Here is a 55,777-nt window from a genome sequence, read left to right on the forward strand (position 1 = left end):
TGTGACAGGAAATCTAGCACAAAAACAACACTCGTAAACAAGACAGTAGGTAATAAGAAACTTTTGGTTGAAAGCAGTGGCTCTTCAAGTTCACAATACATGATATTCATCCCTGCTAATACCCCTCCCCATCTGGATCTCTCCATTTCCCTTGGGGATACCACACTTACACCATCACCCAGTGCAAGGAACCTCGGCGTGGTGATGGACAGCAGACTGTCCCTCTCCGAGAACATTGCGGCGGTGACCCAGTCATGCAGGTTCTTCCTATACAACATACGGAGAATCCGCCCCTTTCTCACCCCCTACTCGACCCAGCTCCTGGTCCAAGCGATGGTTCTGTCCCACCTGGACTACTGCAATTCCCTCTTGGCTGGCCTCCCAGCGTCCGCTATCAGACCCCTCCAACTGATCCAGAATGCAGCAGCTCGTCTGGTCTTCAACCTTCCCAAATACTCACACGTCACCCCCCTGCTTACTTCCCTCCACTGGCTGCCTGTCATGGCTCCCATCAAATTCAAAACATTGGTGCTAGCCTTCCAAGCAGTTAAGGGGTCTTCCCTAGCTTACCTACAAAAAATCATTAAACCCTACACCCCTGCCAGACCTCTTCGTTCAGCCTCCACTGGCCGCTTGGCACCTCCCCCTCTCCGAACCTTCACCTCACACTCACGACTACTGTCTGTTCTGGCTCCATGGTGGTGGAACGAACTCCCCATTGATGTCAGAACTGTAGAATCTCTCCCCACCTTCAAGCGCAAACTGAAGAAGCACCTCTTCAAGCAAATGGGATGATTTGCTTTTATTTAAATTCCATTGTGTATAGAGTGCTTATACCTGGAAAATTAGTAATAATCAAAGGACAAAAAAAAGAAGAAGAATACAGACACTTCAGTGGTACTGAATGAGGAGACATCTGTCTGTTGGTTCCTGCTGACTAGAACCGATGAGTATCAGCCACTGAACAGTTCAGTGGTATCAGCGATTCCTCTGATGCCATCATTCCATCACACCACCCATTTCGGGCCCTGCAATAGTGTGCTACTGACTCTGTTACTGCATCTTTTCCTGGCCCAAGACACAACACTGCCATGGACTTTATATCCAATTCTGTGCACAAACATCGGAACCCATGGTTCGTAAACAGGTTTAAGATATGTGTTCTAAGCTTCATTACAACATATACAACTTTGATTTTACATTGCTACACAGGTCTCCATAGTGGACAGTGGGACAGATATAATTCTGCTGTGGACCTCATTACAATACATTACATATTATTACATTAATGGCATCTTATCCAGAGCGATTTACAGTTGATTAGACTAAGCAGGAGACAATCTGCTGGGTTGTAATGCAGGGTTAAGGGCCTTGCTCAAGGGCCCGATGGTTGTTATTGTGGCAACACAGAGGATCGAACCACCGACCTCCCAGTCATGTACCTTAACCACTACGCTACAGGCCACCCTTACAATACCAGGTATTGATTTGTTAGCTTGACATGTGCCCGTGAAGACATAATTAAATTATTATGGATTTGTTTGCTGTAATTATGGAATAATGGTATAGTGTGTCATTGAGAGTGATAATCTCTCATGCTGGATTTTTTGGACTTTTGATATTCTCAGATTTTCTGTGTAAGCATCTGATTTTTTGCCATAGATACTCTAAAATATCACGATGATACAGTGTGTATATTATCTTTGCAGGCATTCCAGAAACATTAATTTATCGGTACATTGTTTGTTAAATGATTAAGTTAACATCTACGTATATAACAGGATATATGGAACTCTCCAAATAACTTTGAAGCAGTTTTGGTATTTTAAAATTTTGAGCAAGCAATATACTTGCTGTCAATAGATGTTCAGAGCTATTACCAGACCGGTGGAATGAGAGGCATGGCTGGCTAAAAACCCTTGTCCTGTGGAATACCTAATAATTGATAAACTAAACATTGATAAACTAACTAGGAACTCTGATAACTCCAGGGGGCCTGTTCCACAAATAGTCCATGAGCCAGAGCCTCACATTTTGGCCATCAGGTCCACTTGGAGGGACTTTTTGGATGGTCTATGTCCCTAGTATTAGAAAAGGGTTGATAGCATCACGGCAATGGTAGCTTTTTATGTGCTTATCACTGTTTTTTTCATCCCTCCATTGTTTTCATGTTTACTGTAGCATGTTCACTGTTAATAAAAATCACAAAGTGAGAGTAATACTCTGATGATCCACCAGAGGGCAGCAGTGTGATGGAAATAACAGATGGACAAAATTTGCTTCATCGCTGCATACAACCAGGGGGCCCGTTCCACAAAGCGGGATTGCTGAGTTAACTGGATACCCGCACAAAGTAAAACCCAGAACAGCTCTTTTTACTTCAGTACATGTTCCAGATATGGGTGTGGTCCAGGTTTTACTCAGTGCAGGTTTTACTGGCTAACTCCATAATCCTGCTTTTAGTTAGTATGATGTAATTGCAGCAATGGTAGCTGCCTATGTACTATCACTCTTTTTTCATCCCACCATCATTATTAGTTTTTCGTGTTTTTTCCCCCTCAGTTTTCAATGAAAACAGTTAAACTAAGCAGAATATGATGAAGTCGTACATGCATGAAAAGCTTACAATCTCATCTAACCAACAGTGCTGTACCCCAAAGTTAATAGGACCTACACTTTAGGATATAATTAGGCAATTTTGGAATGCCAATAGATAAGGCATAATAACTGTTTACAGCTACACTACCAACAGTAGTGTAAGTCGAAAGAACACAAAATAAGTTTTATAATGATGTGTCATATGTATATCAACAAAAATAAACGAGGGAAATTGTAAATTGAGGCTTCAGAATTTTCATGGAATTCTTGGGGACCTGCATTGGAATCTTATGTACTTGGATTCTAATGAATGAGATGCACATTATACACTCAGTGAGCACTTTATTAGGTACACCTATACACCAGCAGCCTGTTGCACCAGTATAACGTAAGTTTGATTGCAAGATAGGGTGTAAAGTCCACAATAAATGTTACGTTGTAACAAGTTAGTTTCAAACTAGAGTTGTGTCTTTGTTCGGTTGCACAACTCATACTTATGCTATGCTTATTCGGTTGCTCCACTGATACTTATGCGGTTTTTTCATTTTTCTCCATTCATACACACACCGATGGCGATTAATTCACCCATGCATACACAGACTCACACACCGACGGCGACTGGCCGCCACGCAGGGCGCCGACCAGCTCGTCAGGAGCATTTGGGGGTTGGGTGTCTTGCTCAGGGACGCTTCGACGCAGCCCGGGCAGGGGATCGAGCCGGCAGCCCTCCGACTGCTCTTACTGCCTGAGCCATGTCGCCCCCCTTATGCAAGCAAAGTTGACCGTAAAGCAACACATACAGTGACGTTTCTATGTTCAGACCAATCACGCACTTTTAAAAAACAATTCACGCCTCGTGCCCTTCTAGCGTCATGCGTCAAGTAATCTCAACGGCTGCCTGCAGTTATCGCAACAAATTCTATCCCCCTTACAAAACTTATCCCCTCCGGGGTCACGTTTCCGGTTCCGTCTCTGCAATGACGTCAATCATATTTGTTTACTGCTGTATGTAATAGGCTCTGCATCGGCAAGCTAGCGATGCTTTTGTGAATATGTAGTGCTTCATATGTAATCTATCGATTATTTATATACATTGAACCACGATATAGGCTACATCTCGCTAGCTAGATAGAAAGATCCCCAGCTAGCCAGGAATAAAAAACAGCTATGGCTTATCTTCCTAGTTAGTGAGCAATCTATCCGTCTGGCTGTCTCGCTAGCTAGATATTTCTTATTTTGCTAGCTAGGGAGCTAACTTAAATATATCTACCTTTGTCATGCTAATCTACTTCTCTACATATATTTATTGCCGAATGGTTTGCTGTCCGTTTCACTAATTAGCTAGCGGTACTGAATCGTCCACCGAGAGATGAGCACTAACTATCTCTATCGCTATCTTAATCTGTGGAGAAATTGGCAATTTATATGTAATTTACATACACCGGACTAAATAAACGCTTTTTGACAGAGTAATGACTAAGCGTATGCCGTTCATAAAAAGACACGCTAGCCAGTTGACGCTACCGTACGCATCAGGGGAACGTATATTATAGATCGCATCATAGCAACCAACAGATAAAGCTTGGCAACCACGCTGTTGACTTGACGCTAACTCATGACGTTAATTTACGCACGAGGGGAACGTAACCGGAAACCGAAACGTGACCCCGGAGGGAATAGATTTTGTAAGGAGGATAGAATTTGTCGTGACGTCACAACAGCTTCCGGGTGGATAACTGCTCTGGCTCTGCTACCTACTGCCATTGAAAATTATGAATTGGAGGCAGTTTAATTTATATGATTTATACGATGTGGTCTAGCTAGCTAACATTAGCTAGCCACCATCATTTACATGAATAATCAGTGCAAACTGACTAGCTAGTGTTATTGAAACCCGTATTACCGTACCGTTAGCTATATAACTAGTTTTACAACAGGCAAGGTCGGATTTAACATTTCGTGTTTCTAATGTTTCTAGTGTTTCTCTATATGGCTGCCGATGAGCGCCTGGTGTTTATTAGCTAACGTTAGCTGCCAACAACGTTTGTGAAGGACATGAGCAATACAAAGTTATGGTTTTGTTTATCCTCCCACGTTTCTGGCACTTTGAAACGTATTTCGGGCGTCTCTGTGTTGGCGCTATATAATTAGCCAACAATGTGACAGGAACTCGGTGCATAAAAGCATGAGCTATTGTATTGGTGCGTCCCAATAGCCGAAAAGTGAACAACTCCTTTATTCCACTACCACCCTTCTCCACTCCGTGCCCCGGAAACCGTTCTTTGTGGCCTCCTCCCTTCACTGTTCCATTTTCGAAGTGTACGAACAAAACAGCTTCGACTCCACCCTTTGTTTTGTGTTTTTGTGGCTCATATCCGACAAACATATTCTACCATTAACATAATGTTAATGTTACAAATTAAATAACAGTTTCCAAAAGCAATGAAAAGCCTAGAAGCAAGACTAGATGGTAAATGGCTGGCATTTATATAGCACCTTTATCCATGTATCCAAAGCGCTGTACAATTGATGCTTCTCATTCGCCCATTCATACACATACACTCAGGCATGTCATGTTTCATGCTTGTCATGTCATGTTTCATGTTTAGTTATTGTCTTAGTTATTTTACTGTCATGTCACGTATTATGTTAGTTCTTGTTACGATGTATTTTCTAGCCTTGTCACGTTATATAGTTTATTCATGTCACAGTTCTTTTCTTGTTTCGTCATAGTTTAAGTTTGATTCATGTTATGTTTTCACGTTTATTGTTTAGCATACACTTTTTCGTGTCTTTCCGCAAACCTTGCGTTCATGCTTTCTCTCTCTTTCTCCCTCCCCGGGGCGACATGGCTCAGGCAGTCGCCGTCTGGCAGTTGGAGGGTTGCCGGTTTGATCCCCCACCCGGCCTGTGTCGAAGTGTCCCTGAGCAAGACACCTAACCCCCAAATGCTCCTGACAAACTTTGTTGTACGTCGCTCTGGATAAGAGCATCTGCCAAATGCCAATAATGTAACAACCTGGTCAGGGCCTTGCATGGCAGCCAATTGCCGTCCACCGTGGAGGTGGAGTGTGTGTATGAATGGGTGAATGGAGAAGCATCAATTGTACCGCGCTATATAAATGCCTGCCATTTACCTTTCTGTTGCTCACGCTTCCCTAATTGTTTCATTTTCCTGTGTCTACTGACTAATCATGATCACTTAGATTAAATGCAAGATCTTTGAGGGGAAAATGCTGATTAATAGTTAATAGTTAAGGAGAAAACTCAAAATACTTAAGATGTCCCAAATTACCTAATGTACAAAATGATCTGAATTCCCCCTACAGAAATGGAATCAGCGTCCGTGTTAACATATATGCAGCTTTTCCATTGTACAAAATTAAAATCTATGTAAAACTATCCTGAATGTTAACGCTGTGAATGATATTTCTTGGCTACAATGCTATTGCGTTGTTGACATACAGCAAAGTACCCCCTCCAAATTCTCCCCCAGAACTAGGCCTACATTTGTTTCCACAGCCAAACTGAATGAATATGAATCCTTTGTAGATAAATATGTCATAATAGCCAGTGCATATACAATGTTTATTATTATACACTCAGTGACCACTTTGTTAGGTAGATGCAACTTTTTTATCAGCTAATCATGTGGCTGCAACTAAATGCATAAACGCATGCAGACGTGGTCAAGAAGTTTAGCTGTTTTTCAGACCAAAATGGGCAAGAAACGTGATCTAAGTTACTTTGACAATGGAATAATTGTTGGTGTCAGACTAGGTTGTTTGAGTATCTCCTGGGATTTTCACGGACAACAGAGTTTGCAGAGAATGATGCAAAAAAACTAAAAATATACAGTGGGCAAGAAGTTCTGTGGTCAGAAACTCATTGTTAATGAGAGAGGTCAAAGGAGAAGAGCCAGAATGGTCAAAGGTGACAGTAACACAAATAACCACGCATTGGTGGTATGCAGAAGAGCATCTCAAACACAACACGTGAACCCTCTAAGTGAACAGCAGCAGAAGACTTAATAAGTCTAAAAAAATAAGTCAAATAAATACCTAATAAAGTGCTCAGTGTATTAGGTCCTTGACCTTGCCAGACTGCGCACCACTTGAAAACCAGTGACATATCATATCTTATTTCAGGTTTGTTTTATTTTTTCTTGCGACTCTCAAAGAGAGCTTGAAAATTGCAATTCTTGAAAACCATGCATACATTTTGCTACTTTTTGGTAGTTAGCCGAACATCTGAAAATCCAGAAAGAGCAGTGAGAACACGCCCCACTGGAGTGTAATTCTTCACAAACATGCCTATAAGAAACGTTATCATCAGGAAAGTTACATCAGGCCATATTTCATTCTATTAACAGAGATGATGTTTCAGGAAGTGAAAGTAAAATTGCAGAATGCAACAAGAATATCGCAGTTCAAATAGGTTCAGAATCTATTCGATTGAAATTCGCTTGCTATGTAGCCTAATTCACCTTATGAAGTGTGTTGTGGGTCTCAACGTATTTGTGCTTGTTTATTTCTCAGCGTCAAAATGGCTTCATTGACTCTCATCGGCCAACTCGGGTCCTCATGTTGACAAATTAAATAACAGCAATTAAAAACCTAGAATCAAGACTAGATACCGAAAGCTTTCTTATACCTGCACTAAGGAAGCAAACACACGTGACTAATCAGAAACAGCTCGGAAGTAATCTGTCCAATTACTTTTGGTGTGTTGAAATTGAGGGTTTTTTAAATTTTATTTTATTTTTTAGTAAAAAGATATGTAATTTATATATATAAATTACATTTTAACCGCATTTTAACCTCATATTCATTGTTTCATTTCAAATCCAATACACTGGAGTACAGAGCCAAAAGAGCATACTGTCCACTGTCCAAATATATATGGACTGCACTGTATTTTATAGAGACCTATAAAATAAGATTAATCTATGAATGCAGTGACTAATCCAGTCAAACCAGTCCATTCAGATTAAATGCAAATATAAATAGATAAAACATTTATATAGATAACACAATTACATCTCATGAGAATTTGTCTTTCTCCCTTGAACTAATATTACAGCTAATATTCCATAATGTTTGTGACAAAGGTATTTTTATTTATTTTATTTTATTTTCTTGATTTGGCTCTTTTCTCCACGACTTTAGATTGGTAAGCAATTCACATGTGGTTAAAGTGCACATTTTCCACTTTTATTTAATAATGTGTTATCTTTATACACTGTTTATCTTTATGTTTGGCTATACTCTGGCTGCCAGCAAATGGCATGCCAAATATTCTGAACATCCCCATCATTACACATTCTTTTGTTCATACATTTCTGAAATGGGGGTTTAGTTTATGTAGAGTTTCTGTTATTTAAAACATGTAATATTACTCACACATATGCAGACATTGAATGGGCCATAGCTGCAAAGGTAACAGAGATCCCACTCTGATTTTTAGCTGTGTTTAAACAATACACATATTTTAAAATAACATAATTCTGAACATTTGGCCCTGAGCTGTAGTATTACAATACTGTAAGTTTACAGCCTGCATGGGACACTATTTTGCTCTTCTGGAAATATGCATTTCACCTCAGTAAACCTTATTCCAGTAAACATCTAAAGGTATAAATGGTTTGACAAATGTCATTTTACATTTACACCTTCATAGTGTGTTACTTGAATCTGTTGGGGTTGCATCTGAAGTAACTGAGGAAAAGTGGCCGGATGGCACTGTCTCTCAGGCCATAAATGAGGGGACTCAGACATCGGGGAAGAACAAGGAGGCAAAAAAAGTTCAAGAATTGCAGAGGCACAAACAGGGCAGTGGCAGTCTTGGCAATCAGAGCCTCAAACAATGCAAACAGCAAAGAGGTGATACATATTCCCAGCTGAAACATGTGGAGCAGCACAGTTTTGCGAGCCTTATTGGCTGAATCCTTGTTTGTGGAAGCTGATTTAGCTACTAATGTTATACTAATGTAAATATAGAGGATTGTCAGAGCCACAACCACAAGGAAAAAAAAATTCAACCCACTGGTCAAGGCGAGCTGCCATTCCTCAATTAACAGCTGCTCCCGTATACAAAATACGGGTGCAGTGAAAAAGTGGGGATCAAGCGCCATGATGTAAAATATCTCAATGAGGATATTAACAGAGCTAATGAACCACATTAGTCCAATAGCGATCGCTGTCCTTCTCTGGGTGGCGATCTCTGCATGACGCAATGGGAAACGAATGGCCACATAGCGCTCCAGTGAAATCACTGCCAGGTTGAGTGGGGTGTTGTTAAAAGTGACTACAGTAATCAGTATCATGACAGAGCAGACGGCCTTAGACACATGGAGGAATGCCAAGGCGAATAAGTACAACACTATAGTGCCCATCAAATGAACAGAATCATTGATGAGCATGTGGGCAAAGAGGATGTAACGCGAGTCCTCCCTGAATTTTGGTTTGCTCCACAGAATGAAGAACATGAGGCCACTCATGAAGGTAAAAAACAATGCTGTAGCCAATATCACAATTACTTCTGTCACCACAACTGCATCCATCTGTATTACGTAGGCTTGCTGGTGTACGAATGTGAGCGGTCCAGATGAAATATTGCCCTCCATAGATCACTCCCTTTTTAACCAAAGCAAAAATTTTGCAACAAAAATGATTGATTTCTTTTGCTTAAATTAAATGGTACAATTCAGCAAAATTGGAAGACATTCCTTTGCACAACTGACATAAAGAGACATAGAAACAACAGTAGATCAAAGGGTCTCTTTGAAATCCTAGAAAAAAGACAGTATGCTTCTTTGTGTCCTTCATCAGGCCTGAAAAATATCTATTTGACCACAGTGACCACTGTATAATAAATGTCTATTTACAGGTATCGTACAGTACACAGAAGTGCCTTAATTCCAAAATTCAGCGAAATATAATGCACACTGAACAGCTGACCTCATTTCATAATATCCAAAATATAAATAAGTAACTGAAAGATTTTTTTGCAATTGGAAGAATCCTTGAGCTCCTTTTGCTGCTCAGCAGCATCTGACAATCTGTGTGCTGGTGACATTTATTTATATACAAGGGTGATGCACTGTTGTCATGCCATCCCCACTAGAGTATATGCAATAACACAACTCTCCTTCGAATGTTTGTGACCACAAAAGATTTGTGAGTGTTATGTGGCAGGCAATTAATCAGTTAAGATGACCCACAAGTTGCCTGGAGTGAATCTGAAATATCCCATGTTTCTAAAGCACACAAGGCTAAAGAGTAATTGCAATTAATTTACATGAAATGCAGTTAAAGGTTGCAAGACTTAGCATATCTAAAACTGCAGGCCTAAATAGGCCAATATTAGGCCTAAAATGGGTCCATATATTCCCTGTAATGTTGGTCAGGGCAACATGGAAAGACATTATGTTTTTAGTCAGGCAACTATTAAAATGGGTAATTTTAGTCTGAATAAGGCCACAATTGACATCATACACAGGAGTATAGAGTTGTGTTGATAATTTCATCATGGGAGCCGAATATGTTCTCTGGTGGTGCTCTGCCAGGCCTGTACTGTAGCCATCTTTAGCTGCTGCTTGTTCCAGGGGCTACTTGCCTTAAGTTCTCTTTAGCATATGAAATGCACGTTCAGTTGTATTCAGATCAGGTGAGTGACTTCACCAATCAGGAATTTTTCAGTTTTTGGCTTTAGCAATATGTTTGGGTTTAATGGGCCTCATGCAAGAAGCACTCTGTGGCGCCCCGTGGGGAGAGAGAGGCAGAGAGAGCAAGAGTAGTTCCTCAACGGGTAGTTTAATGAGGTTCTGGTGTGCCTTCAGGGCACTTTTACAACGTCCCAACCAAAAAACTTCCTTTCTCACAAAAACGACAAAAAAAAGTCACCGGCAAAAAAATTAGGTTTCCCGGTCCGTCGGCGGTTCTGGGTGGTCCGTGCCGGCCGCGCCTTTTGGTAGGGCCTCCGAAGACCCGCTTCCACCGTGGTGTCGTTAGTTGCTTTCCCGTGGCTGTTTCCTCCTCACTAGGCTTCGCCTCCGTTTCCCTCCGTACTCAGCCCCGCTCTGTGGTTGCGCCTCGCCTTTTGTACGGCTCCGCTCTCTCTCGGAGTCGGTCCGGCTGCGCCTGTCCAATGAGAAGGGTTAATTGTCTCTTCCTCACATTCCCCACGCGTCTTTCCCCGTGTCGCTGGCCATGGTTCTGAATCTCCTCGCCGGCTCTCGCTCCGGTGCGGCTCTGTTAGATACGACCTGGGGAAATACACGTGGTTAATAACTTTTCCTAGCAGAAGCCGCCGGCGCACGGGCCGTTCCACACCAGTGGTGTACCGATTTCCGATCGGGCCACCACATTTCCTCCCCCTCAGCTCCACGCCCTCGGCGGGAGCGTCACCAAAGAGGCCCTCGTTCATCCGGGACAGGGCATCCGCGTTCCCTTGGAGTCTCCCGGCTCGGTGTTCCACCGTGAATTTAAAACTTTGTAGTTCTAAAAACCATCGGGTCACCCGGGCGTTAGTGTCCTTACACCGATACATCCATTGCAATGGGGCATGGTCAGTTATAAGGATAAATTCCCTTCCTACCAGATAGTATTTGAGCTTCCCGACTGCCCACCTTATGGCCAGGCACTCCTTCTCCACCGTGCTATAATTCCTCTCATGCTTCAGCAATTTCCGGCTGATATAGGTGATCGGGTGCTCGGTGGCGTCCTGGATCTGGGATAGGACCGCACCAAGTCCGGTTTCAGAGGCGTCGGTCTGCAAAACAAACTTTTGGGAGAAGTTAGGGGTGGTCAGTACTGGTTCATTCCCCAGGGCGGCCCTCAGGTCTAGGAAGGCGCGGTCGGCGGCTTCGGTCCATATCACCGTGTGCCGGTGGTCTTTCTTGGTCAGCTCGTGCAAGGGGGCCGCTCTGGTGGCAAAGTCCGGTATAAACTGCCTATAGTACCCCACTAGGCCCAGGAATGTGCGCACTTGCCTTTTGGTGGTGGGTCGTGGCCAGTTGGTGATCCCGTCCACCTTTTGACTCTGGGGTCGGACGCACCCTCGTCCCACGGTGTGGCCCAGGTAGTCGGCCTCCTCCAGGCCCAGGCGACACTTAGCCGGGTTAGCTGTCAGGCCGGCTCCCCGGAGCGCCCCGAGCACCGCCTCCAGCCTCCTGAGGTGGCTTTCCCAATCAGCGCTGTGAATGACGATATCGTCGAGGTAGGCAGCAGCATACTCCCTGTGGGGCCTCAGCAGGTTGTCCATGAGCCTCTGGAAGGTGGCGGGGGCTCCATGCACTCCGAAGGGTAAGACGCGGTACTGGAACAGGCCATCCGGGGTGGCGAAAGCCGTCTTCTCCCTCGCCTGGGGGGTCAGCGGTACCTGCCAGTACCCCCGGGTGAGGTCCAGGGTGCTGAGGTAGCGAGCGGGTCCCAGCCGCTCGATCAGCTCGTCCACCCGGGGCATGGGGTAGGCGTCGTACCGGGAGATTTCGTTCAACCTCCGGAAGTCGTTGCAGAACCTCCAACTGCCGTCCGGTTTTGGGACCAACACTATCGGGCTGGACCAGGCGCTTTGGGATTCTTCTATGACCCCCAGGTCCAGCATCCTCGCCACCTCCTCCCGGATGGTCTGCCTTCTCGCCTCCGGGATTCGGTAGGGCCGCAGTCGAACCCTCCTTCCTGGCTCCGTGACGATGTCGTGGTGGACCTTGGTAGTCCGGCCCGGGAGGTGGGAGAGCACATCCCGGTGTTGACTCACCAGCTCGCGGAGGTCTTGGCGCTGCCGGTCGGTCAGCAGGTCTCCAGTGGCCACTTCTGGTGTTCCGGTGGCGCCGCCTGTGGTTAAGCAGAGGGGAGCAGGGTCGTGCACGGGTTCGTGCCACCTCTTTAGCAGGTTAATGTGGTACTTTTGGAGCTGGTGTCTCCGGCCCACCTGTCTTACCATGTAGTTCACTGGCCCAACCTTGGCTACTACTTCATAGGGCCCATGCCATTTGGCCAGAAATTTGCACTCATTGGTGGGGATCAGCACCATGACTTTATCCCCCGGCTGAAATTCTCTCACCTGGGCTGTTCGGTTGTACAGTCTAGCCTGCTCCTTCTGGGCCTGTTGCATGTGCTCCCGGACCATGGGCCAGATTTTTGCCATCCGCTGGTCCATAGCTTCCACATGTTCCAGGAGGGTGCGTTGTCGGGACGGCTGCTGCTCCCAGGCCTCCTTCGCGAGGTCCAGTAGCCCTCGGGGACGTCTCCCATACAGCAACTCGAAGGGCGCGTACCCCGTGGATGCCTGTGGGACCTCACGTATCGAAAATAATAGGTACGGTAATAAGTGGTCCCAGTCCTTACCGTCCGTTGTGATCATTTTCCTCAGCATTGACTTGAGGGTTTTGTTAAACCGCTCTACCAGCCCGTCGGTCTGGGGGTGGTAGACGGATGTCCTCACTTGTTGGACCCGGAGTAGGCGGCACATCTCCCTCATCACGCCCGACATGAAACAGGTCCCCTGGTCTGTCAGGACCTCTTCCGCAATCCCCACCCGGCTGAAGAGGAGGAACAGCTCCCTCGCGATGCTCTTCCCCGTCGCGGCCCGTAAGGGTACGGCCTCCGGGTAACGGGTGGCGTAATCAACGATTACCAGGATGTAGCGGTGACCCCGGCTGGACTTGGGCAGGGGTCCCACTATGTCCATAGCAATTCGGCGGAAGGGCACATCTATAATGGGGAGAGGGATTAATGGATTGCGATACGTCACCCGGGGGCTGTGCAGTTGACACTCCGCACACTGTCGGCAGTAGTCCTCCACTGCCCGTTTGATGCCAGGCCAGTAAAAGCGAGATAGGATCCGCTCATACGTCTTCTCCCTTCCCAGGTGGGCCCCCAACAGGTGGGTGTGGGCGAGGTAGAGCACCTTGGAGGTGTGGCTCCGGGGTACCAGAAGTTGGTCCAGCTCTCCCGGGTCCCTGTTGCAGGTCCGATACAGCAGGTTATTCTGGACTTTAAAATACGGGTAGGCCGGTCTACTCACCCCGCCTTGTGGGACGCCCTCAATGTAAGCAGCGGCCCTCCAGGCCTGGGCGAGGAGGGGATCTTGCAGCTGGGCGGAGCCGAAGTCCGTTGGGGCCCTCTCTAGTTCGGGTTGAAACTCCGAAAACCCCCCCGCGCTACCCCCTTCCGCCTCCAGGGGTGGTGGTGGGTCCGGTCGCTCCGGGGCTGTATCCGTGCTCTCGGTAGGGGGTTGCGTGGTCGGTCCCCTCCCCCCTTGGGGCGAGATCTCCTCCTCCTCACTATCCCCGGCAGGGGCCACCCAAACCGGGTGTGGTTCCCGGTGGCCCTTCCGGCGGGGTCGGGGTGTGTGACTTGGCCTCTCCGAGGTCGCCCTCTCACTCCAGTAGCTGAGAAAGAGGGGGCAGTCTCTTCCCAGCAGCACCTCCACTGGGAGGCTCTCGACTACCCCCACCCTTCCCGTGAATTGACCTCTAGGGGTGATGATGGTTACCTCGGCGGTGGGGTAGCTTCGTACGTCGCCGTGGATGCAGGTGACGGCGATGTCCTCTCCCCGTCTCCCCCCTGCTAGGGTTGGTCTCACCAGGGTAATAGCACTCCCCGAGTCCAGCAAGGCCTCCGCGTCTTGACCCCCGATCCGGACGGGTAGCCTAGGGGCGGCAGTGCCCTTGTGGGCCCAGCACGTGGTGAGGTAGTGGCAGGGTCGGCCCGTCTCAGGTGCAGTGGCCATGGACTCCTCCCTCCCTGGGCAATCCTGGCTCAGGTGGCCCTCCCGGCCACAGGCGAAGCACCGTCTGGTCTCTCTCCGGCGGAGTCCCTCGTCCCTGTCGTCCGCTCTCCACCGTGGCCTGGTTTGTGGCTCCAGTCGGACCGCGCTTGGGGTTCTTCGGGGGCTTTCCGTTTTGGTTCCCCTGACCATCTCTTGGGCCACCTGGTGGTTCTCCAGGAGGTTGACCAGGGCATCAATGGAGCGGGGCCCCTGCTGGGCCACATATTTCTTGACGTCCGGGGCCAGGGCTCGGACACAGCGATCCAACACCACCCGGTCGAGCAGGGGCGGCCCGTCGCCCTCGACTAGCCAACTTTTGGTTAGCCTCCCCAGGCTCATCACCTGTCCTCGCGCCGGGAGGGCGGGGTCATAGGCCCACTGGTGGAACCGCTGTGCCCTGGCGGGGAGGCTGTAGCCATACTGGGCTAAGATGGTGGCCTTGAGGGTGGGGTAGTCGTGGGCTTCGGCCGGAGGCAGTCCCCGGTACGCCTTCTGGGCCTCCCCGCTGAGGAATGGGGCCAGGAGGGAGCCCCAGGCGCCTTGAGGCCACTTCTCCAGGTAAGCCGCCCGTTCGAAGGTCTCGAGGTAGGCCTCAATTTCATCGTCCGGGGTCTGCTTCAGCAGTACGTCTTTGGGTGTCCGGTGGCTTGTCGCCGGGCTGGACTTTTGGCACAGTTCCGCCACGGCTTTCTGCAGGGCGCCTTGGGACCGCAGTAGAGCGTTGATGGCGTCCTCCATTTTTTTTTTTATTTTTTTTTTTATTTTTTTTTTTTAATTGCTCTCTCTCTCTATAGCTGGGATCTGGGTGCCCGCATTCTCCACCATATGTGGCGCCCCGTGGGGAGAGAGAGGCAGAGAGAGCAAGAGTAGTTCCTCAACGGGTAGTTTAATGAGGTTCTGGTGTGCCTTCAGGGCACTTTTACAACGTCCCAACCAAAAAACTTCCTTTCTCACAAAAACGACAAAAAAAAGTCACCGGCAAAAAAATTAGGTTTCCCGGTCCGTCGGCGGTTCTGGGTGGTCCGTGCCGGCCGCGCCTTTTGGTAGGGCCTCCGAAGACCCGCTTCCACCGTGGTGTCGTTAGTTGCTTTCCCGTGGCTGTTTCCTCCTCACTAGGCTTCGCCTCCGTTTCCCTCCGTACTCAGCCCCGCTCTGTGGTTGCGCCTCGCCTTTTGTACGGCTCCGCTCTCTCTCGGAGTCGGTCCGGCTGCGCCTGTCCAATGAGAAGGGTTAATTGTCTCTTCCTCACATTCCCCACGCGTCTTTCCCCGTGTCGCTGGCCATGGTTCTGAATCTCCTCGCCGGCTCTCGCTCCGGTGCGGCTCTGTTAGATACGACCTGGGGAAATACACGTGGTTAATAACTTTTCCTAGCAGAAGCCGCCGGCGCACGGGCCGTTCCACACCAGTGGTGTACCGATTTCCGATCGGGCCACCACAACTCGTATGAACAGAATTGTTCTTAAATCGCTCATATGAAGGATTTAAGGGAACTTTCAACAATTTTCTCATATTTACAATTTCTTCTTAGGTTGGAACAAAACTAATGAGTGGATCTGACCTGTCGTAGGAATCATGGGAGGAACACATTCCATTATTTTCTATGGAGAGGTTTGCAGTGTATGATGGGCGCAGTCCAGTGGTACTTTGGATCAATCTAGGCATTGCATATCAAATATGAATCAAGATATAGTGACTGCATGGCTTATTTCTTGCCATATTGTCATCCATCCATCCATCCATCCATCCATCCATCCATTACCTTAACCCGCTTATCCTGAACAGGGTTGCAGGGGGGGCTGGAGCCTATCCCAGCATACATCCACGTCCATGACCTTATCACAAATAATAGGAGAAGAGTCAAGATTGTCATATTTGCCAGGGGTGTCTGCACAAAGTATTAAACCAGGAATGCCTATAAATTTGGCACCTATGGTTTTCAGAAAAAAATGAGATTACTTAAAAAATATATCTATGCATAGCATATAGATTATTACCTGTGTTGTTTACTAAATAAAGCTGTTCTGCTTAATTTTTATCAAGGGTACCAATAATTCTTGAGCCCACTGTTTATACACTCAGTGACCACTTTATTAGGTAAACCTGTACACCAACTTGTTAATGCAAATATAACATTTTATCTGCCAATCATGTGGCAGCAACTAAATGCATTAAAGCATGCAGATGTGGTCAAGAGGTTCAGCTGCTTTTCAGACCAAATGTCAGAATGGGGAAGAAATGTAATCTAAGTGACTTTGGTTGTGGAATGATTGTTGGTGCCAGACAGGGTGGTTTGAGTATCTCAGAACCTGTTTATCTCCTGGGATTTTCACACACATCCAGTGAGCAGCAGTTCTGTGGGTGGAAAGCATTGCTAATGAGATAGGTCAGAGGAGAAGGGCCAGACTGGTCAAAGGTGACAGGAAGGTGACAGTAAAGCAAATAACCAAACATTATAACAGTATGCAGAAGAGCATCCCTGAACAAATAACGTGTCAAACCTGCATGTCAAAAGTGGATAGGATACAGCAGCTTAATAAGTCTAAACAAAAGTATAATAAATACCTAATAAAGTGCTCACCAAGTTTACATACTAATATTGTACTTATTGTGCTAACAGGCCTATAGGCAAAGCCCTGTCAGTTCAGTGTTGTGTTTGACCAGGTGATGTAACAGGAGCAGGAAGATGGTGGCAGAGTAAACTGGTCCCTGCTCTGTGCATGGCCTCATGTCATGTGAGGAGTAAGGTGCCCCCACAGAGAAAGCTCCAGGGTGCCATTACAATGTTTTGCCTCTGCAGACTGTAGGTCCCCTGCCCCATCATTAACACTCATTTATTATTAATGTCCATGCCTGAGCTGTGGATGCAGTGAGGCCCCTTGTTTGTTCCTGTGTTCATCTGTAGAGGTGTAATGCAGGGTGTTTGGCTGGATGCATCAGGCCTCAGCCAGCATTCAGTGACAAAGGCACTGTTCTGGCAAACTGTTCCAACCATTAACAACTCTCTGAGTATATATTTCTGAGTGGTTGTTGAGAATTTCCTCTTGGCTAATTTCAGCCATTGCTCTGTTAACAGAGCTCAGTCTAAGTGGCCTTTCGTTGATCCTCATAACCTCATAATCTAAATATAATTCCATACCTAAAAAAAGAGAAAGGAAAACACAAGGGCAAAAATATATGTCTAAAAGTTGTACTCATTATCTCTCATGTCTCATCTGCTGCTCCTCAGAGAATCCTCTATCAAGTAATGTTGCGACTCTCCAAATGATATTGTTGCGCAGTTGCAGTTCAGAGGATCTGAGTTAGTTTAACTAACAATGCCACAGTTGTGCAATGTGTTGTGTTTGCCTTTTACAATATAACTATTGTTAACACTGTCACATTATTTTGTCTATCTATTGAATATACATAGGTGATGGATAGTGAGATGACATAACCAGACTTAATAAATTTGATGAGTACAAGATTACTTGTGCTTGTATTCTGTTTTGTGCAGTTCAATTGAAATGTCATCATGAGCATCGTAATAGGTTATCAATTAAAACCTGTGTAATGGGCTGCCTATAGCTGGCTGTGTGATGAGGTCAGTGTTCATTCTCAAACGAAACATCCATATAATGTTGATTGTCTACTTAGAATTTCTCTGGTGTAATTATAATTATAATTGTCCATTTCGCTGTTGTGTATTTGTACATAGGAATGCTATGATCTGCATTTTGTTTAGACTTTCTAGAAAATAATCTAGCTACGAGGTTATCTGGCCACTGCCAGAAATGCAACTGCCTTGTATATTCAATGCCTGTCTCTGTGTGCAGGCCACTACAGTATGCAGTGCAGACGTAAGTATTTGCACAGTGACACATTTTCTGTCATTTTTGCTCTGTACTCCAGCAAACAAACAGTTGAAATAAAGCAATCACTGTGTGGTTAAAGTGCAGACTTTCAGCTTTAATTGAATAATGTTACATCTGGCTTGGGTGAACCATGTAGGAATTAAACAATATACATATTTGAAAAAAACATAACTGAACATTTGGACCTGAGCTGCAGTATTATTATTGCCTGCATGGGACACTATTTTGCTCTTCTGGAAAAATGCATCTCACCTCAATTATTCCAGTAAACATCTAAAGGTATAAATGGTTTGACAAATGTCATTTTACATTTAAACCCTCATAGTGTGTTACTTGAGTGAGGTGGGGTTGCATCTGAAGTAACTGAGGAAAAGTGGCCGGATGGCACTGTCTCTCAGGCCATAAATGAGGGGACTCAGACATCGGGGAAGAACAAGGAGGCAAAAAAAGTTCAAGAATTGCAGAGGCACATACAAGGCAGTGGCAGTCTTTGCAATCAGGGCATCAAACAATGCAAACAGCAAAGAGGTGATACATAGTCCCAGCTGAAACATGTGGAGCAGCACAGTTTTGCGAGCCTTATTGGCTGAATCCTTGTTTGTGGAAGCTGATTTAGCTACTAATGTTATACTAATGTAAATATAGAGGATTGTCAGAGCCACAACCACAAGGAAAAAAAAACTTGCCGCACTGTAGAAGGTGATCTGCCATTCCTCAATTAACATCTGCTCCCGTATACAAAATATGGGTGCAGTGAAAAAGTGGGGATCAAGCGCCATGATGTAAAATATCTCAATGAGGATGTTAAAAGAGCTAATGAACCACATTAGTCCAATAGCGATCGCTGTCCTTCTCCGGGTGGCGATCTCTGTGTGACGCAAAGGGAAGCGAATGGCCACATAGCGCTCCAGTGAAATCACTGCCAGGTTGAGTGGGGTGTTGTTATAAGTGACTGCAGAAATCAGTACCAGGATGGAGCAGATGGCCTTAGACATATGGAGGAATGCCAAGGCAAATAAGTACAACACTATAGTCCCCATTAGATGAACAGAATCATTGATGAGCATGTGGGCAAAGAGGATGTAACGCGAGTCCTCCCTGAATTTTGGTTTGCTCCACAGAATGAAAATCATGAGGCCACTCATGAAGGTAAAGAAAAATGCTGTAGCCAATATCACAATTACCTCTGTCACCACAACTGCATTCATCTGTATTACATAGACTTGCTGGTGTAAGAATGTGAGCTGTCCAGACGAAACATTGCCCTCCTCCATAGATCACTTTTTGCTTAATTTAAATGGTACAATTCAGTAAAATTGGAAGACATTCCTTTGCACACCTGGCATAATGTTCCGTCACAGGTACAAAGAGACGTTGAAACTATAGTAGATCAAAGGGTCTCTTTGCAGTCCAAGAAAAAAGACGCTATGCTTCTTTGTGTCCTTCATCAGGCCTGAAAAAGATCTTTTTGACCACACTGTAATAAATGCCTATTTACAGGTATCGTACTGTACGCAGGAGTGCCTTCATTCCAGAATTCAGCCAAATATAATGCGCACTGAACAGCTGGCCTCATTTCATATTTGAATAATATCCCAAATATAAATAAGTAACTGATCTTTCTCAAAAGTGCAATTGGAAGAATCCTTGAGCTCCATTTGCTGCTGTGCAGCATCTGACAATCTGTGTGCTGGTGACATTTATTTATATACAAGGGTGATGCACTGTTGTCATGCCATCCTCACTAGAGTATATGCAATAACACAATAACACAACAAAAGGTGTGTGAGTGTTTTGTGGCAGGCAATTAATCAGTTAAGATGACCCACAAGTTGCCTGGAGTGGATCTGAAATGTTCCATGTTTCTGAAGCACACACGGCTAAAGAGTAATTGCAATTAATTTACATGAAATGCAGTTAAAGGTTGCAAGACTTAACATATCTAAAACTGCAGGAAATATTAGGCCTATAGTGGGTCCATAAAGTCCCTGTAATGTTGGTCAGGGCAAACATGGAAAGACATTATGTTTTTAGTCAGGCAACTATTAAAATGGGACATTTTAGTCAAAGACTGAATATAAAGCCACAATTGATATCATGCACAGGAGTGTAGAGTTGTGTTTTTCATTTTTACTGTATCATATTAGTTCTGAAATGTGCAAGTATTTAAATTGAATGGAGAAGTAACAACTTTCAGATGGCATTTTTTTTTGGCAGTTGAAATTTTTTTTTGCCAGTTGAAATATCTTTGAACCATTTGAAGAATACACTTTGGTTTTACAATGTATAAATTACAGCACATTTTATACCTAACCCCTCATTTCAGGACACCATCATGTTAATGCCCCTCCGAGGAATCGCCACCTTAACGTGGTGGAGGGGTTTGTGTGTCCCGGTGATCCTGGGAGCTAGGTTGTCAGGGGCACTGTTAGCCCCCAGTAGGGTCTCCCAAGGCAAATTGGTCCCGGGGGAGGGGCCGGACTAAGAGCGATTCAAAGACTCCCATGATACGGCCACACAATGACCCAGTTACCTTGCCCGGAAAAGGGAAACCGGGGCCCCCTGCTGGAGCCAGACCCGGGAGGGGAGCTCGTCGGCACAGCCCGAACTGGTCACGTGGGGTCGCCACCCTGTGGGCTCACCACCTGCAGGGGTCGGCATCGGAGTCGGGTGCTTTGCCCAATGCGCAGTAGGCAAAGGCGGGGATCTGGGCGTGCTGATCCTCGGCGTCGCAGACTGGTTCTGGGGACGTGGAACGTCACCTCTCTGGTGGGGAAGGAACCGGAGCTAGTGCGTGAGGCGGAGCGGTACCAACTAGATATAGTTGGGCTCACCTCCACGCACAGTACTGGTTCCGGAACCAAACTCCTGGAGAGGGGCTGGACTCTGTTCTTTTCTGGAGTTGCTCAAGGTGAGAGGTGCCGGGTAGGTGTGGGGATACTCACAAGCCACCGGCTGAGCACCACTGTGTTGGAGTTCCACCCGGGGAACGAGAGGGTCGCCTCTCTGCGACTATGTGTCGCTGGGGGGAAAGCTCTGACTGTCATTTGTGCTTATGCACCAAACGGCAGTTCAGAGTATCCGGCCTTCTTGGAGTCACTGGGCAGCATCCTGGAAAGGGTGCCACCCGGAGACTCCATAGTTCTGCTGGGCGACTTCAACGCTCACGTGGGCAATGACGGAGAAACCTGGAGGGGGGTGATTAGGAGGAACGGCCTGCCTGATCTGAACCCAAGCGGTGTTTTGTTATTGGACTTCTGTGCTGGTCATGGATTGTCGATAACAAACACCATGTTCGAGCCTAGGGTAGCTCATAAGTGTACTTGGTACCAGAGCACCTTAGGCCAAAGATCGATGATCGACTTTGTGGTCGTATCGTCAGACCTGCGGCCGTATGTTTTGGACACTCGGGTGAAGAGAGGAGCAGAGCTGTCAACTGATCACCACCTGGTGGTGAGTTGGATCAAGTGGCCGGGGAGGCTGCCGGACAGACCCGGTAAACCCAAACGTGTAGTGAGGGTGAACTGGGAACGTCTGGTGGAGGCCCCTGTTTGCAAGGTCTTGAACTCCCACCTCCGGAGGAATTTCTCACACCTCCCGGGGGAAGCTGGGGACATGTTCAAAGCCTCCATTGCAGAGGCGGCAAGCAGGAGCTGTGGCCAGAAGGTCATCGGTGCCTGTCGGGGTGGCAACCCAAGAACCCGCTGGTGGACACCAGTGGTGAGGGAGGCCGTCAAGCTGAAGAAGGAGGCCTTTCGGGCTTGGCTGGCCCGGGGGTCCCCTGAAGCAGCAGACAGGTACCGGGTGGCCAGAAGGGCTGCGGCTTCGGCAGTCGCCGAAGCAAAAACCCGGGTATGGGAGGAGTTTGGGGAGGCTATGGAGAAGGACTTTTGGTTGGCCTCAAGGAAGTTCTGGCAAACCATCCGACGACTCAGAAAGGGAAAGCAGGGCTTGTCTCAGGCTGTTTTCAGCAGGGGAGGAGAACTGCTGACCCGGACTGGGGATATTGTCGGGCGGTGGAAAGAGCACTTTGAGGAGCTCCTGAACCGGAACAACACGTCCTCTGTAGAAGAGGCAGAGCCCGAAGACTTGGGGGAATCTGCACCTATATCCCTGGCGGAAGTTGCTGAGGTAGTCAAAAAGCTCCTCAGTGGCAAGTCGCCGGGTGTGGATGAGATTCGCCCTGAGATGCTGAAGGCTCTGGACATTGTTGGGCTGTCTTAGCTGACACGCCTCTTCAGTGTCGCGTGGAGGTCGGGGACAGTACCTGTAGAGTGGCAGACCGGGGTGGTGGTCCCCATTTTCAAGAAGGGGGACCGGAGGGTGTGCTCCAATTACCGGGGTATCACACTCCTCAGCCTCCCTGGGAAAGCTTACTCTAGGGTGCTGAAAAGGAGGCTCCGACCGACGGTCGAACCTCAGATTCAGGAGGAGCAATGTGGCTTCCGTCCTGGCCGTGGAACAGTGGACCAGCTCTTTACCTTGGCAGGGTTGCTGGCGGGGTCATGGGAGTTTGCCCATCCAGTCCACATGTGCTTTGTGGACTTGGAGAAGGCTTTCGACCGTGTCCCCCGGGGAACCCTGTGGGGTGTAGTGCGGGAGTATGGGGTACCGGGGCCGTTGTTACGAGCTATCAGGTCCCTGTATAACCAAAGTGAGAGCTGTGTCCGCATTCTCGGCACAAAGTCAAGCACGTTTCCTGTGGGTGTTGGACTCCGCCAAGGTTGCCCCTTGTCACCGGTCCTGTTTGTGGTATTCATGGACAGGATCTCAAGGCACAGCCGAGGTGAGGAGAGTGTCCGGTTTGGTGACCTCAGAATCGCATCTCTGCTTTTTGCGGATGATGTGGTTCTGCTGGCTTCATCGGACCGTGACCTTCAGCACGCACTGGAGCGGTTTACAGCTGAGTGTGAAGCGGCCGGGATGAGAGTCAGCACCTCCAATTCGGAGGCCATGGTTCTCTGCCGGAAAATGGTGGATTGCTCCCTCCGGGTTGGGAACGTGTCTTTGCCCCATGTGAAGGAGTTCAAGTATCTCGGGGTCTTGTGCACAAGTGAGGGTAGAAGGGAGCGTGAGATCGTCATCATCAGCAGTAATGCGGGCGTTGTACCGGACCATTGTGGTGAAGAGGGAGCTGAGCAGGAAGGCGAAGCTCTTGATTTACTGGTCGATCTACGTTCCAACCCTCACCTATGGTCACGAGCTTTGGGTAGTGACCGAAAGAACGAGATCACGTATACAAGCGGCCGAAATGAACTTTCTCCGTAGGGTGGCCGGGCTCAGCCTTACAGATAGGGTGAGGAGCTCGGACATCCGGAGGGAGCTCGGAGTAGAGCCGCTGCTCCTTCGCGTCGAAAGGAGCCAATTGAGGTGGTTCGGGCATCTGATCAGGATGCCTCCCGGGCGCCTCCCTTTGGAGGTTTTCCGGGCTCGTCCAACTGGGCTGAGACGCCGAGGGAGACCCAGAGCCCGCTGGAGAGATTATATATCTCTCCTGGCCAGGGAACGCCTCGGGATCCCCCAGGAGGAGCTGGAATGCGTTGCTTGGGAGAGGGACGCCTGGAATACCCGGCTTTGCCTACTGCCACAGCGACCCGACTCCGGATAAGCGGGTGATGATGGATGGATGGATGGATCATGTTAATGTGATGTCATTTAAAGTAGTCTTGTTCAGCACTTTGTTGAATATCCTTTGCATACAATGTGTGCTTGAAGTCAGTGACCAATAGACATCATGGGATGCTAAGTATGTTTTCTGGTGGTGCTCTGTCAGACCTGTACTGTAGCCATCTTTAGCTGCTGCTTGTTCCAGGGGCTATTTGCCTCAAGTTCTGTTTAGCATATGTAATGCACATTCAGTTGGATTCAGAGTGGGTGAGCGACTTCACCAATCAGGAATTTCAGTTTTAGCAATATGTTTGGGATCAAAGGACCTCACGCATTAAGCACTCGTACAAATAGAATTGTTCTTAAATCGCTCATATGAAGTATTTAAGGGAACTTTCAACAATTTTCTCATATTTACAATTTCTTCTTAGGTTGGAACAAAACTAATGAGTGGATCTGACCTGTCATAGGAATCATGTGAGCAACACGTTCCATTATTTTCTATGGAGAGGATTGCAGTGCATGCTGAGTGGTGGTAATTTGGATCAAACTATGAATTGCATATCAAATATGAATCAAGATTCAGCAACTGCATTGCTTATTTCTTGCTTCCAGTGTTTTCAGAAACATATTTTAGTGCACTGTTTAGGACAGGGGTCGGCAACCCTGGTTCTGGAGAGCCGCAGGGTGTGCTGGCTTTCGTCTCCACCATCAAATAAGCAACCGATTCAGACCCAAGAAACTAGGTGAGGTGAGTTAACTGTGTAATCAACGGCTTTCATTTAATGCCAAGTAACAACGAAAGCCAGCACATCCTGTGGCTCTCCAGGACCAGGGTTGCCGACCCCTGGTTTAGGAGGAATAAAAGTTTATTAATGGTACGCCATATTGTAATGTTTTGCCAAAACCAATGAGCACAGTCAGTCTACCCAATCAGGTGCTGACTATGTGGTAGACTATATCCCTTGTTCTTGTTCATCCCATTGACCATCTATCTGATGGAACCCACGTACAGAGCTGTCCCAAAAATGGGCAGCTTGGGGATTCAATGAAATTTTTAGGAATGAATTTTCTGGACACGCCTAGCCTGATATGTAATTTTTGGGGTGTCATTTATGCTAATTCACAATTCTCATGCATGCATGCTCATTTATGGAGGTGGGGATTCATCATGTTTACGTGGATTCTTTAGGACTGTTTCTTGTAATTAGGAGCATTGGTGAATCCAACGTGGCACACTTGTACAATCTTTTTGAACAAAAAAATACTAAATACATATTCAGTGTTTCATTTCAAATCAAATGTGTTGTGTAGAGAGCCAAAAGAACAATTGTATACAGTGGGCTCCAGAGTTGATTTAAAAAAAAAGGCTGCATATCATAAAAACACACACATAATAATCTACACTCACACAGCACTTTATTGTCGACCTGTACACCAGGTTGTTAATGCAAATATTTCATCAGCCAATCATGTGCAGCAACTAAATGCATACAAGCATGCAGACATGGTCAAGAGGTTCAGTTTTTCACATCAAATGTCAGAATGGGGAAGAAATGTGATCTAAGTGACATTGACCGTGGAATGATTGTTGGTGCCAGACAGGGTGGTTTGAGTATCTCAGAAACTGTGGGATCTCCTTTTCACATACAACAGTCTCTATAGTTTGCAGGGAATGTTGAACAAAAAAACAAAAAACATATAGTGTGAAGACCAGTAAGTCGAAAAAAAAAGTCTAACAAATACCTAATAAAGTTCTCACTGAGTGTACATGCTAATATTGTACTTATTGTGATAAAAGGCCGATAGGCAAAGCCCTGTCAGTTCAGTGTTGTGTTTGACCAGGTGATGTAACAGGAGCAGGAAGATGGTGGCAGAGTAAACTGGTCCCTGCTCTGTGCATGGCCTCATGTCATGTGAGGAGTAAGGTGCCCCCACAGAGAAAGCTCCAGGGTGCCATTAAAATATTTTGCCTCTGCAGACTGTAGGTCCCCTGCCCCATCATTAGCACTAATTTATTATTAATGTCCATGCCTGAGCTGTGGGTGCAGTTAGGCCCCTTGTTTGTACATCTGTAGATGTGTTTGGCTGGATGCATCAGGCCTCAGCTAGCATTCAGTGACACAGGCAGCACAGATTTCAGAACAGGTTTTTGAGTGAGAGGCGCATTAAAAACACACAGAAGAAATAAATGCAGTTACTGGCAGAGGTGAAGTATGTTGGTTAGGGCAATGTCCATATATTCTAACCTAATGAGTTGGATTCCCATATTGTGTACTATAAGGTTCTTAAGTTGTACACTAATTTTATTAGGAACACCTGTACACCTACTTATTCATGTGATTATGTAAGCACTGCAATGCATAAACTTATGCAGATACGGTGGCTTCAGTTAATGTTCGCATCAACTGAATGGGGATAAAATGTGATCTCAGTGACTTTGACTTTGGAATCATTGTTTGTCAGAATTGTATGAAAAACAAAAAACATCCAGGGAGCAGCAGTTCTGTTGTCAGACTGGTCAAAGCTGGCATGAAGGTGACAGTAACACCAATAACCACACATTACAGCAGTAGTGTGCATAACAGCGTCTCTGAACACACAACATGTTAAATCTCGCAGAGAATAGGCTACATCAGCAGAAGGCTTTATAAGTCTAAAAAGTCAAATAAATACCTAATGAAGTGTTATAAATGGACTCTATATTTAAGAATTTGAAAAATACCATGGAAAGGGGCATCTAAGTAATATACATTACAGTGTAATCAACTCCATGCCTAATGTTTTTACAGATGATTGAAAATCATGTCGAAATGCAGTATTTTGATGGCAAATTTGCAATAAATTTGCAACTTTCTGTCATGTGTTTGGCTCACTAAGTAAGGGTAATACAATATTGTAACTGCTAATCAAAAAAATAGATGAGATGCAAATTATTACTTTTGTACCTCAAAATAATTTATTTAGGCTTAAAACACCCAATATTTAATATAGAGTCATCAAACACCTGTGAGCTCAAAGGGGAATATGGGTCTGGACAAATGTGATCACATTGCCACAATCTATCACTTGTTTGTCAAATTGATGGTGTTTAAACCATCCCCGGTCTCCCCTACTTTGTTTTGTTTATTTTTAACCATACAGCACCTGCTCTAACTTATGTCAGACCCTGCGTAAGAAATTTGTCTGGTACCATTGGTGAATGAGTGTCAATTGCCATACCAACATTCCTTAGATTAGTCTTGAATTTATTTCCTTAATAACAACATTCAATTATTTTTTGTACTCCCTCATTCCCTCATTTAGTTGAGTACGGGACACATTAGCTCAGGAGGTAAGAGCTGCCGTCTGGTGTGTCAGGTATGTTAAAGTGTCCCTGAGCAAGACACCTAACCCCCAATCGCTCATGACAAGCTGGTTGGTGCCTTTCATGGCAGCCAATCACCGTTGGTGTGTAACTGTGTGCATGTGTGTGGAAAGGATTGGTCACCCAAAAAGTCTTTAAACAATATAGAAGTGTTCTTAGGATAAGTTTTATGTAGTGTCAAAATCAAGTCGTGAAGCGTTTGTCTTAGTCCATTAGACTAAGACAAAATCAAAGAAAAGAAAGAAGAGACATTTGGCCAAAAACTGCCCATATAAAAGTAAACAAACAATAAAGAACAATAAAACAATATATAAAACAGCAAGCAATATATAAAAAACACAGAAAGGTTTTTAAATCATAACAGTAAAACCAACAGAATCAATAGAAATAATAAAACGAACAAAAAAACTAACTAAATCGCAGTAAAAATGTATAGACAAACAAACAAATAAATAGCAAAAGTGAAAGCGCTAAAACTACATCATAGTCAGTACCATGCTTCAACCTGGCAAACTGTTCCAACCATTAACGACTCTCTGAGTATACATTTGTGAGTGGTTGTTGAGAATTTCCTCTTGGCTAATTTCAGCCTGCGGTCCATTGCTCTGTTAACAGAGCTCAGTCTAAGTGGCCTTTCGTCGATCCTCACAACCTCATAATCTAAATATAATTCCGTACCTAAAAACAGAGAAAAGAAAACACAAGGGCAAAAATACATGTCTAAAAGTTGTACTCATTATCTCTCATGTCTCATCTGCTGCTCCTCATAGAATCCTCGATCAAGTAATGTTGCGACTCTCCAAATGATATTGTTGCGCAGTTGCAGTTCTTGTTGCTTTAACGGTACAGAGGATCTGAGTTAGTTTAACTAACAATGCCACAGTTATGTGCAATGTGACGTGTTTGTCTTTTACAATATAACTACTGATAACAATGTTACATTATTTTGTCTATCTATTGAATATACATAGGTGATGGATAGTGAGATGACATAACCTGACTTAATAAATTTGATGAGAACATGACTACTTGTGCTTGTATTCTGTTTTGTGCAGTTCAATTTAAATGTCATCATGAGCATCGTAATAGGTTGTCAATTAAAACCTGTGTAATGGGCTGCCTATAGCTGGCTGTGTGATGAGGTCAGTGTTCATTCTCAAACGAAACATCCATATAATGTTGATTGTCTACTTAGAATTTCTCCGGTGTAATTATAATTATAATTGTCCATGTTGCTGTTGTGTATTTGTACATAGGAATGCTATTATCTACTTTTATATAGACTTTCTAGAACATAATCAATCTAGCTACGAGGTTATCTGGCCACTGCCAGAAATGCAATTGCCTTGTATATTCAATGCCTCCCTCTGTGTGCAGACCACTACAGTATGCAGTGCAGACAGTAAGTATTTGCACAGTGACACATTTTCTGTTATTTTGGCTCTGTACTCCAGCAAACAAACAGTTGAAATAAACCAATCACTATGTGGTTAAAGTGCAGACTTTCAGCTTTAATTGAATAATGTTACATCTGGCTTGGGTGAACCATGTAGGAATTAAATAATACACATATTTGAAAAAAACATAACTGAACATTTGGACCTGAGCTGCAGTATTATTATAGCCTGCATAGGACACTATTTTGCTCTTCTGGAAAAATGCATCTCACCTCAGTTATTCCAGTAAACATCTGAAGGTATAAATGGTTTGACAAATGTCATTTTACATTTAAACCCTCATAGTGTGTTACTTGAGTGTGGTGGGGTTGCACCTGAAATACCTGAGGAAAAGTGGCCGGATGGCATTGTCTCTCAGGCCATAAATGAGGGGACTCAGACATCGGGGAAGAACAAGGAGGCAAAAAAAGTTCAAGAATTGCAGAGGCACAAACAGGCCAGTGGCAGTCTTGGCAATCAGAGCCTCAAACAATGCAAAAAGCAAAGAGGTGATACATAGTCCCAGCTGAAACATGTGGAGCAGCACAGTTTTGCGAGCCTTATTGGCTGAATCCTTGTTTGTGGAAGCTGATTTAGCTACTAATGTTATCTGAACGTAAATATAGAGGATTGTCAGAGCCACAACCACAAGGAAAAAAAAATTCAACCCACTGTACACGGTGAGCTGCCATTCCTCAATTAACAGCTGCTCCCGTATACAAAATACGGGTGCAGTGAAAAAGTGGGGATCAAGCGCAATGATGTAAAATAGCTCAATGAGGATGTTAACAGAGCTAATGAACCACATTAGTCCAATAGCGACAGCTGTCCTTCTCTGGGTGGCGATCTCTGTGTGACGCAAAGGGAAGCGAATGGCCACATAGCGCTCCAGTGAAATCACTGCCAGGTTGAGTGGGGTGTTGTTATAAGTGACTGCAGTAATCAGTACCAGGATAGAGCAGACGGCCTTAGACACATGGAGGTATGCCAAGGTGAATAAGTACAACACTATAATGCCCATCAGATGAACAGAATCATTGATGAGCATGTGGGCAAAGAGGATGTAACGCGAGTCCTCCCTGAATTTTGGTTTGCTCCAAAGAATGAAAAACATGATGCCATTCAAGAAACAAAAGAAAACTGCTGTAGCCAATATCACAATTATCACTATCACCATTGCAGCATTCATCTGTATTATGTAGGCTTGCTGGTGTATGAATGTGGGCTGTCCAAATGAAACATTGCCCTCCTCCATAGATCTCTTCCTTCTTAACCAAAAAAAAGTTACCCTGAAAGTTTGCAACAAATATAATTGATTTAAATGATTTAAATGTAAATGACATAATGCTCCGTCACAGGTACAAAGAGACATCGAAACTACAGTTGATCAAAGGGTCTCTTTGCAGTCCGAGAAAAAAGACAGTATGCTTCTTTGTGTCCTTCATCAAGCCTGAAAAATATCTATTTGACCACACTGTAATAAATGCCTATTTACAGGTATCGTACTGTACGCAGGAGTGCCTTCATTCCATAATTCAGCCAAATATAATGCGCACTGAACAGTTGGCCTCGTTTCATATTTGAATAATATCCCAAATATAAATAAGTCACTGATCTTTTTCAAAAGTGCAATTGGAAGAATCCTTGAGCTCCTTTTGCTGCTGTGCAGCATCTGACAATCTGTGTGCTGGTGACATTTATTTATATACAAGGGTGATGCACTGTTGTCATGCCATCCTCACTAGAGTATATGCAATAACACAACTCTCCTTAGAATGTTTGTGACCACAAAAGGTTTGTGAGTGTTATGTGGCAGGCAATTAATCAGTTAAGATGACTGTGTCATATTAGTTCTGAAATGTGCAAGTATTTCAATTTAGTGGAGAAGTTTTCAGTTGAAATATCTTTGAACCATTTGAAGAATACACTTTGGTTTCACAATGTAGAAATTACAGCACATTTTATACCTAACCCCTCATTTCAGGACACCATCATGTTAATGTGATGTAATTTAAAGTAGTCATGTTCAGAACTTTGTTGAATATGTTTTGCATACAATGTGTGCTTGAAGTCAGTGACCAATAGACATCATGGGATGCATCAAGTATGTTTTCTGGTGGTGCTCTGCCAGGCCTGTACTGTAGCCATATTTAGCTGCTGCTTGTTCCAGGTGCTATTTGCCTCAAGTTCTGTTTAGCATATGAAATGCACATTCAGCTGGATTCAGAGCGGGTGAGCGACTTCACCAATCAGGAATTTCAGTTTTAGCAATATGTTTGGGATCAAAGGACCTCACGCAAGAAGCACTCGTACAAACAGAATTGTTCTTTACATTTACATTTTAGTCATTTGGCAGACGCTTTTAATCCAAAGCGACTTACAAGTGCATAGGTTCTACCATAAGTCAAAGCATCACATCCAGAACTAGCAAAATACACATGAAATGCTGTTCTAAACATAGTTGTCATCATAATTTTAAACAAGGATAGGGATATCCGAAAAGAGGGGCAGAGTTTGAAAAGGTGGGTTTTGAGTCTGCATTGAAATAGGGGGAGGGATTCTGCTGTTCTGACAGAGGTAGGCAAGTCATTCCACCACTGAGGAACCAGAACGGAAAACAGGCGTGAACGTGCAGCTCGACCGCCAGGTGCACGTAGAGAGGGGACCATAAGGCGACCAGAGCTGGCAAACCGGAGTGATCTAGCTGGGGAGTAGGGAGTGATCAGGGATTGTATGTAAGGTGGGGCAGTCCCCTTAGCAGCCTGAAATGCAAACACTAGGGCCTTGAAACGGATGTGTGCGGCAATAGGAAGCCAGTGGAGGCCAATGAGAAGCGGAATTTCTTAAATCGCTCATATGAAGGATTTAAGGGAACTTTCAACTTCTTAGGTTGGAACAAAACTAACGAGTGGATCTGACCTGCTGTATGAATCATGTGAGCAACACATTCCATTATTTTCTATGGAGAGGATTGCAGTGCATGATGAGTCCAGTGAGTGCTGTGCTACTTTCAACGGGCTCACAAAACCTGGATCAAACTTTCAAACTAAGCAGATCAAATATGAATCAAGATTCAGCAACTGCGTTGCTTATTTCTTGCTTCCAATGTTTTCAGAAACATATTTTAGTGCACTGTTTAGGAGGAATAAAAGTTTATTAATGGTACGCCATATTGTATTGTTTTGCCAAAACCAATGAGCACAGTCAGTCTACCCAATCAGGTGCTGACTATGTGGTAGACTATATCCCTTGTTCTTGTTCATCCCATTGACCATCTATCTGATGGAGCCCACCTACAGTGCTGTCCTAAAAATGGGCAGCTTGGGGATTCAATGAAATTATAATGAATTAATTTTCTGGACAGGCCTAGCCTGATATGGCATTTCTGGGGTGTCATTTATGCTCATTCACAATTCTCATGCATGCACACTCATTTATGAAGAGGTGGGAATTCATCCTGTTTACGTGGATTCTTTAGGACTGTTTCTTGTAATTAGGAGCATTGGTGAATCCAACGTGGCACACTTGTACAATATTTTTGAACAAAAAAATACTAAATACATATTCAGTGTTTCATTTCAAATCAAATGTGTTGTGTAGAGAGCCAAAAGAACAATTATATACAGTGGGCTCCAGAGTTGATTAAAAAAAAAAGGCTGCATATCATAAAAACACACACATAATAGTCTACACTCACACAGCACTTTATTGGGTAGACCTGTACACCAGGTTGTTAATGCAAATATTTCATCAGCCAATCATGTGGCAGCAACTGAATGCAGACATTTCACATCAAATGTCAGAATGGGGAAGAAATGTGATCTAAGTGACATTGACCGTGGAATGATTGTTGGTGCCAGACAGGGTGGTTTGAGTATCTCAGAAACTGGGATTTTCACATACAACAGTCTCTATAGTTTGCAGGGAATGTTGGAAAAAAAAACAAAAATCAAACCAGTGTGAAGACCAGTAAGTCTAAAAAAGAAGTCTAATAAATACCTAATAAAATGCTCACTGAGTGTACATGCTAATATTGTACTTATTGTGCTAAAAGGCCAATAGGCAAAGCCCTGTCAGTTCAGTGTTATGTTTGACCAGGTGATGTAACAGGAGCAGGAAGATGATGGCAGAGTAAACTGCTCCCTGCTCTGTGCATGGCCTCATGTCATGTGAGGAGTAAGGTGCCCCCACAGAGAAAGCTCCAGGGTGCCATTAAAATGTTTTTCCTCTGCAGACTGTAGGTCCCCTGCCCCATCATTAACACTAATTTATTATTAATGTCCACTCCTGAGCTGTGGGTGCAGTTAGGCCCCTTGTTTGTTCCTGTGTTCATCTGTAGATGTGTAATGCAGGGTGTTTGACTGATTGCATCAGGCCTCAGCCAGCATTCAGTGACACAGGCAGCACAGATTTCAGAACAGGTTTTTGAGTGAGCGCCACATTAAAAACACACAGAAGAAATAAATGCAGTTGACTGGCAGCTATGTAGTATGTCGGTTAGGGAAATCTATATCTTTATCTATCCATATACTGTAACTTAAAGAGTTGTCAGCCAATCATGTGCCAAGCCCATACTGCGAGCAACATTAACTAATGTTACTGATGTTGGAGGTGTCCTCAGTCCGCCGCTAGGCCCCTCTCCTAAAATCACTGGGTCTCATTCATGAAACGTTAGTAAGTCTATGTGCAGATTTGCACATAAACGTCCACGCTACTAAAAACCTACTCCGGATTCATGAACGCCGCGGGAAACTCGGATCTGATCGTAAACTCGTGTGTATGATCATGAATGCCAATCCATCGTAAAGTCAAAGCGCGCTCCCGGTAATCAGCAATTAGCATAAATCCCCGCCCATGAATAGACAATGATTGCCATATAAGGAGGTGTAGACGCATCCAGTCGACCTGTCAGTCATCATGGCGCAAACAAGGAAAGAGAGAGAAAGAAAGAAAAAAAATAAGAATAAAAATAAAATAAAATTTCCGAAATAATCTTGGGTGAAATATATTTTATTGAGTAAAAAATTTTTAATTTTCTTCTATCAGTAGTGGTGTTGTGACAGGGACAGGCAAAGCGAAGGCCTGGAAGGAGGTGACAGATGCTGTTAATGTTGCCTCTGTAGACAATAGAACCATATCCAAGGTTAAACGTAAATGGTTTGACATGAAACTGAAGGCAAAGAAACGCATAAGCGCACAAAAAAAACATGCATCAGCCACAGGAGGAGGAGGCTCACAGGCACGAATATCACCTGCTGACGAGCGCATCGCTGGCATTATTGGGGAGACCTCTCTGTTAGGAATTATACCGGACGGAGACATCGACATGCCTCCACTGGAGACAACATCAAACCCAGATGGTAAGGTGATAATTGTTGTGTCATAATACATTCTGAATACCATCACTGATAGCTTAGTGGTTAGTGTAGTTTAACCTAGGTCGTACAGTCCCACCAAACAAACAGAACATTTGTGGGGGTTTCTCTTCGGATTGAATTAAGTGGAAACGGGAAACCAGTAATGTTATATTGTGCGATATGGTGCGTAATGGATATCAGTGTCGGAATGTAGAGCTATTTAACATTCATTTCAAGAAAGGATACGGATAGCGTATAGCCCACTGCAGTTTTGTATGCATCGTCTTCAAATTATTTGAATCTTAATAGCCTAAAGCTCTGTTTTATACTCTACAGCTCCAAACAACTCTTCAAGGGTTCTGAATTTCTGTATGTTTACACTAGGACTCGGAACTGTACTGTCCTCTAAGGTCCACTTTTGCACGTGTTCTTGTGTTTTATTTGCACTTTGTTGTACGTCGCTCTGGATAAGAGCGTCTGCTAAATGCCACGTAATGTAACGTAATGTAATGTAAAAATAAGTCAGTCTGCAGCCAACGTAAATTAAAGATTTTTCAAATAAGATTTATTTAATGTTTCTTTCAAATTAAAAAAGAGCCACACATAAAATGAAAAAAAAACAAACGTTGTGTCATATTTCTAGCTGGCGAGTGCTCCTCCCATGATGTGGCTCCACCACCTGCTGCCGCCGCTGCTGCTCCTGCTGCACCCAGGTACCGACGCCGAAGAGGTGATCCGGCTGTCCTTACGGATGAGGTCCGGAGGAATCAAGAAAGTCTACTTACAGCAGTCAACCAAATCAACACGTCCCTCCAAGAAATTAACACCAGCTTGAAGGAAATCCGCAAGGCACTTTTGCGTCCTCAACAATAAAGTGTTATGTTGTCAGTATTGTGTGATGTCTGTGTTTATCCTGGGAAAACACTTATTTACGACAAGATAATCAAGCTACTCTCTTTTACTCTGATAATTAAATATAGCCTATTTGTATACATTTTAAAGAGCATGACCTGAAAATGAACTGAGGTAGCCTACTGAAACAGGATGTTGTATATAAATATAAAACAAAATACAAATGAAACTACCTTTTTGCAAAGCTTGTCGGCCTGAAATGTGCACAGCTTATTCAGTCTTAGCAACACTTACCTTAAAATTGCTCTACAAGTCGCTGGCGTGTCTGTATAGCAGCCGCATTTCGAGGCCCAAGAGCTGGTTCCGGAGGCAGTCGTTCGTCTGCATTGGGGACTTCAGACAGGGGAAGGCCCTGTTTAATGGCCACATTGTGCAGGACACAGCAGGCTAATATTATTTTGCACACCTTCACGGGTGCATAAAGAAGGGTACCACCTTTATTGTCCAGGCAGATCTATCTTGCCTTCAAGACCCCGTTTGTGCGCTCCACAACGGCCTGAGTAGCAGCATGTGCTTCACAGATCAGTTGCACATTAACGGAATGAAAGTTTTTCCGGTTTATGTAAGCAAATGCATCACGAAGAATGTGTAATCTATTGAGTTGATTTTCATAGATAATTCACAATCATGAACCTAATCTGGATCTTAAACCTGCTAATTGCCAACTAATTTAACTAAATGTATTATATTTTTAATTGTCATGTTCATATCACGTGTTTCAAAGGCATTTGCGTATTGTTTACATAACAGAGCCCTTCGAAAAAAAGGCGACTTCGGAGGTCTTCGCAGCACGCGATTGAGACGCACTTTGAAAGCAGAAAGTTGTCAGAGTGAAAGTAAAGTGATTACAAGCGATTTATAAAGTATAACAAAAAAAGTATAACTGAAACAAAGTAAACTAAAAAACTAAAACAGCTCTTTTACAGTTTTTTGTGAACTATAAACGAGTTATAGTTCACTGTTTTCAGCCGCCTTAAATTTAACGGAATTGAAATCCATGCAGTTAATCGCAAATGATTATCGGATATAATGACGACGAAAAGTAGCGTTTTGGTGGTGTAATTTCAGGACGACGCGAGTATAAATGCTCTCAACGGCGTAGCCTATGCGTCAACTTGACGCAGAAGTATAAATGAGGCTTAGTAATAAGGATGCGAAGGGGGAGCGGGCAGATCTCATCACTTGGGGGGAGAGCCAAACAAACAAATGGAGAAGGCTCGGTTTTTTCATTTGAAAGATTTGTTTGAAAAGATTTGTTAATTTGTGAACTGCCTATCACTACTTCTTCGGCAGTATTCTGAGGCAGGGAGGCCATCCAAATCCAAAGTGTGTGAGAAATGTTGCCTTTTAAGGTGCCTTCATTTGACCGATTTTTGAAGGCAGTGTCACAACAAATGATATCCCCCCTCCGGGGTCACGTTTACGGTTACGTTGCCCTCATGCGTAAATTAGTGTAAAACTCTAAACGCTAACCCAACGACGGAATTTAGCGAGGGCTGAAGGTATCAGCATGCTCGTCCTTCTGGTGTTGCTGAAAGAATACTAGTAGGGTTAAAAAGTAGTGGCAGTGACAGTCTAGATCAGCCAATAAACAAACCACGATACAAAGGCAGTAGTACCACTCTGCCTTCCGCTCTTTACTGGTCCGGGCTGACCCAGAATCTCCACAATAGGGCCAATAGATTCACCTTCGTTTATCTGACTCCATTTTCGAATAATAATTTAGATTAGTTGTCCACATTTAGTGGATGTTGTATTTATAATTTTGACTTGATCGCTATAGGAATCCTGTACTGAGATTTACTCTCCGAACAGTCTTCTGCTGGTACCACCGCATGTCACATCGCGCGTAATGTGCACGTCTCACGAACTGACTAGCTATCTGTAGTCATCAGAGGTCGCAGGAATAGCTACTCTTGGGTATATCTGTTTACAGCCTAGGGACCCAAGCAGACCAACCTAGCTACGGCTGTGCTCGACATGAATGAACTACCATAAGGAGGCAAGGGATTTACCAACATAGGTCTACGGGTGCTATACGCCGTGATACATTAAGTGGAAATAATCATCCTCCCTAGACCAGTTCGAGGGGGTAAACAACGCATTCCCTGTATAACTTTGAGTGTCAATAAGGAAAACCAAACAGATCAAGTTTTAACAATTTTATTTTACCAGGCAGGTTACATACGTAATTACACACTAGTTTCGAATAAAAAAAACATTACAATGGAAACCAAATTACGGAGTCTTAAAAGTCATACCTGGTAATAAAAGCTACATACGGGAGTCTGGCTACAGACACCCTGTACGTAGAAATTACGTGCACGGAGTGCACGGGAGGCTGATTGCATTCTCCCAGATTGCTTAGTTTTCTGTCCTTAAATCCAAAATCTGGCCTTTGATGTTAACCCTAACAATGGGTCACCCATCTGTAATTTGGAGCCACGCCTCCCCAGGAAGCGCAGGGGGGTTGAGGCACATGGCTTTCACTGGGGCAGAGCTCCACACAGTTTCTCCTGGTTGGTTATGATGTCCAGGGTTTGCTGTTGCAGAAATAAAACCATTGCACCAGTCGCACTGAAACAATCAGAATAATACCAAACATGAATATTATCTAAACTGACTTTGTCATGAAACATCCAATGCTGTACACATCATTTAGTGACTGAGTAAAGAGGGAGAGAGCAATGAAAGGGGGGTTCAGGAGAAGGTCAGGGCCTAACAGGCCGTGCCCTCTGAAACCTTCCCGTGGCGTAAAGGATGTTGCCCCGTTGTAACGAGTTTTACGGCTGGAGGCCTGAGTCTTCCCCCACAGGCTCCTGCCCGTATGGGTGTGGAGATAGTGGGGGTTAATGATGCATGCTCCTGCGTTAAATTACTTTACAGCCACATTTTCCACAATACCAGAGGAAGCCAGCAAGCTGACCAGCCCTGAGTGATAATGCCAGATTTCCAGCCTTACATTAGCGTCTTGAGTTAGCATGAAGTCGACGGCGTGGTTGCCAAGCTTTATCTGTTGTGTTGGTCGCTATGATGCGATCTATAAGATATGTTCCCCGTACGGTAGCAGCAAGTGGCTAGCATGTCTTTTTGTGAACGGCATACGCCTAGTCATTACATTTATTTAGTCTGGCGTATGAAAGTACGCAAAACATATACATTTCCAATTTCCCTAGTTGGACGAGCCAGGAAAACCTCCAAAGGGAGGCGCCTGGGAGGCATCCTGATCAGATGCCCGGACCACCTCAATTGGCTCCTTTCGATGCGAAGGGATGTCCGAGCTCCGGATGTCCAAGCTCCTCACCCTATTTCTCCCGGCCAGCCTATGGAGGAAGCTCATTTTGGCCGCTTGTATACGCAATCTCGTTCTTTCGGTCACTACCCAAAGCTTGTGACCATAGGTGAGGGTTGGGATGTAGATCGACCGGTAAATCGAGAGCTTTGCCTTCCGGCTCAGCTCCCTCTTCACCACAATGGTCCGGTGCAATGCCCGCATTACTGATGACGCTGCACCGATCCACCTGTCGATCTCACGCTCCCTTCTACCCTCACTCGTGAACAAGACCCTGAGATACTTGAACGGCAGAGAACCATGGCCTCAGACTTGGAGGTGCTGACTCTCATGCCGGCTGCTTCACACTCGGCTGTAAACCGCTCCAGTGCGTGCTGAAGGTCACGGTCCGATGAAGCCAACAGAACCACGTCATCCGCAAAAAGCAGAGACACAATTCTGAGGTCACCAAACCGGACACTCTCCTCACCTCGGCTGCGCCTTGAGATCCTGTCCCTGAATATCACAAACAGGACCGGTGACAAGGGGCAACCTTGGAGTCCAACACCCACTGGAAACGTGCTTGACTTTGTGCCGAGGATGTGGACACAGCTCTCACTTTGGTTATACAGGGACCGCATGGCTCGTAACAACGGCCCCGGTACCCCATACTCCCGTAGTACCCCCCACAGGGTTCCCCGGGGGACATGGTCGAAAGCCTTCTCCAAGTCCACAAAGCACATGTGGACTGGATGGGAAAACTCCCATGACCCCGACAACAACCCTGCCAAGGTAAAGAGCTGGCCCACTGTTCCACGGCCAGGACGGAAGCCACATTGCTCCTCCTGAATCAGCGGTTCGACCATCGGTCGGAACCTCCTTTCCAGCACCCTAGAGTAAGCTTTCCCGGGGAGGCTGAGGAGTGTGATACCCCGATAATTGGAGCACACCCTCGGGTCCCCCTTCTTGAAAATGGGGACCACCACCCCGGTCTGCCACTCTGCAGGTACTGTCCCCGACGTCCACGCGACACTGAAGAGGTGTGTCAGCCAAGACAGCCCAACAATGTCCAGAGCCTTCAGCATCTCAGGGCGAATCTCATCCACACCCGGCGACTTGCCGCTGAGGAGCTTTTTGACTACCTCAGCAACTTCTGCCAGGGATATAGGTGCAGACTGCCCCGAGACTTCGGGCTCTGCCTCTTCCGCAGAGGATGCATTGTTCGGGTTCAGGAGCTCCTCGAAGTGCTCTTTCCACCACGCAACAACATCCCCAGTCTAGGTCAGCAGCCCTGCTGAAAGCAATCCCTGAGGCCTGAGGCAATCCCTGCTTTCCCTTTCTGAGTCGTCGGATGGTTTGCCAGAACTTCCTCGAGGCCATCCGAAAGTCCTTCTCCATAGCCTCCCCAAACTCCTCCCATACCCGGGTTTTTGCTTCAGCGACTGCCGAAGCCGCAGCCCTTCTGGCTACCCAGTACCTGTCTGCTGCTTCAGCCAAGCCCGAAAGGCCTCCTTCTTCAGCTTGACGGCCTCCCTCACCGCTGGTGTCCACCAGCGGGTTCTTGGGTCGCTGACCCGACAGGCACCGATGACCTTCTGGCCACAGCTCCTGCTTGCTGCCTCTGCAATGGAGGTTTTGAACATGGCCCACTCGGACTCCATGTCCCCAGCTTCTCCTGGGATGCGTGAGAAGTTCCTCCGGAGGTGGGAGTTGAAGACTGCACAGACGGGGGCCTCCGCCAGACATTCCCAGTTCACCCTCACTACACATTTGGGTTTACCGGGTCTGTCCAGCAGCCTCCCCGGCCACTTGATCCAACTCACCACCAGGTAGTGATCAGTTGACAGCTCTGCTCCTCTCTTCACCCGAGTGTCCAAGACATACGGCCGCAGATCTGATGATACAACCACAAAGTCGATCATCGATCTTTGGCCCAAGGTGCTCTGGGACCAAGTACACTTATGAGCTACCCTATGCTCGAACATGGTGTTTGTTATCGACAATCCATGACCAGCACCGAAGTCCAATAACAAAACACCACTCGGGTTAAGATTGGGCAGGCCATTCCTCCCAATCACCCCCTTCCAGGTTTCTCCGTCATTGCCCACGTGAGCGTTGAAGTTGCCCAGCAGAACTATGGAGTCTCCAGGTGGCACCCTTTCCAGGATGCCGCCCAGTGAATCCAAGAAGGCCGGATACTCTGAACTGCCGTTTGGTGCATAAGCACAAACTGAGCTTTCCCCCCAGCAACACGTAGTCGCAGAGAGGCGACCCTCTCGTTCCCCGGGTGGAACTCCAACACAGTGGCTCTCAGCCGGTGGCTTGTGAGTATCCCCACACCCACCCGGCGCCTCTCACCCTGAGCAACTCCAGAACAGAGTCCAGCCCCTCTCCAGGAGTTTGGTTCCGGAACCAGTGCTGTGCGTGGAGGTGAGCCCAACTATATCTAGTTGGTACCGCTCCGCCTCACGCACTAGCTCCGGTTCCTTCCCCACCAGAGAGGTGACGTTCCACATCCCCAGAACCAGTCTGCGATGCCGAGGATCAGCACGCCCGGATCCCCGCCTTCGCCTACTGCCCTTTGGGCAAAGCACCCGACTCCGATGCCGACCCCTGCAGGTGGTGAGCCCACAGGGCGGCGACCCCACATGACCAGTTTGGGCTGTGCCCGGCCAGGCCCCATGGGATAAGGCCCGGCCACCAGACGCTCGCCGACGAGCTCCCCTCCCGGGTCTGGCTCCAGAAAGGGGCCCCTGTTTCCCTTTTCCGGGCGAGGTAACTGGGTTCTCGTGTGACCATATCATGGAGTCTTTGAATCGCTCTTAGTCTGGCCCCTCCCCCGGGACCAATTTGCCTTGGGACACCCTATTGGGGGCTAGCTAGTGCCCCCGACAACATAGCTCCCAGGATCACCGGAACACACAAACCCCTCCACCACGTTAAGGTGGTGATTTCTTGGAGAGGAACAACAAACAAAGTGCATACCCACAACCAGGGATAAGTGCGCTGAAAGACCCGAGAGGGAAGTACAATTTCAACTGCTACCAGTACAACAAAGACAAGATTTGAATTTTTTTTTTTTTTTTTTTTTTTTTTACAGACAAACAATTATCATTAAGATTTTATGACCGGTGTGATGTTTGGGGTCAAATTGAGCCCATCAGTTGAAGTAAACACAAAAATATTGTAATAGAAAAATTTTGACACGTAGTGTGTCACCTGCTTATTGTCTCCCAAGTTACGAGCCTTTTATCCATAAATATGAAAAATCTGTGGGAAACATCTAATTTTAGAGCCTAAGGAACAGTAGTGAAAGTTTGGCACCTGTATGGGAAAGTTCCACCAGAATCATTCACAAATAAATCTGGGAATTTTATACAGTTACAGATGGTCAAAATAACACTGCACAACAGATTTGGATGCAAAATTGGTGCAGGACTTAGCATTATGTTTATTGCATTTCTATAATATTTAATCCCACCAAATAAAAAAAATAGAAAAATCATACAGTATCAATATAAAAAAGGGTTTTTAAGAGATGTCAAACACTGAATGGGGTAAAATTGACCCCAAACATAATAGGAGGATTAACAAACAATTTTGCACCCTGTGTGTAAAGCACACGGTTTACTAATCTCAGGGTGCTTCTTTTGTGTGCTGATGTGTCTTGTGTAGGCCTAAGCAAGCTAGTTGTGATGTTTGTTTAGATGACTGTTTGATAACGCTTCCACCAGCCTGCTGCTGAGTAGAGTGCTGTTTGTGGTTTTGATGTTTACTTTGATTGTAAGATATTAACTGTAGGTACAGTGTGTGCACGGTGCATGCATTTGAGGATCAGGGGTGACCAGTAAAAAATCTTGCACAGGGGCCCTTCATAATCTAAGGCCACTGCGTATTAGCAAAAATGCTGCAATTGGTGCTTCGATAACCCGATATGGATGTAAATACCTTCAGAGCTAACAGTATGCTACCAGTACAACATGTATATTCATTGGTTAATTTCAAATCTGATGTGCTGAGCTAAAAACCCATAGTGCCCAGAATAAAAAATTGCCCTCCTAAAACACATCATCCATATATATTCAGCCTAATCCATCTACACCCAGTGCACCAATGCGGACTGTGTCCATTCCCCAGTGATTCTGGAAAAAAGAGCCCTTGCTCCCATCTCTGAAGAAGGTCAGATGTTACGCCAAATCATAATTTAAGCCTTTATTTGCTCATACTGTCATGATGCTCTTTAAAACATTTATTTCATTGAAATACATCTTTTTTTGTCAGTTATGACAACAGGGTTGACTGTGCTTAGGTTGCACTTGAAGTATCCCAGGAACAGCGGCCGGAAGGCACTGTCTCTCAGGCCATAAATAAGGGGACTCAAACATCGGGGAAGAATGATGAGGGAGAAAAAATTGAGGAATTGCAGGTGCAAGAACAATGCACGGTCAGCCTGAAGCAGCTCTATCATTCTGTTTAAGGTGCTAAACAAAAAAGACAAGAGACACAGTCCCAGCTGAATCAGATGGAGCAGCACAGTTCTATGAGCCTTTGTGGCTGACTTCTTGTCTGTGGAAACAGATCTAGCTGCTACTATAATACCAATGTAGGTATAGACAAGAATTAGAGATATAATTGCAAAGTAAAGACCATTAAACATTTGGGACAATTTTACCTGCCATTTAGCAATGTACAGCATCCTTCGTCTGCAAGTTATGTGTGTCGTCAGAGAATTTGAATCCACCACAATTTTGTACAATATGTCAATAATGAAGTTGATCGAACTAAGCAACCAGACTACAGCTATGGATAAATATGCCCTTTTTTTGGTGACAAACTCTGTGTGCTGAAAAGGAAAGCAAATGGCCACATAACGTTCCATTGACATAACTGCCAGGTTGAGGGGGGAGATTGAAAATGTGACAGAAGGTATCATTATGAATAGGTTGCAGAGTGCACTGATCAGGTGTAGATTTCCCACAGAAAACAAATACAGCACTGCCAAGCCCAGCAGATGGAAAGAATCACCGATGAGAATGTTAGAAAAGAGTATGTAGCGCGAAGACTCGCTGAAGGTCTGCTTGCTCCTCACAGTAAAGAACATGACACTGTTCACATAGATGAAGAAAAGGGAAAAACACATCACCACAACAACTCTTGCTGGAGATACAGGATCCGGTTTTACATGAACAGCTTGCCCCTGTACACTTATAAAATCTTCATAGGATACATTGGTCTTCTCCATGGTTCACTTCACACTGAAATGAAATGTAAATCTGCCTGAATGGTCATATAAATAAATCATCCATCCATCCATCCATCCATCCATTATCATAACCCGCTTATCCTGAACAGGGTCTCAGGGGAGCTGGAGCCTATCCCAGCATACTTTGGGCGAAAGGCAGGAATACACCCTGGACAGGTCGCCAGTCCATCACAGGGCACAAACACCATTCACTCACACACTCATACCGATGGGCAATTTAGACTCTCCAATCAGCCTAATCTGCATGTCTTTGGACTGTGGGAGGAAACCAGAGTACCCGGAGGAAACCCACGCAGACACGGGGAGAACATGCAAACTCCGCACAGAGAGGTCCCGGCCGACGGGGATTCGAGCCCAGGACCTCCTTGCTGTGAGGCAGCAGTGCTACCCACTGCACCATCCGTGCTGCCTCAATAAATAAATCAATCAATCAAATGTTATTTTACAAACAATTTTACAAAATTACTTACCTGTAAACAACAACAACAACAACAACAACAATTATAATAATAGGGTAGAATTTCTGGAGTGTTGTGAAATATTAGCAAAAAAACAAACATTACCAGTTGGCTATAAGGAAGGCCATGATAATATAATATGGAAATACATGCATACTGTACATCACAAGCTCCTTTAAGGCCCACTCAGAAGAAATGGCACAAGACAATGTAACAGCAATATTAACATAAAAATACAGATAGAACATGCTAGCGCTATTGGTTATTGGACTCCACTCATCAGTTCAGTGAGTTTTAAGAAAGAACACAATCAGACTGAAACTACAGGGACACTGTAGCCTTCTGCTGGCAAAGTTCACAAATCATACTGGACTTCCAACAGACACAGCTGCCCATAGCCTCTTAATCACATCCAGGTCAGCTCATTTGATCAAATAAATTAGACCTAGGTTGAAAGTATCATAGTGAGGATCAAATAAAAAAAGGATTAAATAAATTGATTGTGCTTTAAGATATTATGCTTTACTGCCTTTACTAGTGGGCTAAAACCCCGCCCCCAAAAAAGGCAATTTTGTTCAAATTACATATTATTACTCTTTCAAAAGAAAAAAAAACTGGTCACACCTGAGAAACATCATGAAATATTTGTTCCGCAATATGGTATATCGATTAATCATTGAATGTAGTAAGCTTAAATGCTGCAATGCAAGTAATATATAATGACATTTATATATTGGGTACATTTTTCATTAAAATAATAACACAAAGAGAGTAGAATGAGAGTCTGAAGCAAGTTAGGCCCTGATAAGAAATAGAACTGTAAATACCTTTTAATCTTGCAGCTGTTGTGTCAGCATCAGTAACTGCATGTGCTGATGAGTATTTACAGTATATATAAGAGATGGCTGTGACATCATGCAATGGCCATCAGGGTGTTTAAAACGATGTATGTGTGTGTGTGTGTGTTGACTATATTGGTAGCAATTGTTATTCCCAACCTTTAATTTCAGGATGGGAATAGCAATGGTACCAATATAGTCAACTCACACACCCACACCATCAGTCACACACATTGACCTCACCAGTTCAGTGATGTACTGTTTTAAACACCCTGCAATAGCATTACCAACAGCACCCTGAAATAGCAATCGAAATAGCTATGCAATACTATAGTTTTCACTTTAGCTGACCAACTATATTGTAAGCAAGCAAGTTATTTGGCTGAGTAACTAGCTGGCTATATAACTAAGATACAGTGCATGTCACGTTTCAGGTCTGTCTCGCCATGTTTTATGTTTATTCATGTTGTCTTAGTCACGTAGTGTCTTATGTATTATGTTAGTCTAGGTTCGTCATGTTGTTTAGTTATGTTTCGTTACGATTTATTTTCTTGTCATGTTTAGTTATGTTTCGTTACGATTTATTTTCTTGTCATGTTTAGTTATGTCTCGTTACGATTTATTTTCTTGTCAGGTCTAGTTATGTTTTCGTATGATTATATTACCTTGTTATGTTGAGTGGTTATCGTCTTAGTTTCGCTTTGTGTTATGTTTTGATGCATGTTTATTGTTACGTTAACTGGTCGTTGTTTATGCATCATTGCCCACGTGAGCGTTGAAGTTGCCCAGCAGAACTATGGAGTCTCCAGGTGGCACCCTTTCCAGGATGCCGCCCAGTGAATCCAAGAAGGCCGGATACTCTGAACTGCCGTTTGGTGCATAAGCACAAACTGAGCTTTCCCCCCAGCAACACGTAGTCGCAGAGAGGCGACCCTCTCGTTCCCCGGGTGGAACTCCAACACAGTGGCTCTCAGCCGGTGGCTTGTGAGTATCCCCACACCCACCCGGCGCCTCTCACCCTGAGCAACTCCAGAACAGAGTCCAGCCCCTCTCCAGGAGTTCGGTTCTGGAACCAGTGCTGTGCGTGGAGGTGAGCCCAACTATATCTAGTTGGTACTGCTCCGCCTCATGCACTAGCTCCGGTTCCTTCCCCACCAGAGAGGTGACGTTCCACATCCCCAGAACCAGTCTGCGATGCCGAGGATCAGCACGCCCGGATCCCCGCCTTCGCCTACTGCCCTTTGGGCAAAGCACCCGACTCCGATGCCGACCCCTGCAGGTGGTGAGCCCACAGGGCGGCGACCCCACATGACCAGTTTGGGCTATGCCCGGCCAGGCCCCATGGGATAAGGCCCGGCCACCAGACGCTCGCCGACGAGCTCCCCTCCCGGGTCTGGCTCCAGAAAGGGGCCCCTGTTTCCCTTTTCCGGGCGAGGTAACTGGGTTCTCGTGTGACCATATCATGGAGTCTTTGAATCGCTCTTAGTCTGGCCCCTCCCCCAGGACCAATTTGCCTTGGGACACCCTATTGGGGGCTAGCTAGTGCCCCCGACAACATAGCTCCCAGGATCACCGGGACACACAAACCCCTCCACCACGTTAAGGTGGTGATTTCTTGGAGAGGAACAACAAACAAAGTGCATACCCACAACCAGGGATAAGTGCGCTGAAAGACCCGAGAGGGAAGTACAATTTCAACTGCTACCAGTACAACAAAGATAAGATTTGAATTTTTTTTTTTTTTTTTTTTTTTTAACAGACAAACAATTATCATTAAGATTTTATGACCGGTGTGATGTTTGGGGTCAAATTGAGCCCATCAGTTGAAGTAAACACAAAAATATTGTAATAGAAAAATTTTGACACGTAGTGTGTCACCTGCTTATTGTCTCCCAAGTTACGAGCCTTTTATCCATAAATATGAAAAATCTGTGGGAAACATCTAATTTTAGAGCCTAAGGAACAGTAGTGAAAGTTTGGCACCTGTATGGGAAAGTTCCACCAGAATCATTCACAAATAAATCTGGGAATTTTATACAGTTACAGATGGTCAAAATAACACTGCACAACAGATTTGGATGCAAAATTGGTGCAGGACTTAGCATTATGTTTATTGCATTTCTACAATATTTAATCCCACCAAATAAAAAAAATAGAAAAATCATACAGTATCAATATAAAAAAGGGTTTTTAAGAGATGTCAAACACTGAATGGGGTAAAATTGACCCCAAACATAATAGGAGGATTAACAAACAATTTTGCACCCTGTGTGTAAAGCACACGGTTTACTAATCTCAGGGTGCTTCTTTTGTGTGCTGATGTGTCTTGTGTAGGCCTAAGCAAGCTAGTTGTGATGTTTGTTTAGATGACTGTTTGATAACGCTTCCACCAGCCTGCTGCTGAGTAGAGTGCTGTTTGTGGTTTTGATGTTTACTTTGATTGTAAGATATTAACTGTAGGTACAGTGTGTGCACGGTGCATGCATTTGAGGATCAGGGGTGACCAGTAAAAAATCTTGCACAGGGGCCCTTCATAATCTAAGGCCACTGCGTATTAGCAAAAATGCTGCAATTGGTGCTTCGATAACCCGATATGGATGTAAATACCTTCAGAGCTAACAGTATGCTACCAGTACAACATGTATATTCATTGGTTAATTTCAAATCTGATGTGCTGAGTACAGAGCCAAAACCCATAGTGCCCAGAATAAAAAATTGCCCTGCTAAAACACATCATCCATATATATTCAGCCTAATCCATCTACACCCAGTGCACCAATGCGGACTGTGTCCATTCCCCAGTGATTCTGGAAAAAAGAGCCCTTGCTCCCATCTCTGAAGAAGGTCAGATGTTACGCCAAATCATAATTTAAGCCTTTATTTTCTCATACTGTCATGATGCTCTTTAAAACATTTATTTCATTGAAATACATCTTTTTTTGTCAGTTATGACAACAGGGTTGACTGTGCTTAGGTTGCACTTGAAGTATCCCAGGAACAGCGGCCGGAAGGCACTGTCTCTCAGGCCATAAATAAGGGGACTCAAACATCGGGGAAGAATGATGAGGGAGAAAAAATTGAGGAATTGCAGGTGCAAGAACAATGCACGGTCAGCCTGAAGCAGCTCTATCATTCTGTTTAAGGTGCTAAACAAAAAAGACAAGAGACACAGTCCCAGCTGAATCAGATGGAGCAGCACAGTTCTATGAGCCTTTGTGGCTGACTTCTTGTCTGTGGAAACAGATCTAGCTGCTACTATAATACCAATGTAGGTATAGACAAGAATTAGAGATATAATTGCAAAGTAAAGACCATTAAACATTTGGGACAATTTTACCTGCCATTTAGCAATGTACAGCATCCTTCGTCTGCAAGTTATGTGTGTCGTCAGAGAATTTGAATCCACCACAATTTTGTACAATATGTCAATAATGAAGTTGATCGAACTAAGCAACCAGACTACAGCTATGGATAAATATGCCCTTTTTTTGGTGACAAACTCTGTGTGCTGAAAAGGAAAGCAAATGGCCACATAACGTTCCATTGACATAACTGCCAGGTTGAGGGGGGAGATTGAAAATGTGACAGAAGGTATCATTAAGAATAGGTTGCAGAGTGCACTGATCAGGTGTAGATTTCCCACAGAAAACAAATACAGCACTGCCAAGCCCAGCAGATGGAAAGAATCACCGATGAGAATGTTAGAAAAGAGTATGTAGCGCGAAGACTCGCTGAAGGTCTGCTTGCTCCTCACAGTAAAGAACATGACACTGTTCACATAGATGAAGAAAAGGGAAAAACACATCACCACAACAACTCTTGCTGGAGATACATGATCCGGTTTTACATGAACAGCTTGCCCCTGTACACTTATAAAATCTTCATAGGATACATTGGTCTTCTCCATGGTTCACTTCACACTGAAATGAAATGTAAATCTGCCTGAATGGTCATATAAATAAATCATCCATCCATCCATCCATCCATCCATTATCATAACCCGCTTATCCTGAACAGGGTCTCAGGGGAGCTGGAGCCTATCCCAGCATACTTTGGGCGAAAGGCAGGAATACACCCTGGACAGGTCGCCAGTCCATCACAGGGCACACACACCATTCACTCACACACTCATACCTATGGGCAATTTAGACTCTCCAATCAGCCTAATCTGCATGTCTTTGGACTGTGGGAGGAAACCAGAGTACCCGGAGGAAACCCACGCAGACACGGGGAGAACATGCAAACTCCGCACAGAGAGGTCCCGGCCGACGGGGATTCGAGCCCAGGACCTCCTTGCTGTGAGGCAGCAGTGCTACCCACTGCACCATCCGTGCTGCCTCAATAAATAAATCAATCAATCAAATGTTATTTTACAAACAATTTTACAAAATTACTTACCTGTAAACAACAACAACAACAACAACAACAATTATAATAATAGGGTAGAATTTCTGGAGTGTTGTGAAATATTAGCAAAAAAACAAACATTACCAGTTGGCTATAAGGAAGGCCATGATAATATAATATGGAAATACATGCATACTGTACATCACAAGCTCCTTTAAGGCCCACTCAGAAGAAATGGCACAAGACAATGTAACAGCAATATTAACATAAAAATACAGATAGAACATGCTAGCGCTATTGGTTATTGGACTCCACTCATCAGTTCAGTGAGTTTTAAGAAAGAACACAATCAGACTGAAACTACAGGGACACTGTAGCCTTCTGCTGGCAAAGTTCACAAATCATACTGGACTTCCAACAGACACAGCTGCCCATAGCCTCTTAATCACATCCAGGTCAGCTCATTTGATCAAATAAATTAGACCTAGGTTGAAAGTATCATAGTGAGGATCAAATAAAAAAAGGATTAAATAAATTGATTGTGCTTTAAGATATTATGCTTTACTGCCTTTACTAGTGGGCTAAAACCCCGCCCCCAAAAAAGGCAATTTTGTTCAAATTACATATTATTACTCTTTCAAAAGAAAAAAAAACTGGTCACACCTGAGAAACATCATGAAATATTTGTTCCGCAATATGGTATATCGATTAATCATTGAATGTAGTAAGCTTAAATGCTGCAATGCAAGTAATATATAATGACATTTATATATTGGGTACATTTTTCATTAAAATAATAACACAAAGAGAGTAGAATGAGAGTCTGAAGCAAGTTAGGCCCTGATAAGAAATAGAACTGTAAATACCTTTTAATCTTGCAGCTGTTGTGTCAGCATCAGTAACTGCATGTGCTGATGAGTATTTACAGTATATATAAGAGATGGCTGTGACATCATGCAATGGCCATCAGGGTGTTTAAAACGATGTATGTGTGTGTGTGTGTGTTGACTATATTGGTAGCAATTGTTATTCCCAACCTTTAATTTCAGGATGGGAATAGCAATGGTACCAATATAGTCAACTCACACACCCACACCATCAGTCACACACATTGACCTCACCAGTTCAGTGATGTACTGTTTTAAACACCCTGCAATAGCATTACCAACAGCACCCTGAAATAGCAATCGAAATAGCTATGCAATACTATAGTTTTCACTTTAGCTGACCAACTATATTGTAAGCAAGCAAGTTATTTGGCTGAGTAACTAGCTGGCTATATAACTAAGATACAGTGCATGTCACGTTTCAGGTCTGTCTCGCCATGTTTTATGTTTATTCATGTTGTCTTAGTCACGTAGTGTCTTATGTATTATGTTAGTCTAGGTTCGTCATGTTGTTTAGTTATGTTTCGTTACGATTTATTTTCTTGTCATGTTTAGTTATGTTTCGTTACGATTTATTTTCTTGTCATGTTTAGTTATGTCTCGTTACGATTTATTTTCTTGTCAGGTCTAGTTATATTTTCGTACGATTATATTACCTTGTTATGTTGAGTGGTTATCGTCTTAGTTTCGCTTTGTGTTATGTTTTGATGCATGTTTATTGTTACGTTAACTGGTCGTTGTTTATGCATACACAGGCGTTCCGCCTTTTCTCTCTCTCTCTCTCTCTCTCTCTCTCTCTCTCTCCCTTTCTGTCATTCACTCCCTTATTGTTTCCATTTGTCTATTCACTAAAACTACTAATGCTAGATCAGGATTGGGTAGAAACTAACAAACTAATCATGTGATTAGTTGATTATTGATTATTGATTTCTGTTTTGTGACCATCGTTTGTTTTTTGACCACGTCCTCGCCTACCGTTTTTGTACTTTTGCTTCGCTGATTGTTTCATGGTTTTGACTCCCGCTTCGCCCACGACTACGCCTCTGCCTGCCGTCCGTCTGTTCATCTGCCCCGCTGACAGCTCTCCTGCTACCGGACCTCCCTGCACGTCTACCGACTACGAGTTTGCCTCTTCCCTCGGCACCGTGCTTTTTGTTTGTTTTCTATTTGTTTGGCTGGATCTACGTGTATGGACTTTGCTTGTTTTGACTACGCTCCTGGGATTCGTCCCGAATAAAGCCCTGAGGGGTCTTTATATTACCATTGTTTCTGAGTCGTGCATTTTGGGTCCAACCCCCACGCACCCGTCTCAGTGCATCTGAAAAGTATTCACAGCGCTTCACTTTTCCCACATTTTGTTATGTTACAGACTTATTAATAAATGCCAAATACGTTTTTTTGAAATTTTTGCAAATTTATTAAAAATAAAAAAGAAATCACATGTACATAAGTATTCACAGCCTTTGCCATGAAGCTCAAAATTGAGCTCAGGTGCATCCTGTTTCCACTGATCAACCTTGAGATGTTTCTACAGCTTAATTGGAGTACACCTATGGTAAATTCAGTTGATTGGACATGATTTGGAAAGGCACACACCTGTCTATATAAGGTCCCACAGTTGACAGTGCATGTCAGAGCACAAACCAAGCATGAAGTCAAAGGAATTGTCTGTAGACCTCCGAGACAGGATTGTCTCGAGGCACAAATCTGGGGAAGGGTACAGAAAAATTTCTGCTGCTTTGAAGGTCCCAATAAGCACAGTGACCTCCATCATCCGTGAATGGAAGAAGTTCGGAACCACCAGGACTCTTCCTAGAGCTGGCCGGCCGTCTAAGCTGAGCAATCGGGGGAGAAGGGCCTTAGTCAGGGAGATGACCAAGAACCCGATGGTCACTCTGTCAGAGCTCCAGCGTTCCTCTGTGGAGAGAGGAGAACCTTCCAGAAGTACAACCATCTCTGCAGCAATCAGGCCTGTATGGTAGAGTGGCCAGACGGAAGCCACTCCTTAGTAAAAGGCACATAGCAGCCCATCTGGAGTTTGCCAAAAGGTACCTGAAGGACTCTCAGGCCATGAGAAACAAAATTATCTGGTCTGATGAGACAAAGATTGAACTCTTTGGCGTGAATGCCAGGCGTCATGTTTGGAGGAAACCAGGCACCGCTCATCACCTGGCCAATACCATCCCTACAGTGAAGCATGGTGGTGGCAGCATCATGCTGTGGGGATGTTTTTCAGCGGCAGGAACTGGGAGACTAGTCAGGATTGAGGGGAAGATGAATGCAGCAATGTACAGGGACATCCTGGATGAAAATCTGCTCCAGAGCGCTCTTGACCTCAGACTGGGGCGACGGTTCATCTTTCAGCAGGACAACGACCCTAAGCACACAGCCAAGATATCAAAGGAGTGGCTTCAGGACAACTCTGTGAATGTCCTTGAGTGGCCCAGCCAGAGCCCAGACTTGAATCCGATTGAACATCTCTGGAGAGACGTGAAAATGGCTGTGCACCGACGCTCCCCATCCAACCTGATGGAACTTGAGAGGTGCTGCAAAGAGAAATAGGCGAAACTGCCCAAAGATAGGTGTGCCAAGCTTGTGGCATCATATTCAAAAAGACCTGAGGCTGTAATTGCTGCCAAAGGTGCATCAACAAAGTATTGAGCAAAGGCTGTGAATACTTATGTACATGTGATTTCTTAGTTTTTTATTTTTTAATAAATTTCTACAAAACTTCTTTCATGTTGTCATTATTGGGTGTTGTGTGTAGAATTTTGTGGAAAAAAATGAATTTATTCCATCTTGGAATAAGGCTGTAACATAAAAAAATGTGGGAAAGGTGAAGCACTGTGAATACTTTCCGGATGCACTGTATGATAGTCTACCACAAACGATGCAACTACAACTTACAGTTTGAGAAAGGTATATGGATGATTTAACACATAAAGACATAAAAGGAACGTGTAGCTGCCCAAATTGCACTCCAGATAAGCGATCTCTGAAACTCTGTATACTATTGCTTATTAGTTAGAAAACAATACCAGTTTGCTATAACAAGCAAATTAGCGATTACTAGTTAGCTTCCCGAATGTACAAATATGCACCTGAAGCACAACACTTGTGCAATCGCTAGAATGTTCATATTGCATATATTTTATCGTAAGTGGATATTGTGGTGGCCCGATCTGGGATCGGTACACCACTGGAGTGGAACGGCCAGTGCACCGGCGCCAGGAGCTGAGGAAACGAATTAACAACAAATATTTCCCAATGTCGTATTTAATAGAGCGCCACCTTGGAGAGAGCCCGGGGGAGGAGAATCAGCACCAAGGCCAGCACCACCAGGGCGAGGTGCGTGTGGAATGTGACCACACTCCACTAACAATTTCTGAGGAAAGAAATAAGCAATGCAGTTGCTGAATCTTGATTCATATTTGATCTGCAATGCCGAGTTTGAAAGTTCCATCCAAGTCTTGTGAGCCCGTTGAAAGTAGCACAGCACTCACTGGACTCATCATGCACTGCAATCCTCTCCATAGAAAATAATGGAATGTGTTGCTCACATCATTCATACAGCAGGTCAGATCCACTCGTTAGTTTTGTTCCAACCTAAGAAGAAATTGTAAATACGAGAAAATTGTTGAATGCGCCAAGTTCTCTGAAATCCTTTGTACGAGCGATTTAAGTAGAAATTATTCTTGTTTGAGATCCATTGATCAGAAGCATATTGCTAAAGCAACAGTTTTTCAAAAACCAAAAACCCGAAAATTCTTGATTAGTGAAGTCATTCACCCAGTCTGAATACAGCTCCTTCCCTGAGGATGGCACCCCACTGATTCTCCTTGGAGACTTCAACATCCACCTTGAAGCCTCCCAGGCTGCTGCCTTCCTACCGCTAATCCACTCCTTTGGCCTCTCCCTGCAACACTCTCCTCCAACCCACAAGGCGGGCAATGTCCTAGACCTGTCTTTGTGAGGAACTGCTCATGCTCCGATTTCACGGTTACCCCTCTGCATACATCTGATCACCACTTCATCTCATTCTCCCTCCCCCTCCCTCCCCATCCTCCTCCCCCTCCTCCCACCCACACTTCCTCAGCCCACCGTAACCTCCACTCCCTCTCACCCTCTTCCTTTGCCAGCACTGTCACCGCCTCACTCCCCCCTCTCGAATCCTTCTTCAAACTCCCCACTGACTCTGCATCTGCCACCCTCCTTTCATCTCTCTCCTCCGCCTTTGACTCTCTCTGTCCCCCTGTCTCAAAGCCACGTCGCACATCCCCTCCCAGTCCTTGGATATCTGACACCCTCCGTACCTCCAGGACCAGCCTCCGCGCAGCGGAGAGGAAATGGGGAAAATCCAGAGACCCTTCAGACCTCACAATTTACCAGTCTCTCCTGGCGGCATTCTCTTCTGCTGTCACTGCCGCCAAAGCAAAATACTATCAGACACAAATTCAGAACTCCGCTTCTAACCCCCGGAAACTGTTCTCCATTTTCTCCTCTCTCCTCCTTTGCTGACTTTTTCGATGAGAAGGTCACAGTCATCTGCAGATCCTTTACAACCATCGCCCCCCTTACTGTGCCCTTCCCCCCCTCTAGGCCCATCCCTTCCTTTTCCACTTTCTCCCCCCTTACAGACTCTGATGTTTCTCAACTCCTGCTCTCCCACCGCCCTACAACCTGTGCACTTGACCCTATCCCCTCTCCTCTTCTCCAGACTATCACACCAGACATTCTCCCATTTGTCACCTCCCTTGTCAACTCCTCCCTGTCTTCCGGCTGTTTTCCAGCATGCTTCAAGAGGGCCCACATCACTCCGTTGCTAAAAAAGCCTACCCTGGATCCCTCCATCATCTTGAACTACCGCCCGGTATCTCTTCTTCTTTTTCTTTCTAAAACCATAGAACGAGCTGCTTCTACTCAACTTTCTTCTTTCTTTTCTAACAACAACCTGCTAGACCCCCATCAGTCTGGCTTCAGATCGGGCCACTCAACAGAGACCGCGCACCTCTCCGTCAGTGAGTCGCTCCATGCCGCACGAGCAGCCTCCCTCTTCTCTGTCCTCATTCTTCTAGATCTCTCTGCTGCCTTCAACACTGTGGATCACTCCATCCTCCTGTCCGCCCTGTCAGCAACGGGCATCTCTGGCACAGCCCTGGACTGGATTGAGTCCTACCTCTTTGGTCGCTCCTTCCAGGTTGCCTGGGCTGGTACGGTATCGACACCTCGGCCCCTTGCCACAGGAGTTCCCCAGGGCTCAGTCCTAGGCCCGCTTCTTTTTTCTCTTTACACTCATTCCCTTGGCCCTGTGATCACTGCACATGGGCTATCCTACCACTGCTATGCGGATGATACCCAACTCTTCATCTCGTTCCCACCATCTGATACACAGGTTTCTGCCCGTATCTCTGCTTGCCTGAATGACATCCAGAGCTGGATTGATAACCACTATCTAAAGCTCAACCCAGGCAAGACTGAAATGATATTCATCCTTGCTAATACCTCTCCCCACCTGGATCTCTCCATTTCCCTCGGGGATACCACACTCACGCCATCACCCAGTGCAAGGAACCCTGGCGTGGTGATGGACAGCAGACTGTATCTTTCCAAGAACATTGCCACGGTGATCCGGTCATGCAGGTTCTTCCTATACAACATACGGAGAATTCGCCCCTTTCTCACCCCCTACTCGACCCAGCTCCTGGTCCAAGCGATGGTTCTGTCCCGCCTGGACTACTGCAATTCCCTCTTGGCTGGCCTCCCAGCGTCCGCCATCAGACCCCTCCAACTTATCCAGAATGCAGCAG

General features: G+C 45.1%; 5 protein-coding genes across 5 annotated transcripts; all 5 read right to left on the reverse strand.

The window, feature by feature from the left end:
* Positions 1–8,281: 8,281 nt before the first annotated feature.
* LOC133132496 (odorant receptor 131-2-like) lies at positions 8,282–9,160 on the reverse strand. Its single transcript, XM_061247952.1, has one exon. It carries the CDS (start codon positions 9,158–9,160, stop codon positions 8,282–8,284), a length of 879 nt encoding a protein of 292 aa, XP_061103936.1.
* A 9,395-nt stretch (positions 9,161–18,555) lies between these two features.
* On the reverse strand, positions 18,556–19,371 carry LOC133132498 (odorant receptor 131-2-like). Its single transcript, XM_061247954.1, has one exon. The coding sequence runs from the start codon at positions 19,369–19,371 to the stop codon at positions 18,556–18,558; it is 816 nt and encodes a 271-aa protein (XP_061103938.1).
* A 9,575-nt stretch (positions 19,372–28,946) lies between these two features.
* LOC133132499 (odorant receptor 131-2-like) lies at positions 28,947–29,813 on the reverse strand. Its single transcript, XM_061247955.1, has one exon. The coding sequence runs from the start codon at positions 29,811–29,813 to the stop codon at positions 28,947–28,949; it is 867 nt and encodes a 288-aa protein (XP_061103939.1).
* A 12,612-nt stretch (positions 29,814–42,425) lies between these two features.
* LOC133132500 (odorant receptor 131-2-like) lies at positions 42,426–43,418 on the reverse strand. Its single transcript, XM_061247956.1, has one exon. It carries the CDS (start codon positions 43,416–43,418, stop codon positions 42,426–42,428), a length of 993 nt encoding a protein of 330 aa, XP_061103940.1.
* A 4,232-nt stretch (positions 43,419–47,650) lies between these two features.
* On the reverse strand, positions 47,651–48,643 carry LOC133132501 (odorant receptor 131-2-like). The gene has a single exon (XM_061247958.1). The coding sequence runs from the start codon at positions 48,641–48,643 to the stop codon at positions 47,651–47,653; it is 993 nt and encodes a 330-aa protein (XP_061103942.1).
* Positions 48,644–55,777: the final 7,134 nt, after the last annotated feature.

Source organism: Conger conger, chromosome 7, assembly GCF_963514075.1.
Source record: "Conger conger chromosome 7, fConCon1.1, whole genome shotgun sequence".
Lineage (NCBI taxonomy): Eukaryota > Metazoa > Chordata > Actinopteri > Anguilliformes > Congridae > Conger > Conger conger.

Coding starts and splice junctions, on each gene's coding strand:
- LOC133132496 (XM_061247952.1), bottom strand. CDS start 9,160: ATGGATGCAGTTGTGGTGACAGAAGTAATTGTGATATTGGCTACAGCA.
- LOC133132498 (XM_061247954.1), bottom strand. CDS start 19,371: ATGAGTGGCCTCATGATTTTCATTCTGTGGAGCAAACCAAAATTCAGG.
- LOC133132499 (XM_061247955.1), bottom strand. CDS start 29,813: ATGGTGATAGTGATAATTGTGATATTGGCTACAGCAGTTTTCTTTTGT.
- LOC133132500 (XM_061247956.1), bottom strand. CDS start 43,418: ATGGAGAAGACCAATGTATCCTATGAAGATTTTATAAGTGTACAGGGG.
- LOC133132501 (XM_061247958.1), bottom strand. CDS start 48,643: ATGGAGAAGACCAATGTATCCTATGAAGATTTTATAAGTGTACAGGGG.